Source organism: Salmo trutta, chromosome 1 (genome assembly GCF_901001165.1).
Source record: "Salmo trutta chromosome 1, fSalTru1.1, whole genome shotgun sequence".
In the NCBI taxonomy this organism is placed as follows: Eukaryota; Metazoa; Chordata; class Actinopteri; order Salmoniformes; family Salmonidae; genus Salmo; species Salmo trutta.
In genome coordinates this window covers 46,372,393-46,444,481 of record NC_042957.1, presented here as the reverse complement: position 1 = coordinate 46,444,481, position 72,089 = coordinate 46,372,393, and positions in this window count along the sequence as shown.

Here is a 72,089-nt window from a genome sequence, read left to right as displayed (position 1 = left end):
AAGAGAAGCAGTTATGAGCTATGGGTTCAAATAATGCTACTCTTTGAATTAGTATTTCTATTGGCAACAAGAGGATAATAGTGACAATCAGGTGATTTTATGTTGCACAAGTCACGTCAAACTACCTCAACAAGTAGCACTTACTGCATTATATAGACAAGTCAATGCTAGTGTTAGGGTACCAATTGTGACAGGTTTGGTAGGGAAAAGGCCAGAGTTGGAGATCTCTGGTAAAGACTACTTACTGGTTTGGTAGAGAAAAGGCCACAGTCGTAGAGCTCTGGTAAAGATGACTTGAACTTACTCCATGATGCCCATCTTTACTGTAGCCTATTCATATGGGTGGTAGTCCTCCAAGGAGTCTGACTAAAGTGATTTTCTAACCTGGGACGTGCTCATTTTAAATATTCAGGGACATCAACTGATAGCTGTGTCGGTTCACGGCCAAGCCCCTTCCACACCTATTGTGAAATTAGTATTGGTCTTCATGCTAATGTGAGTAGGCAGCTTACGACTGAGGTGCTTGAGTTTGATGAGGCGTCTTCCACATTGTCAGCTGATTGTTGATGTGAATAAGTAGTGTGTGATTACGTAGAAACAAAGAACATAACACATGAAAGCAGTTTATGTTGTCTTTCTTGATACTCAAGAGCAGAGTCTAGTGGCAAAACACAGTTATGTTTACCCCAAAGAGAAGCACATATTCTTCCAGCAAAAAATGTTTGCTTCAATTTAAGGTAACTTTAATGTGAAGCAAGGAGAAAAACTATGTTTAGAAAAGCGCCACAGAATGCTTGTTGTCGAATGGCCATTAACAGCTACCCTAAAAAAAGCACTTACTGCAGGCAAAACCAGTCAATGCTTTTGTTAGGGTTGCTGTTGTGACATGTAGAGACTCAATAGAAAGTAGTTGCTGTAATTCAATAGAGAATCTATTCATTCTGTATGAAAAAAGAGTGTGTGATTAGCAAGAAACAGCACAATACACAAAATAGCAGTTTATGTAGTCTTTTTTGGTACTCAAGAGCAGAGCCTAGTGGCAAAACAAAGTTATGACTACCCCATAGAGAAGCACTTATTCTTCCAGCAAAAAAATATATGCTTCCATTTAAGGTAACTTTAATGTTAAGCTGGGAGAAAACAATGTTCAGAAAAGCCCCACAGAATGCTTGTTGTCGAATGGCCATTAACAGATACCCCAATAAAAAGCACTTACTGCAGACAAAACCAGTCAATGCTTTTGTTAGGGTTGCTGTTGTGACGTGTAGGTAGATGTAGAGATTCATTAAAAAGTAGTTGCTGTAATTCAATGCAAAATCAGACCCCAACTTAATAGCACTTTCTGTGGTTTGATAAAAGAAAGGTGCTCAAGTTGAAGTAGAATTCAGCATGTTCTGGAAAGCAGAGAGCTATGGAAATGACCTATAAGTAACACAGTTAAGACCAACTCAAAGAGAAGCAGTTATGAGCTATGGGTTCAAATAATGCTACTCTTTGAATTAGTATTTCTATTGGCAACAAGAGGATAATAGTGACAATCAGGTGATTTTATGTTGCACAAGTCACGTCAAACTACCTCAACAAGTAGCACTTACTGCATTATATAGACAAGTCAATGCTAGTGTTAGGGTACCAATTGTGACAGGTTTGGTAGGGAAAAGGCCAGAGTTGGAGATCTCTGGTAAAGACTACTTACTGGTTTGGTAGAGAAAAGGCCACAGTCGTAGAGCTCTGGTAAAGATGACTTGAACTTACTCCATGATGCCCATCTTTACTGTAGCCTATTCATATGGGTGGTAGTCCTCCAAGGAGTCTGACTAAAGTGATTTTCTAACCTGGGACGTGCTCATTTTAAATATTCAGGGACATCAACTGATAGCTGTGTGGTTCACGGCCAAGCCCCTTCCACACCTATTGTGAAATTAGTATTGGTCTTCATGCTAATGTGAGTAGGCAGCTTACGACTGAGGTGCTTGAGTTTGATGAGGCGTCTTCCACATTGTCAGCTGATTGTTGATGTGAATAAGTAGTGTGTGATTACGTAGAAACAAAGAACATAACACATGAAAGCAGTTTATGTTGTCTTTCTTGATACTCAAGAGCAGAGTCTAGTGGCAAAACACAGTTATGTTTACCCCAAAGAGAAGCACATATTCTTCCAGCAAAAAATGTTTGCTTCAATTTAAGGTAACTTTAATGTGAAGCAAGGAGAAAAACTATGTTTAGAAAAGCGCCACAGAATGCTTGTTGTCGAATGGCCATTAACAGCTACCCTAAAAAAAGCACTTACTGCAGGCAAAACCAGTCAATGCTTTTGTTAGGGTTGCTGTTGTGACATGTAGAGACTCAATAGAAAGTAGTTGCTGTAATTCAATAGAGAATCTATTCATTCTGTATGAAAAAAGAGTGTGTGATTAGCAAGAAACAGCACAATACACAAAATAGCAGTTTATGTAGTCTTTTTTGGTACTCAAGAGCAGAGCCTAGTGGCAAAACAAAGTTATGACTACCCCATAGAGAAGCACTTATTCTTCCAGCAAAAAAATATATGCTTCCATTTAAGGTAACTTTAATGTTAAGCTGGGAGAAAACAATGTTCAGAAAAGCCCCACAGAATGCTTGTTGTCGAATGGCCATTAACAGATACCCCAATAAAAAGCACTTACTGCAGACAAAACCAGTCAATGCTTTTGTTAGGGTTGCTGTTGTGACGTGTAGGTAGATGTAGAGATTCATTAAAAAGTAGTTGCTGTAATTCAATGCAAAATCAGACCCCAACTTAATAGCACTTTCTGTGGTTTGATAAAAGAAAGGTGCTCAAGTTGAAGTAGAATTCAGCATGTTCTGGAAAGCAGAGAGCTATGGAAATGACCTATAAGTAACACAGTTAAGACCAACTCAAAGAGAAGCAGTTATGAGCTATGGGTTCAAATAATGCTACTCTTTGAATTAGTATTTCTATTGGCAACAAGAGGATAATAGTGACAATCAGGTGATTTTATGTTGCACAAGTCACGTCAAACTACCTCAACAAGTAGCACTTACTGCATTATATAGACAAGTCAATGCTAGTGTTAGGGTACCAATTGTGACAGGTTTGGTAGGGAAAAGGCCAGAGTTGGAGATCTCTGGTAAAGACTACTTACTGGTTTGGTAGAGAAAAGGCCACAGTCGTAGAGCTCTGGTAAAGATGACTTGAACTTACTCCATGATGCCCATCTTTACTGTAGCCTATTCATATGGGTGGTAGTCCTCCAAGGAGTCTGACTAAAGTGATTTTCTAACCTGGGACGTGCTCATTTTAAATATTCAGGGACATCAACTGATAGCTGTGTGGTTCACGGCCAAGCCCCTTCCACACCTATTGTGAAATTAGTATTGGTCTTCATGCTAATGTGAGTAGGCAGCTTACGACTGAGGTGCTTGAGTTTGATGAGGCGTCTTCCACATTGTCAGCTGATTGTTGATGTGAATAAGTAGTGTGTGATTACGTAGAAACAAAGAACATAACACATGAAAGCAGTTTATGTTGTCTTTCTTGATACTCAAGAGCAGAGTCTAGTGGCAAAACACTGTTATGTTTACCCCAAAGAGAAGCACATATTCTTCCAGCAAAAAATGTTTGCTTCAATTTAAGGTAACTTTAATGTGAAGCAAGGAGAAAAACTATGTTTAGAAAAGCGCCACAGAATGCTTGTTGTCGAATGGCCATTAACAGCTACCCTAAAAAAAGCACTTACTGCAGGCAAAACCAGTCAATGTTTTTGTTAGGGTTGCTGTTGTGACATGTAGAGACTCAATAGAAAGTAGTTGCTGTAATTCAATAGAGAATCTATTCATTCTGTATGAAAAAAAGAGTGTGTGATTAGCAAGAAACAGCACAATACACAAAATAGCAGTTTATGTAGTCTTTTTTGGTACTCAAGAGCAGAGCCTAGTGGCAAAACAAAGTTATGACTACCCCATAGAGAAGCACTTATTCTTCCAGCAAAAAAATATATGCTTCCATTTAAGGTAACTTTAATGTTAAGCTGGGAGAAAACAATGTTCAGAAAAGCCCCACAGAATGCTTGTTGTCGAATGGCCATTAACAGATACCCCAATAAAAAGCACTTACTGCAGACAAAACCAGTCAATGCTTTTGTTAGGGTTGCTGTTGTGACGTGTAGGTAGATGTAGAGATTCATTAAAAAGTAGTTGCTGTAATTCAATGCAAAATCAGACCCCAACTTAATAGCACTTTCTGTGGTTTGATAAAAGAAAGGTGCTCAAGTTGAAGTAGAATTCAGCATGTTCTGGAAAGCAGAGAGCTATGGAAATGACCTATAAGTAACACAGTTAAGACCAACCCAAAGAGAAGCAGTTATGAGCTATGGGTTCAAATAATGCTACTCTTTGAATTAGTATTTCTATTGGCAACAAGAGGATAATAGTGACAATCAGGTGATATTATGTTGCACAAGTCACGTCAAACTACCTCAACAAGTAGCACTTACTGCATTATATAGACAAGTCAATGCTAGTGTTAGGGTACCAATTGTGACAGGTTTGGTAGGGAAAAGGCCAGAGTTGGAGATCTCTGGTAAAGACTACTTACTGGTTTGGTAGAGAAAAGGCCACAGTCGTAGAGCTCTGGTAAAGATGACTTGAACTTACTCCATGATGCCCATCTTTACTGTAGCCTATTCATATGGGTGGTAGTCCTCCAAGGAGTCTGACTAAAGTGATTTTCTAACCTGGGACGTGCTCATTTTAAATATTCAGGGACATCAACTGATAGCTGTGTCGTTCACGGCCAAGCCCCTTCCACACCTATTGTGAAATTAGTATTGGTCTTCATGCTAATGTGAGTAGGCAGCTTACGACTGAGGTGCTTGAGTTTGATGAGGCGTCTTCCACATTGTCAGCTGATTGTTGATGTGAATAAGTAGTGTGTGATTACGTAGAAACAAAGAACATAACACATGAAAGCAGTTAATGTTGTCTTTCTTGATACTCAAGAGCAGAGTCTAGTGGCAAAACACAGTTATGTTTACCCCAAAGAGAAGCACATATTCTTCCAGCAAAAAATGTTTGCTTCAATTTAAGGTAACTTTAATGTGAAGCAAGGAGAAAAACTATGTTTAGAAAAGCGCCACAGAATGCTTGTTGTCGAATGGCCATTAACAGCTACCTTAAAAAAAGCACTTACTGCAGGCAAAACCAGTCAATGCTTTTGTTAGGGTTGCTGTTGTGACATGTAGAGACTCAATAAAAAGTAGTTGCTGTAATTCAATAGAGAATCTATTCATTCTGTATGAAAAAAAGAGTTTGTGATTAGCAAGAAACCGCACAATACACAAAATAGCAGTTTATGTAGTCTTTTTTGGTACTCAAGAGCAGAGCCTAGTGGCAAAACACAGTTATGACTACCCCATAGAGAAGCACTTATTCTTCCAGCAAAAAAAATATATGCTTCCATTTAAGGTAACTTTAATGTTAAGCTGGGAGAAAACAATGTTCAGAAAAGCCCCACAGAATGCTTGTTGTCGAATGGCCATTAACAGATACCCCAATAAAAAGCACTTACTGCAGACAAAACCAGTCAATGCTTTTGTTAGGGTTGCTGTTGTGACGTGTAGGTAGATGTAGAGATTCATTAAAAAGTAGTTGCTGTAATTCAATGCAAAATCAGACCCCAACTTAATAGCACTTTCTGTGGTTTGATAAAAGAAAGGTGCTCAAGTTGAAGTAGAATTCAGCATGTTCTGGAAAGCAGAGAGCTATGGAAATGACCTATAAGTAACACAGTTAAGACCAACTCAAAGAGAAGCAGTTATGAGCTATGGGTTCAAATAATGCTTACTCCTTGAATTAGTATTTCTATTGGCAACAAGAGGATAATAGTGACAATCAGGTGATTTTATGTTGCACAAGTCACGTCAAACTACCTCAACAAGTAGCACTTACTGCATTATATAGACAAGTCAATGCTAGTGTTAGGGTACCAATTGTGACAGGTTTGGTAGGGAAAAGGCCAGAGTTGGAGATCTCTGGTAAAGACTACTTACTGGTTTGATAGAGAAAAGGCCACAGTCATAGAGCTCTGGTAAAGATGACTTGAACTTACTCCGTGATGCCCATCTTTACTGTAGCCTATTCATATAGGTGGTAGTCCTCCAAGGAGTCTGACTAAAGTGATTTTCTAACCTGGGACGTGCACATTTTAAATATTCAGGGACATCAACTGATAACTATGTTTAGAAAAGCGCCACAGAATGCTTGTTGTCGAATGGCCATTAACAGCTACCTTAAAAAAAGCACTTACTGCAGGCAAAACCAGTCAATGCTTTTGTTAGGGTTGCTGTTGTGACATGTAGAGACTCAATAAAAAGTAGTTGCTGTAATTCAATAGAGAATCTATTCATTCTGTATGAAAAAAGAGTTTGTGATTAGCAAGAAACTGCACAATACACAAAATAGCAGTTTATGTAGTCTTTTTTGGTACTCAAGAGCAGAGCCTAGTGGCAAAACACAGTTATGACTACCCCATAGAGAAGCACTTATTCTTCCAGCAAAAAAATATATGCTTCCATTTAAGGTAACTTTAATGTTAAGCTGGGAGAAAACAATGTTCAGAAAAACCCCACAGAATGCTTGTTGTCGAATGGCCATTAACAGATACCCCAATAAAAAGCACTTACTGCAGACAAAACCAGTCAATGCTTTTGTTAGGGTTGCTGTTGTGACGTGTAGGTAGATGTAGAGATTCATTAAAAAGTAGTTGCTGTAATTCAATGCAAAATCAGACCCCAACTTAATAGCACTTTCTGTGGTTTGATAAAAGAAAGGTGCTCAAGTTGAAGTAGAATTCAGCATGTTCTGGAAAGCAGAGAGCTATGGAAATGACCTATAAGTAACACAGTTAAGACCAACCCAAAGAGAAGCAGTTATGAGCTATGGGTTCAAATAATGCTTCTCCTTGAATTAGTATTTCTATTGGCAACAAGAGGATAATAGTGACAATCGGGTGATTTTATGTTGCACAAGTCACGTCAAACTACCTCAACAAGTAGCACTTACTGCATTATAGAGACAAGTCAATGCTAGTGTTAGGGAACCAATTGTGACAGGTTTGGTAGGGAAAAGGCCAGAGTTGGAGATATCTGGTAAAGACTACTTACTGGTTTGGTAGAGAAAAGGCCACAGTCGTAGAGCTCTGGTAAAAATGACTTGAACTTACTCCATGATGCCCATCTTTACTGTAGCCTATTCATATAGGTGGTAGTCCTCCAAGGAGTCTGACTAAAGTGATTTTCTAACCTGGGACGTGCTCATTTTAAATATTCAGGGACATCAACTGATAGCTGTGTCGTTCACGGCCAAGCCACTTGGCTGTGAGTAGGCAGCTTACGACTGAGGTGCTTGAGTTTGATGAGGCATCTTCCACATTGTCAGCTGATTGTTGATGTGAAAAAGTAGTGTGTGATTACATAGAAACAAAGAACATAATACATGAAAGCAGTTTATGTTGTCTTCCTTGATACTCAAGAGCAAAGGCAAGTGGCAAAACACAGTTAAGTTTACCCCAAAGAGAAGCACTTATTCTTCCAGCAAAAAATGTATGCTTCCATTTAAGGTAACATTAATGTGACGCAAGGAGAAAACTATGTTCAGAAAAGCGCCACAGAATGCTTGTTGTCGAATGGCCATTAACAGCTACCTTAAAAAAAGCACTTACTGCAGGCAAAACCAGTCAATGCTTTTGTTAGGGTTGCTGTTGTGACATGTAGAGACTCAATAAAAAGTAGTTGCTGTAATTCAATAGAGAATCTATTCATTCTGTATGAAAAAAGAGTTTGTGATTAGCAAGAAACCGCACAATACACAAAATAGCAGTTTATGTAGTCTTTTTTGGTACTCAAGAGCAGAGCCTAGTGGCAAAACACAGTTATGACTACCCCATAGAGAAGCACTTATTCTTCCAGCAAAAAAAATATATGCTTCCATTTAAGGTAACTTTAATGTTAAGCTGGGAGAAAACAATGTTCAGAAAAGCCCCACAGAATGCTTGTTGTCGAATGGCCATTAACAGATACCCCAATAAAAAGCACTTACTGCAGACAAAACCAGTCAATGCTTTTGTTAGGGTTGCTGTTGTGACGTGTAGGTAGATGTAGAGTTTCATTAAAAAGTAGTTGCTGTAATTCAATGCAAAATCAGACCCCAACTTAATAGCACTTTCTGTGGTTTGATAAAAGAAAGGTGCTCAAGTTGAAGTAGAATTCAGCATGTTCTGGAAAGCAGAGAGCTATGGAAATGACCTATAAGTAACACAGTTAAGACCAACCCAAAGAGAAGCAGTTATGAGCTATGGGTTCAAATAATGCTTCTCCTTGAATTAGTATTTCTATTGGCAACAAGAGGATAATAGTGACAATCGGGTGATTTTATGTTGCACAAGTCACGTCAAACTACCTCAACAAGTAGCACTTACTGCATTATATAGACAAGTCAATGCTAGTGTTAGGGTACCAATTGTGACAGGTTTGGTAGGGAAAAGGCCAGAGTTGGAGATCTCTGGTAAAGACTACTTACTGGTTTGGTAGAGAAAAGGCCACAGTCATAGAGCTCTGGTAAAGATGACTTGAACTTACTCCGTGATGCCCATCTTTACTGTAGCCTATTCATATAGGTGGTAGTCCTCCAAGGAGTCTGACTAAAGTGATTTTCTAACCTGGGACGTGCTCATTTTAAATATTCAGGGACATCAACTGATAGCTGTGTCGTTCACGGCCAAGCCCCTTGGCTGTGAGTAGGCAGCTTACGACTGAGGTGCTTGAGTTTGATGAGGCGTCTTCCACATTGTCAGCTGATTGTTGATGTGAAAAAGTAGTGTGTGATTACATAGAAACAAAGAACATAATACATGAAAGCAGTTTATGTTGTCTTCCTTGATACTCAAGAGCAAAGGCTAGTGGCAAAACGCAGTTAAGTTTACCCCAAAGAGAAGCACTTATTCTTCCAGCAAAAAATGTATGCTTCCATTTAAGGTAACATTAATGTGACGCAAGGAGAAAACTATGTTCAGAAAAGCGCCACAGCATGCTTGTTGTCGAATGGCCATTAACAGCTACCTTAAAAAAAGCACTTACTGCAGGCAAAACCAGTCAATGCTTTTGTTAGGGTTGCTGTTGTGACATGTAGAGACTCAATAAAAAGTAGTTGCTGTAATTCAATAGAGAATCTATTCATTCTGTATGAAAAAAGAGTGTGTGATTAGCAAGAAACCGCACAATACACAAAATAGCAGTTTATGTAGTCTTTTTTGGTACTCAAGAGCAGAGCCTAGTGGCAAAACACAGTTATGACTACCCCATAGAGAAGCACTTATTCTTCCAGCAAAAAAAATATATGCTTCCATTTAAGGTAACTTTAATGTTAAGCTGGGAGAAAACAATGTTCAGAAAAACACCAAAGAATGCTTGTTGTCGAATGGCCATTAACAGACACCCAGTAAAAAGCACTTACTGCAGACAAAACCAGTCAATGCTTTTGTTAGGGTTGCTGTTGTGACGTGTAGGTAGATGTAGAGTTTCATTAAAAAGTAGTTGCTGTAATTCAATGCAAAATCAGACCCCAACTTAATAGCACTTTCTGTGGTTTGATAAAAGAAAGGTGCTCAAGTTGAAGTAGAATTCAGCATGTTCTGGAAAGCAGAGAGCTATGGACATGACCTATAAGTAACACAGTTAAGACCAACCCAAAGAGAAGCAGTTATGAGCTATGGGTTCAAATAATGCTTCTCCTTGAATTAGTATTTCTATTGGCAACAAGAGGATAATAGTGACAATCGGGTGATTTTATGTTGCACAAGTCACGTCAAACTACCTCAACAAGTAGCACTTACTGCATTATATAGACAAGTCAATGCTAGTGTTAGGGTACCAATTGTGACAGGTTTGGTAGGGAAAAGGCCAGAGTTGGAGATCTCTGGTAAAGACTACTTACTGGTTTGATAGAGAAAAGGCCACAGTCATAGAGCTCTGGTAAAGATGACTTGAACTTACTCCGTGATGCCCATCTTTACTGTAGCCTATTCATATAGGTGGTAGTCCTCCAAGGAGTCTGACTAAAGTGATTTTCTAACCTGGGACGTGCACATTTTAAATATTCAGGGACATCAACTGATAACTATGTTTAGAAAAGCGCCACAGAATGCTTGTTGTCGAATGGCCATTAACAGCTACCTTAAAAAAAGCACTTACTGCAGGCAAAACCAGTCAATGCTTTTGTTAGGGTTGCTGTTGTGACATGTAGAGACTCAATAAAAAGTAGTTGCTGTAATTCAATAGAGAATCTATTCATTCTGTATGAAAAAAAAGTGTGTGATTAGCAAGAAACCGCACAATACATAAAAAAGCAGTTTATGTAGTCTTTTTTGGTACTCAAGAGCAGAGCCTAGTGGCAAAACACAGTTATGACTACCCCATAGAGAAGCACTTATTCTTCCAGCAAAAACAATATATGCTTCCATTTAAGGTAACTTTAATGTTAAGCTGGGAGAAAACAATGTTCAGAAAAACACCAAAGAATGCTTGTTGTCGAATGGCCATTAACAGACACCCAGTAAAAAGCACTTACTGCAGACAAAACCAGTCAATGCTTTTGTTAGGGTTGCTGTTGTGACGTGTAGGTAGATGTAGAGATTCATTAAAAAGTAGTTGCTGTAATTCAATGCAAAATCAGACCCCAACTTAATAGCACTTTCTGTGGTTTGATAAAAGAAAGGTGCTCAAGTTGAAGTAGAATTCAGCATGTTCTGGAAAGCAGAGAGCTATGGAAATGACCTATAAGTAACACAGTTAAGACCAACCCAAAGAGAAGCAGTTATGAGCTATGGGTTCAAATAATGCTACTCTTTGAATTAGTATTTCTATTGGCAACAAGAGGATAATAGTGACAATCAGGTGATTTTATGTTGCACAAGTCACGTCAAACTACCTCAACAAGTAGCACTTACTGCATTATATAGACAAGTCAATGCTAGTGTTAGGGTACCAATTGTGACAGGTTTGGTAGGGAAAAGGCCAGAGTTGGAGATCTCTGGTAAAGACTACTTACTGGTTTGGTAGAGAAAAGGCCACAGTCATAGAGCTCTGGTAAAGATGACTTGAACTTACTCCGTGATGCCCATCTTTACTGTAGCCTATTCATATAGGTGGTAGTCCTCCAAGGAGTCTGACTAAAGTGATTTTCTAACCTGGGACGTGCTCATTTTAAATATTCAGGGACATCAACTGATAGCTGTGTCGTTCACGGCCAAGCCCCTTGGCTGTGAGTAGGCAGCTTACGACTGAGGTGCTTGAGTTTGATGAGGCGTCTTCCACATTGTCAGCTGATTGTTGATGTGAAAAGTAGTGTGTGATTACATAGAAACAAAGAACATAATACATGAAAGCAGTTTATGTTGTCTTCCTTGATACTCAAGAGCAAAGGCTAGTGGCAAAACGCAGTTAAGTTTACCCCAAAGAGAAGCACTTATTCTTCCAGCAAAAAATGTATGCTTCCATTTAAGGTAACATTAATGTGACGCAAGGAGAAAACTATGTTCAGAAAAGCGCCACAGAATGCTTGTTGTCGAATGGCCATTAACAGCTACCTTAAAAAAAGCACTTACTGCAGGCAAAACCAGTCAATGCTTTTGTTAGGGTTGCTGTTGTGACATGTAGAGACTCAATAAAAAGTAGTTGCTGTAATTCAATAGAGAATCTATTCATTCTGTATGAAAAAAGAGTGTGTGATTAGCAAGAAACCGCACAATACACAAAATAGCAGTTTATGTAGTCTTTTTTGGTACTCAAGAGCAGAGCCTAGTGGCAAAACACAGTTATGACTACCCCATAGAGAAGCACTTATTCTTCCAGCAAAAAAAATATATGCTTCCATTTAAGGTAACTTTAATGTTAAGCTGGGAGAAAACAATGTTCAGAAAAGCCCCACAGAATGCTTGTTGTCGAATGGCCATTAACAGATACCCCAATAAAAAGCACTTACTGCAGACAAAACCAGTCAATGCTTTTGTTAGGGTTGCTGTTGTGACGTGTAGGTAGATGTAGAGATTCATTAAAAAGTAGTTGCTGTAATTCAATGCAAAATCAGACCCCAACTTAATAGCACTTTCTGTGGTTTGATAAAAGAAAGGTGCTCAAGTTGAAGTAGAATTCAGCATGTTCTGGAAAGCAGAGAGCTATGGACATGACCTATAAGTAACACAGTTAAGACCAACCCAAAGAGAAGCAGTTATGAGCTATGGGTTCAAATAATGCTTCTCCTTGAATTAGTATTTCTATTGGCAACAAGAGGATAATAGTGACAATCGGGTGATTTTATGTTGCACAAGTCACGTCAAACTACCTCAACAAGTAGCACTTACTGCATTATATAGACAAGTCAATGCTAGTGTTAGGGTACCAATTGTGACAGGTTTGGTAGGGAAAAGGCCAGAGTTGGAGATCTCTGGTAAAGACTACTTACTGGTTTGATAGAGAAAAGGCCACAGTCATAGAGCTCTGGTAAAGATGACTTGAACTTACTCCGTGATGCCCATCTTTACTGTAGCCTATTCATATAGGTGGTAGTCCTCCAAGGAGTCTGACTAAAGTGATTTTCTAACCTGGGACGTGCACATTTTAAATATTCAGGGACATCAACTGATAACTATGTTTAGAAAAGCGCCACAGAATGCTTGTTGTCGAATGGCCATTAACAGCTACCTTAAAAAAAGCACTTACTGCAGGCAAAACCAGTCAATGCTTTTGTTAGGGTTGCTGTTGTGACATGTAGAGACTCAATAAAAAGTAGTTGCTGTAATTCAATAGAGAATCTATTCATTCTGTATGAAAAAAGAGTTTGTGATTAGCAAGAAACTGCACAATACACAAAATAGCAGTTTATGTAGTCTTTTTTGGTACTCAAGAGCAGAGCCTAGTGGCAAAACACAGTTATGACTACCCCATAGAGAAGCACTTATTCTTCCAGCAAAAAAATATATGCTTCCATTTAAGGTAACTTTAATGTTAAGCTGGGAGAAAACAATGTTCAGAAAAGCCCCACAGAATGCTTGTTGTCGAATGGCCATTAACAGATACCCCAATAAAAAGCACTTACTGCAGACAAAACCAGTCAATGCTTTTGTTAGGGTTGCTGTTGTGACGTGTAGGTAGATGTAGAGATTCATTAAAAAGTAGTTGCTGTAATTCAATGCAAAATCAGACCCCAACTTAATAGCACTTTCTGTGGTTTGATAAAAGAAAGGTGCTCAAGTTGAAGTAGAATTCAGCATGTTCTGGAAAGCAGAGAGCTATGGAAATGACCTATAAGTAACACAGTTAAGACCAACCCAAAGAGAAGCAGTTATGAGCTATGGGTTCAAATAATGCTTCTCCTTGAATTAGTATTTCTATTGGCAACAAGAGGATAATAGTGACAATCGGGTGATTTTATGTTGCACAAGTCACGTCAAACTACCTCAACAAGTAGCACTTACTGCATTATATAGACAAGTCAATGCTAGTGTTAGGGTACCAATTGTGACAGGTTTGGTAGGGAATAAGGCCAGAGTTGGAGATCTCTGGTAAAGACTACTTACTGGTTTGGTAGAGAAAAGGCCACAGTCATAGAGCTCTGGTAAAGATGACTTGAACTTACTCCGTGATGCCCATCTTTACTGTAGCCTATTCATATAGGTGGTAGTCCTCCAAGGAGTCTGACTAAAGTGATTTTCTAACCTGGGACGTGCTCATTTTAAATATTCAGGGACATCAACTGATAGCTGTGTCGTTCACGGCCAAGCCCCTTGGCTGTGAGTAGGCAGCTTACGACTGAGGTGCTTGAGTTTGATGAGGTGTCTTCCACATTGTCAGCTGATTGTTGATGTGAAAAAGTCGTGTGTGATTACATAGAAACAAAGAACATAATACATGAAAGCAGTTTATGTTGTCTTCCTTGATACTCAAGAGCAAAGGCTAGTGGCAAAACGCAGTTAAGTTTACCCCAAAGAGAAGCACTTATTCTTCCAGCAAAAAATGTATGCTTCCATTTAAGGTAACATTAATGTGACGCAAGGAGAAAACTATGTTCAGAAAAGCGCCACAGAATGCTTGTTGTCGATTGGCCATTAACAGCTACCTTAAAAAATGCACTTACTGCAGGCAAAACCAGTCAATGTTTTTGTTAGGGTTGCTGTTGTGACATGTAGAGACTCAATAAAAAGTAGTTGCTGTAATTCAATAGAGAATCTATTCATTCTGTATGAAAAAAGAGTGTGTGATTAGCAAGAAACCGCACAATACACAAAATAGCAGTTTATGTAGTCTTTTTTGGTACTCAAGAGCAGAGCCTAGTGGCAAAACACAGTTATGACTACCCCATAGAGAAGCACTTATTCTTCCAGCAAAAAAATATATGCTTCCATTTAAGGTAACTTTAATGTTAAGCTGGGAGAAAACAATGTTCAGAAAAGCCCCACAGAATGCTTGTTGTCGAATGGCCATTAACAGATACCCCAATAAAAAGCACTTACTGCAGACAAAACCAGTCAATGCTTTTGTTAGGGTTGCTGTTGTGACGTGTAGGTAGATGTAGAGATTCATTAAAAAGCAGTTGCTGTAATTCAATGCAAAATCAGACCCCAACTTAATAGCACTTTCTGTGGTTTGATAAAAGAAAGGTGCTCAAGTTGAAGTAGAATTCAGCATGTTCTGGAAAGCAGAGAGCTATGGACATGACCTATAAGTAACACAGTTAAGACCAACCCAAAGAGAAGCAGTTATGAGCTATGGGTTCAAATAATGCTTCTCCTTGAATTAGTATTTCTATTGGCAACAAGAGGATAATAGTGACAATCGGGTGATTTTATGTTGCACAAGTCACGTCAAACTACCTCAACAAGTAGCACTTACTGCATTATATAGACAAGTCAATGCTAGTGTTAGGGTACCAATTGTGACAGGTTTGGTAGGGAAAAGGCCAGAGTTGGAGATCTCTGGTAAAGACTACTTACTGGTTTGGTAGAGAAAAGGCCACAGTCATAGAGCTCTGGTAAAGATGACTTGAACTTACTCCGTGATGCCCATCTTTACTGTAGCCTATTCATATAGGTGGTAGTCCTCCAAGGAGTCTGACTAAAGTGATTTTCTAACCTGGGACGTGCTCATTTTAAATATTCAGGGACATCAACTGATAGCTGTGTCGTTCACGGCCAAGCCCCTTGGCTGTGAGTAGGCAGCTTACGACTGAGGTGCTTGAGTTTGATGAGGCGTCTTCCACATTGTCAGCTGATTGTTGATGTGAAAAAGTAGTGTGTGATTACATAGAAACAAAGAACATAATACATGAAAGCAGTTTATGTTGTCTTCCTTGATACTCAAGAGCAAAGGCTAGTGGCAAAACGCAGTTAAGTTTACCCCAAAGAGAAGCACTTATTCTTCCAGCAAAAAATGTATGCTTCCATTTAAGGTAACATTAATGTGACGCAAGGAGAAAACTATGTTCAGAAAAGCGCCACAGAATGCTTGTTGTCGAATGGCCATTAACAGCTACCTTAAAAAAAGCACTTACTGCAGGCAAAACCAGTCAATGCTTTTGTTAGGGTTGCTGTTGTGACATGTAGAGACTCAATAAAAAGTAGTTGCTGTAATTCAATAGAGAATCTATTCATTCTGTATGAAAAAAGAGTTTGTGATTAGCAAGAAACCGCACAATACACAAAATAGCAGTTTATGTAGTCTTTTTTGGTACTCAAGAGCAGAGCCTAGTGGCAAAACACAGTTATGACTACCCCATAGAGAAGCACTTATTCTTCCAGCAAAAAAATATATGCTTCCATTTAAGGTAACTTTAATGTTAAGCTGGGAGAAAACAATGTTCAGAAAAGCCCCACAGAATGCTTGTTGTCGAATGGCCATTAACAGATACCCCAATAAAAAGCACTTACTGCAGACAAAACCAGTCAATGCTTTTGTTAGGGTTGCTGTTGTGACGTGTAGGTAGATGTAGAGATTCATTAAAAAGTAGTTGCTGTAATTCAATGCAAAATCAGACCCCAACTTAATAGCACTTTCTGTGGTTTGATAAAAGAAAGGTGCTCAAGTTGAAGTAGAATTCAGCATGTTCTGGAAAGCAGAGAGCTATGGACATGACCTATAAGTAACACAGTTAAGACCAACCCAAAGAGAAGCAGTTATGAGCTATGGGTTCAAATAATGCTTCTCCTTGAATTAGTATTTCTATTGGCAACAAGAGGATAATAGTGACAATCGGGTGATTTTATGTTGCACAAGTCACGTCAAACTACCTCAACAAGTAGCACTTACTGCATTATATAGACAAGTCAATGCTAGTGTTAGGGTACCAATTGTGACAGGTTTGGTAGGGAAAAGGCCAGAGTTGGAGATCTCTGGTAAAGACTACTTACTGGTTTGGTAGAGAAAAGGCCACAGTCATAGAGCTCTGGTAAAGATGACTTGAACTTACTCCGTGATGCCCATCTTTACTGTAGCCTATTCATATAGGTGGTAGTCCTCCAAGGAGTCTGACTAAAGTGATTTTCTAACCTGGGACGTGCTCATTTTAAATATTCAGGGACATCAACTGATAGCTGTGTCGTTCACGGCCAAGCCCCTTGGCTGTGAGTAGGCAGCTTACGACTGAGGTGCTTGAGTTTGATGAGGCGTCTTCCACATTGTCAGCTGATTGTTGATGTGAAAAAGTAGTGTGTGATTACATAGAAACAAAGAACATAATACATGAAAGCAGTTTATGTTGTCTTCCTTGATACTCAAGAGCAAAGGCTAGTGGCAAAACGCAGTTAAGTTTACCCCAAAGAGAAGCACTTATTCTTCCAGCAAAAAATGTATGCTTCCATTTAAGGTAACATTAATGTGACGCAAGGAGAAAACTATGTTCAGAAAAGCGCCACAGAATGCTTGTTGTCGAATGGCCATTAACAGCTACCTTAAAAAAAGCACTTACTGCAGGCAAAACCAGTCAATGCTTTTGTTAGGGTTGCTGTTGTGACATGTAGAGACTCAATAAAAAGTAGTTGCTGTAATTCAATAGAGAATCTATTCATTCTGTATGAAAAAAGAGTGTGTGATTAGCAAGAAACCGCACAATACACAAAATAGCAGTTTATGTAGTCTTTTTTGGTACTCAAGAGCAGAGCCTAGTGGCAAAACACAGTTATGACTACCCCATAGAGAAGCACTTATTCTTCCAGCAAAAAAAATATATGCTTCCATTTAAGGTAACTTTAATGTTAAGCTGGGAGAAAACAATGTTCAGAAAAGCCCCACAGAATGCTTGTTGTCGAATGGCCATTAACAGATACCCCAATAAAAAGCACTTACTGCAGACAAAACCAGTCAATGCTTTTGTTAGGGTTGCTGTTGTGACGTGTAGGTAGATGTAGAGATTCATTAAAAAGTAGTTGCTGTAATTCAATGCAAAATCAGACCCCAACTTAATAGCACTTTCTGTGGTTTGATAAAAGAAAGGTGCTCAAGTTGAAGTAGAATTCAGCATGTTCTGGAAAGCAGAGAGCTATGGACATGACCTATAAGTAACACAGTTAAGACCAACCCAAAGAGAAGCAGTTATGAGCTATGGGTTCAAATAATGCTTCTCCTTGAATTAGTATTTCTATTGGCAACAAGAGGATAATAGTGACAATCGGGTGATTTTATGTTGCACAAGTCACGTCAAACTACCTCAACAAGTAGCACTTACTGCATTATATAGACAAGTCAATGCTAGTGTTAGGGTACCAATTGTGACAGGTTTGGTAGGGAAAAGGCCAGAGTTGGAGATCTCTGGTAAAGACTACTTACTGGTTTGGTAGAGAAAAGGCCACAGTCATAGAGCTCTGGTAAAGATGACTTGAACTTACTCCGTGATGCCCATCTTTACTGTAGCCTATTCATATAGGTGGTAGTCCTCCAAGGAGTCTGACTAAAGTGATTTTCTAACCTGGGACGTGCTCATTTTAAATATTCAGGGACATCAACTGATAGCTGTGTCGTTCACGGCCAAGCCCCTTGGCTGTGAGTAGGCAGCTTACGACTGAGGTGCTTGAGTTTGATGAGGCGTCTTCCACATTGTCAGCTGATTGTTGATGTGAAAAAGTAGTGTGTGATTACATAGAAACAAAGAACATAATACATGAAAGCAGTTTATGTTGTCTTCCTTGATACTCAAGAGCAAAGGCTAGTGGCAAAACGCAGTTAAGTTTACCCCAAAGAGAAGCACTTATTCTTCCAGCAAAAAATGTATGCTTCCATTTAAGGTAACATTAATGTGACGCAAGGAGAAAACTATGTTCAGAAAAGCGCCACAGAATGCTTGTTGTCGAATGGCCATTAACAGCTACCTTAAAAAAAGCACTTACTGCAGGCAAAACCAGTCAATGCTTTTGTTAGGGTTGCTGTTGTGACATGTAGAGACTCAATAAAAAGTAGTTGCTGTAATTCAATAGAGAATCTATTCATTCTGTATGAAAAAAGAGTTTGTGATTAGCAAGAAACCGCACAATACACAAAATAGCAGTTTATGTAGTCTTTTTTGGTACTCAAGAGCAGAGCCTAGTGGCAAAACACAGTTATGACTACCCCATAGAGAAGCACTTATTCTTCCAGCAAAAAAATATATGCTTCCATTTAAGGTAACTTTAATGTTAAGCTGGGAGAAAACAATGTTCAGAAAAGCCCCACAGAATGCTTGTTGTCGAATGGCCATTAACAGATACCCCAATAAAAAGCACTTACTGCAGACAAAACCAGTCAATGCTTTTGTTAGGGTTGCTGTTGTGACGTGTAGGTAGATGTAGAGTTTCATTAAAAAGTAGTTGCTGTAATTCAATGCAAAATCAGACCCCAACTTAATAGCACTTTCTGTGGTTTGATAAAAGAAAGGTGCTCAAGTTGAAGTAGAATTCAGCATGTTCTGGAAAGCAGAGAGCTATGGACATGACCTATAAGTAACACAGTTAAGACCAACCCAAAGAGAAGCAGTTATGAGCTATGGGTTCAAATAATGCTTCTCCTTGAATTAGTATTTCTATTGGCAACAAGAGGATAATAGTGAAAATCAGGGTGATTTTATGTTGCACAAGTCACGTCAAACTACCTCAACAAGTAGCACTTACTGCATTATATAGACAAGTCAATGCTAGTGTTAGGGTACCAATTGTGACAGGTTTGGTAGGGAAAAGGCCAGAGTTGGAGATCTCTGGTAAAGACTACTTACTGGTTTGGTAGAGAAAAGGCCACAGTCATAGAGCTCTGGTAAAGATGACTTGAACTTACTCCGTGATGCCCATCTTTACTGTAGCCTATTCATATAGGTGGTAGTCCTCCAATGAGTCTGACTAAAGTGATTTTCTAACCTGGGACGTGCACATTTTAAATATTCAGGGACATCAACTGATAACTATGTTTAGAAAAGCGCCACAGAATGCTTGTTGTCGAATGTCCATTAACAGCTACCTTAAAAAAAGCACTTACTGCAGGCAAAACCAGTCAATGCTTTTGTTAGGGTTGCTGTTGTGACATGTAGAGACTCAATAAAAAGTAGTTGCTGTAATTCAATAGAGAATCTATTCATTCTGTATGAAAAAAGAGTTTGTGATTAGCAAGAAACCGCACAATAAACAAAATAGCAGTTTATGTAGTCTTTTTTGGTACTCAAGAGCAGAGCCTAGTGGCAAAACACAGTTATGACTACCCCATAGAGAAGCACTTATTCTTCCAGCAAAAAAATATATGCTTCTATTTAAGGTAACTTTAATGTTAAGCTGGGAGAAAACAATGTTCAGAAAAGCCCCACAGAATGCTTGTTGTCGAATGGCCATTAACAGATACCCCAATAAAAAGCACTTACTGCAGACAAAACCAGTCAATGCTTTTGTTAGGGTTGCTGTTGTGACGTGTAGGTAGATGTAGAGATTCATTAAAAAGTAGTTGCTGTAATTCAATGCAAAATCAGACCCCAACTTAATAGCACTTTCTGTGGTTTGATAAAAGAAAGGTGCTCAAGTTGAAGTAGAATTCAGCATGTTCTGGAAAGCAGAGAGCTATGGAAATGACCTATAAGTAACACAGTTAAGACCAACCCAAAGAGAAGCAGTTATGAGCTATGGGTTCAAATAATGCTTCTCCTTGAATTAGTATTTCTATTGGCAACAAGAGGATAATAGTGACAATCGGGTGATTTTATGTTGCACAAGTCACGTCAAACTACCTCAACAAGTAGCACTTACTGCATTATATAGACAAGTCAATGCTAGTGTTAGGGTACCAATTGTGACAGGTTTGGTAGGGAATAAGGCCAGAGTTGGAGATCTCTGGTAAAGACTACTTACTGGTTTGGTAGAGAAAAGGCCACAGTCATAGAGCTCTGGTAAAGATGACTTGAACTTACTCCGTGATGCCCATCTTTACTGTAGCCTATTCATATAGGTGGTAGTCCTCCAAGGAGTCTGACTAAAGTGATTTTCTAACCTGGGACGTGCTCATTTTAAATATTCAGGGACATCAACTGATAGCTGTGTCGTTCACGGCCAAGCCCCTTGGCTGTGAGTAGGCAGCTTACGACTGAGGTGCTTGAGTTTGATGAGGCGTCTTCCACATTGTCAGCTGATTGTTGATGTGAAAAAGTAGTGTGTGATTACATAGAAACAAAGAACATAATACATGAAAGCAGTTTATGTTGTCTTCCTTGATACTCAAGAGCAAAGGCTAGTGGCAAAACGCAGTTAAGTTTACCCCAAAGAGAAGCACTTATTCTTCCAGCAAAAAATGTATGCTTCCATTTAAGGTAACATTAATGTGACGCAAGGAGAAAACTATGTTCAGAAAAGCGCCACAGAATGCTTGTTGTCGAATGGCCATTAACAGCTACCTTAAAAAAGCACTTACTGCAGGCAAAACCAGTCAATGCTTTTGTTAGGGTTGCTGTTGTGACATGTAGAGACTCAATAAAAAGTAGTTGCTGTAATTCAATAGAGAATCTATTCATTCTGTATGAAAAAAGAGTTTGTGATTAGCAAGAAACCGCACAATACACAAAATAGCAGTTTATGTAGTCTTTTTTGGTACTCAAGAGCAGAGCCTAGTGGCAAAACACAGTTATGACTACCCCATAGAGAAGCACTTATTCTTCCAGCAAAAAAATATATGCTTCCATTTAAGGTAACTTTAATGTTAAGCTGGGAGAAAACAATGTTCAGAAAAGCCCCACAGAATGCTTGTTGTCGAATGGCCATTAACAGATACCCCAATAAAAAGCACTTACTGCAGACAAAACCAGTCAATGCTTTTGTTAGGGTTGCTGTTGTGACGTGTAGGTAGATGTAGAGATTCATTAAAAAGTAGTTGCTGTAATTCAATGCAAAATCAGACCCCAACTTAATAGCACTTTCTGTGGTTTGATAAAAGAAAGGTGCTCAAGTTGAAGTAGAATTCAGCATGTTCTGGAAAGCAGAGAGCTATGGACATGACCTATAAGTAACACAGTTAAGACCAACTCAAAGAGAAGCAGTTATGAGCTATGGGTTCAAATAATGCTACTCTTTGAATTAGTATTTCTATTGGCAACAAGAGGATAATAGTGACAATCGGGTGATTTTATGTTGCACAAGTCACGTCAAACTACCTCAACAAGTAGCACTTACTGCATTATATAGACAAGTCAATGCTAGTGTTAGGGTACCAATTGTGACAGGTTTGGTAGGGAAAAGGCCAGAGTTGGAGATCTCTGGTAAAGACTACTTACTGGTTTGGTAGAGAAAAGGCCACAGTCATAGAGCTCTGGTAAAGATGACTTGAACTTACTCCGTGATGCCCATCTTTACTGTAGCCTATTCATATAGGTGGTAGTCCTCCAAGGAGTCTGACTAAAGTGATTTTCTAACCTGGGACGTGCACATTTTAAATATTCAGGGACATCAACTGATAACTATGTTTAGAAAAGCGCCACAGAATGCTTGTTGTCGAATGGCCATTAACAGCTACCTTAAAAAAAGCACTTACTGCAGGCAAAACCAGTCAATGCTTTTGTTAGGGTTGCTGTTGTGACATGTAGAGACTCAATAAAAAGTAGTTGCTGTAATTCAATAGAGAATCTATTCATTCTGTATGAAAAAAGAGTTTGTGATTAGCAAGAAACCGCACAATAAACAAAATAGCAGTTTATGTAGTCTTTTTTGGTACTCAAGAGCAGAGCCTAGTGGCAAAACACAGTTATGACTACCCCATAGAGAAGCACTTATTCTTCCAGCAAAAAAATATATGCTTCTATTTAAGGTAACTTTAATGTTAAGCAGGGAGAAAACAATGTTCAGAAAAGCCCCACAGAATGCTTGTTGTCGAATGGCCATTAACAGATACCCCAATAAAAAGCACTTACTGCAGACAAAACCAGTCAATGCTTTTGTTAGGGTTGCTGTTGTGACGTGTAGGTAGATGTAGAGATTCATTAAAAAGTAGTTGCTGTAATTCAATGCAAAATCAGACCCCAACTTAATAGCACTTTCTGTGGTTTGATAAAAGAAAGGTGCTCAAGTTGAAGTAGAATTCAGCATGTTCTGGAAAGCCGAGAGCTATGGAAATGACCTATAAGTAACACAGTTAAGACCAACCCAAAGAGAAGCAGTTATGAGCTATGGGTTCAAATAATGCTTCTCCTTGAATTAGTATTTCTATTGGCAACAAGAGGATAATAGTGACAATCGGGTGATTTTATGTTGCACAAGTCACGTCAAACTACCTCAACAAGTAGCACTTACTGCATTATATAGACAAGTCAGTGCTAGTGTTAGGGTAGCAATTGTGACAGGTTTGGTAGGGAAAAGGCCAGAGTTGGAGATCTCTGGTAAAGACTACTTACTGGTTTGGTAGAGAAAAGGCCACAGTCATAGAGCTCTGGTAAAGATGACTTGAACTTACTCCGTGATGCCCATCTTTACTGTAGCCTATTCATATAGGTGGTAGTCCTCCAAGGAGTCTGACTAAAGTGATTTTCTAACCTGGGACGTGCTCATTTTAAATATTCAGGGACATCAACTGATAGCTGTGTCGTTCACGGCCAAGCCCCTTGGCTGTGAGTAGGCAGCTTACGACTGAGGTGCTTGAGTTTGATGAGGCGTCTTCCACATTGTCAGCTGATTGTTGATGTGAAAAAGTAGTGTGTGATTACATAGAAACAAAGAACATAATACATGAAAGCAGTTTATGTTGTCTTCCTTGATACTCAAGAGCAAAGGCTAGTGGCAAAACGCAGTTAAGTTTACCCCAAAGAGAAGCACTTATTCTTCCAGCAAAAAATGTATGCTTCCATTTAAGGTAACATTAATGTGACGCAAGGAGAAAACTATGTTCAGAAAAGCGCCACAGAATGCTTGTTGTCGAATGGCCATTAACAGCTACCTTAAAAAAAGCACTTACTGCAGGCAAAACCAGTCAATGCTTTTGTTAGGGTTGCTGTTGTGACATGTAGAGACTCAATAAAAGTAGTTGCTGTAATTCAATAGAGAATCTATTCATTCTGTATGAAAAAAGAGTTTGTGATTAGCAAGAAACCGCACAATACACAAAATAGCAGTTTATGTAGTCTTTTTTGGTACTCAAGAGCAGAGCCTAGTGGCAAAACACAGTTATGACTACCCCATAGAGAAGCACTTATTCTTCCAGCAAAAAAATATATGCTTCCATTTAAGGTAACTTTAATGTTAAGCTGGGAGAAAACAATGTTCAGAAAAGCCCCACAGAATGCTTGTTGTCGAATGGCCATTAACAGATACCCCAATAAAAAGCACTTACTGCAGACAAAACCAGTCAATGCTTTTGTTAGGGTTGCTGTTGTGACGTGTAGGTAGATGTAGAGATTCATTAAAAAGTAGTTGCTGTAATTCAATGCAAAATCAGACCCCAACTTAATAGCACTTTCTGTGGTTTGATAAAAGAAAGGTGCTCAAGTTGAAGTAGAATTCAGCATGTTCTGGAAAGCAGAGAGCTATGGAAATGACCTATAAGTAACACAGTTAAGACCAACCCAAAGAGAAGCAGTTATGAGCTATGGGTTCAAATAATGCTTCTCCTTGAATTAGTATTTCTATTGGCAACAAGAGGATAATAGTGACAATCGGGTGATTTTATGTTGCACAAGTCACGTCAAACTACCTCAACAAGTAGCACTTACTGCATTATATAGACAAGTCAATGCTAGTGTTAGGGTACCAATTGTGACAGGTTTGGTAGGGAAAAGGCCAGAGTTGGAGATCTCTGGTAAAGACTACTTACTGGTTTGATAGAGAAAAGGCCACAGTCATAGAGCTCTGGTAAAGATGACTTGAACTTACTCCGTGATGCCCATCTTTACTGTAGCCTATTCATATAGGTGGTAGTCCTCCAAGGAGTCTGACTAAAGTGATTTTCTAACCTGGGACGTGCTCATTTTAAATATTCAGGGACATCAACTGATAGCTGTGTCGTTCACGGCCAAGCCCCTTGGCTGTGAGTAGGCAGCTTACGACTGAGGTGCTTGAGTTTGATGAGGCGTCTTCCACATTGTCAGCTGATTGTTGATGTGAAAAAGTAGTGTGTGATTACATAGAAACAAAGAACATAATACATGAAAGCAGTTTATGTTGTCTTCCTTGATACTCAAGAGCAAAGGCTAGTGGCAAAACGCAGTTAAGTTTACCCCAAAGAGAAGCACTTATTCTTCCAGCAAAAAATGTATGCTTCCATTTAAGGTAACATTAATGTGACGCAAGGAGAAAACTATGTTCAGAAAAGCGCCACAGAATGCTTGTTGTCGAATGGCCATTAACAGCTACCTTAAAAAAGCACTTACTGCAGGCAAAACCAGTCAATGCTTTTGTTAGGGTTGCTGTTGTGACATGTAGAGACTCAATAAAAAGTAGTTGCTGTAATTCAATAGAGAATCTATTCATTCTGTATGAAAAAAGAGTTTGTGATTAGCAAGAAACCGCACAATACACAAAATAGCAGTTTATGTAGTCTTTTTTGGTACTCAAGAGCAGAGCCTAGTGGCAAAACACAGTTATGACTACCCCATAGAGAAGCACTTATTCTTCCAGCTAAAAAAATATATGCTTCCATTTAAGGTAACTTTAATGTTAAGCTGGGAGAAAACAATGTTCAGAAAAGCCCCACAGAATGCTTGTTGTCGAATGGCTATTAACAGATACCCCAATAAAAAGCACTTACTGCAGACAAAACCAGTCAATGCTTTTGTTAGGGTTGCTGTTGTGACGTGTAGGTAGATGTAGAGATTCATTAAAAAGTAGTTGCTGTAATTCAATGCAAAATCAGACCCCAACTTAATAGCACTTTCTGTGGTTTGATAAAAGAAAGGTGCTCAAGTTGAAGTAGAATTCAGCATGTTCTGGAAAGCAGAGAGCTATGGAAATGACCTATAAGTAACACAGTTAAGACCAACCCAAAGAGAAGCAGTTATGAGCTATGGGTTCAAATAATGCTTCTCCTTGAATTAGTATTTCTATTGGCAACAAGAGGATAATAGTGACAATCGGGTGATTTTATGTTGCACAAGTCACGTCAAACTACCTCAACAAGTAGCACTTACTGCATTATATAGACAAGTCAATGCTAGTGTTAGGGTACCAATTGTGACAGGTTTGGTAGGGAAAAGGCCAGAGTTGGAGATCTCTGGTAAAGACTACTTACTGGTTTGGTAGAGAAAAGGCCACAGTCATAGAGCTCTGGTAAAGATGACTTGAACTTACTCCGTGATGCCCATCTTTACTGTAGCCTATTCATATAGGTGGTAGTCCTCCAAGGAGTCTGACTAAAGTGATTTTCTAACCTGGGACGTGCTCATTTTAAATATTCAGGGACATCAACTGATAGCTGTGTCGTTCACGGCCAAGCCCCTTGGCTGTGAGTAGGCAGCTTACGACTGAGGTGCTTGAGTTTGATGAGGCGTCTTCCACATTGTCAGCTGATTGTTGATGTGAAAAAGTAGTGTGTGATTACATAGAAACAAAGAACATAATACATGAAAGCAGTTTATGTTGTCTTCCTTGATACTCAAGAGCAAAGGCTAGTGGCAAAACGCAGTTAAGTTTACCCCAAAGAGAAGCACTTATTCTTCCAGCAAAAAATGTATGCTTCCATTTAAGGTAACATTAATGTGACGCAAGGAGAAAACTATGTTCAGAAAAGCGCCACAGAATGCTTGTTGTCGAATGGCCATTAACAGCTATCTTAAAAAAAAGCACTTACTGCAGGCAAAACCAGTCAATGCTTTTGTTAGGGTTGCTGTTGTGACATGTAGAGACTCAATAAAAAGTAGTTGCTGTAATTCAATAGAGAATCTATTCATTCTGTATGAAAAAAGAGTTTGTGATTAGCAAGAAACCGCACAATACACAAAATAGCAGTTTATGTAGTCTTTTTTGGTACTCAAGAGCAGAGCCTAGTGGCAAAACACAGTTATGACTACCCCATAGAGAAGCACTTATTCTTCCAGCTAAAAAAATATATGCTTCCATTTAAGGTAACTTTAATGTTAAGCTGGGAGAAAACAATGTTCAGAAAAGCCCCACAGAATGCTTGTTGTCGAATGGCCATTAACAGATACCCCAATAAAAAGCACTTACTGCAGACAAAACCAGTCTATGCTTTTGTTAGGGTTGCTGTTGTGACGTGTTGGTAGATGTAGAGTTTCATTAAAAAGTAGTTGCTGTAATTCAATGCAAAATCAGACCCCAACTTAATAGCACTTTCTGTGGTTTGATAAAAGAAAGGTGCTCAAGTTGAAGTAGAATTCAGCATGTTCTGGAAAGCAGAGAGCTATGGACATGACCTATAAGTAACACAGTTAAGACCAACCCAAAGAGAAGCAGTTATGAGCTATGGGTTCAAATAATGCTTCTCCTTGAATTAGTATTTCTATTGGCAACAAGAGGATAATAGTTGACAATCGGGTGATTTTATGTTGCACAAGTCACGTCAAACTACCTCAACAAGTAGCACTTACTGCATTATATAGACAAGTCAATGCTAGTGTTAGGGTACCAATTGTGACAGGTTTGGTAGGGAAAAGGCCAGAGTTGGAGATCTCTGGTAAAGACTACTTACTGGTTTGGTAGAGAAAAGGCCACAGTCATAGAGCTCTGGTAAAGATGACTTGAACTTACTCCGTGATGCCCATCTTTACTGTAGCCTATTCATATAGGTGGTAGTCCTCCAATGAGTCTGACTAAAGTAATTTTCTAACCTGGGACGTGCACATTTTAAATATTCAGGGACATCAACTGATAACTATGTTTAGAAAAGCGCCACAGAATGCTTGTTGTCTAATGGCCATTAACAGCTACCTTAAAAAAAGCACTTACTGCAGGCAAAACCAGTCAATGCTTTTGTTAGGGTTGCTGTTGTGACATGTAGAGACTCAATAAAAAGTAGTTGCTGTAATTCAATAGAGAATCTATTCATTCTGTATGAAAAAAGAGTTTGTGATTAGCAAGAAACCGCACAATACACAAAATAGCAGTTTATGTAGTCTTTTTTGGTACTCAAGAGCAGAGCCTAGTGGCAAAACACAGTTATGACTACCCCATAGAGAAGCACTTATTCTTCCAGCTAAAAAAATATATGCTTCCATTTAAGGTAACTTTAATGTTAAGCTGGGAGAAAACAATGTTCAGAAAAGCCCCACAGAATGCTTGTTGTCGAATGGCCATTAACAGATACCCCAATAAAAAGCACTTACTGCAGACAAAACCAGTCAATGCTTTTGTTAGGGTTGCTGTTGTGACGTGTAGGTAGATGTAGAGATTCATTAAAAAGTAGTTGCTGTAATTCAATGCAAAATCAGACCCCAACTTAATAGCACTTTCTGTGGTTTGATAAAAGAAAGGTGCTCAAGTTGAAGTAGAATTCAGCATGTTCTGGAAAGCAGAGAGCTATGGACATGACCTATAAGTAACACAGTTAAGACCAACCCAAAGAGAAGCAGTTATGAGCTATGGGTTCAAATAATGCTTCTCCTTGAATTAGTATTTCTATTGGCAACAAGAGGATAATAGTGATAATCGGGTGATTTTATGTTGCATCAGTCTCGTCAAACTACCCCAACAAGTAGCACTTACTGCATTATATAGACAAGTCAATGCCAGTGTTAGGGTACCAATTGTAACAGGTTTGGTAGGGAAAAGGCCAGAGTTGGAGATCTCTGTTTAAGAATACTTACTGGTTTGGTAGAGAAAAGGCCACAGTCGTAGAGCTCTGGTAAAGATGACATGAACTTACTCCGTGATGCCCATCTTTACTGTAGCCTATTCATATGGGTGGTAGTCCTCCAAGGAGTCTGACTAAAGGGATTTTCTAGCCTGGGACGTGCTCATTTTAAATATTCAGGGACACCAACTGATAGCTGTGTCGTTCACGGCCAAGCCCCTTCCACACCTATTGTGAAATTAGTATTGGTCTTCATGCTAATGTGATTAGACAGCTTACGACTGAGGTGCTTGAGTTTGATGAGGCGTCTTCCACATTGTCAGCTGATTGTTGATTTAATAAAGTAGTGTATGATTAGGTTAGAGTCAAAGAACATAACACATGAAAGCTGTTTATTTAGTCTTTCTTGGTACTCAAGAGCAGAGCCTTGTGGAAAAAACAGTTATGGCTACCCCAAAGAGAAGCACTTCTTCTTCCAGCAAAAAATATATATGCTTCCATTTAAGGTAACTTTAATGTTAAGCTGGGAGAAAAACAATGTTCAGAATAGCACCACAGAATGCTTGTTGTCGAATGGCCATTAACAGATACCCAAATGAAAAGCACTTACTGCAGACAAAACCAGTCAATGCTTTTGTTAGGGTTGCTGTTGTGACGTGTAGGTAGATGTAGAGATTCATTAAAAAGTAGTTGCTGTAATTCAATTCAAAATCAGACCCCAACTTAATAGCACTTTCTGTGGCTTGATAAAAGAAAGATGCTCAAGTTGAAGTAGAATTCAGCATGTTCTGGGAATCAGAGAACTATTTAAATGACCTATAAGTAACACAGTAAAGAAAGAAGCCTTCTCTATTGATGCAAATCAGCATTATATCATTCTGTCAGGTAGGACTACATTGCAGTCAACATTTAATTGGGAAGGTTTGTATGTGACTGAATTGCACGTTGCAAGTAGTCTACTAATAAAGACTAAGTATCAAACTTTTTCAATACCTGGTTTTCATACCCATTGATGCCTTAGTTAGATTTTACTGGTAGATATCAAATGTCAAAACGTCTTTTTTACCTACTAGCTACCGATGTCATTCTGCTGTGTGCTGCTCCATGGAACAACCAGTTGAGCGATGCACGCTCTTGCAGCCTGCAGATGATATTCCTATGAAACTAGGCTATGTGTAGGTTACTTTGTGCATGATTTCTCTATACATAATTAATAAGTCGTATACCTCCACTTTTGATACGCAGAAGGGATTAAGTGAGTATAGGCAATGCCCACTGAAAAACAAAGTGGGTATAGGGCCTATAGCTGCATGTACCCTCCACTGCACCACTGGTTGCTGTCCTTTCAGCATCACGAGCCTGTCACACACTGAAGACCTAGGTCCAATCGGTTCGCCACTGTGCAAACATGTCTATAACAGACGTAAATACTTAAATGTCCCCCTGTCTCTCCTTACTAATAGTGAGTGCAAACTTTCCAACAATTTCACCCGCTCTTCCCTACCAGCAAGTCAAGGAAATTCTGACAACGTTTGTGGATATTTTACAATGAAAGTAAAGGACAGTAATGTTACGAGTAAAGTGGGAATCCCAGGTTTCAATAGACAATAAGATATTCATGTTTTATGTGCTGACTGAATGGAAGCTGATAATTATGAGTTTTTTTACTCTGCTGGTCTCTGGAAGAAATTAGGAGTCCTCACTGTCCAAGACCTTATCAAGACCAAGTAAAAATGTATCTGACACCAAGACACTCAATATGTGGTCTCGAGACCAGACTCAAGACATTTTACATGTAGTACTCGAGAACTGTCTCGAGTACTACAACACTGCTATTGAAATCAACTGTGCGGTTGATTTTAGCGCATATTGACGGTTTAACTAGATATCAACTGGCAATCTGGTGGCCATCGACAGTTGCAATTGTCCCCATATGTGTAACCCTGTGATTTTCCTGTCTTTACTGCTGTCATATAACACTGCAGGGCCTGATAGGGCCTGATAGAACACTATATTATAAACACATCATTCATCCTTTGGAAATGATCTGCAGGCAATTGCTCTACCACTGAGCTATACCCCCTGTTAAACTCGTAGCAAACAGAGGTGTTATCATTGTGTTGTTGGTTTTAGGCCAAGCCTTTGAAATCACCACTATTAGGCCAGGGCACCGACCTCCTTCCTTTGGGTATTGCTTCCCTTCAGTGGGGGTCAGTGCACTGTTTGTTAAATGACGTCATCAGGTTGTCGTGGCTGAGTGGTTAAGGTGATTCATTAAACAGGACAATGGACTAGAAGACTTTTGTAGCTCAGTGGTTAGAGCATGGTGCTTGTAATGTCAGGGTATGATTCACGGAACCACCCATAAGTATGCCCACATGGTTGTAAGTTGCTCTGACTAAATGACATAGAAATCCATTGGTGTCTTCCCGCTCAAGTTTGAATCCCGCTGACAACAAAAGCATTGTGCCTGTGTTGAATTAACATACCAAGCATTTGGAAAGTATTCAGACCCCTTGATTTTTTCCACATTTTGTTACGTTACAGCCTTATTCTCAAATGTATAAAATTGTTTTTTCCCTCATCAATCTATACACAATACCCCATAATGACAAATCAAAAACTATTTTTTTAAATGTTTGCAAATGTTGTTTTTTTTAAACTATGGAAATATCACATTTACATAAGTATTCAGACCCTTTACTCAGTACCTTGTTGAAGCACCTTTGGCAGCGATTACAGCCTCAAGTCTTCTTGGGTATGACATTACAAGCTTGGCACACCTGTATTTGGGGAATTTCTCCAAATAACAATCCTGTCTTTGAGCTCTACAGACAGTTCCTTCAACCTCATGGCTTGGTTTTTGCTCTGACATGCACTATCAACTGTGGGACCTTATATAGACAGGTGTGTGCCTTTCCAAATCATGTCCAATCCATAGAATTTACCACAGGTGGACTCCAATCAAGTTGTAGAAACATCTCAAGGATAATACATGGAAACAGGATGCCCCTGAGCCTCAATTTCAAGCCTCATAGCCAAAGGTCTGAATAATTATGTAAATAAGGTATTTCCGTTTAAAAAATAAATAAAAAATAAACCTGTTTTCGCTTTTTCATTATTGGGTGTTGTGTGTAAATTGATGAGGAAAACGATTTATTTAATCCATTAGAGAATAAGGCTGTAACATAACAAAATGTGGAAAAATTCAAGGAATCTGAATACTTTCAGACTGCACTGTGCTGTATGTGTTATCGTTGTTTTGTAAGCTATAAAAAATAACTCCCAGCAATTTATTGGGTAAAACACCGTTTCGGCATCACTGTGCCTTCTTCAGTGTGTTTACTCGGTTAGGTGACACAACTTTGAGATCACAAAACTATATTATGATAGAGAGTGCTAGACTGGTTCTTACATCGCTCATTGTTAACCAAATCATCTAAAACAATAGCTCCAGTTTAGCCCTAAACCAAACCGGGAAAAGAGAAATAGACGATTGTGGCTACATCACAGACTCAGTTTGTAGTGAGCTTTCCGATCACCTTGCTCAATTGATCCACAGCACACATTTAATGATGCTAGCCTTCGGCTGTACAGAGCAGAGCTTTGATGTGTTCTCCACTGAGCAGTCCTGACCCTGGGCCTCTTGACCCTGGGCCTGCGGGGAGGGGGGCTGTCAAGTTGTTTCTGGAGGTGACTTTAGGTGGTGATGCCAGAGGCCATAGTTATGAAAAATACCAGCTTAATTACCACACTGAAGGACAGGGGTCCCTGGGCCAGAACAGCTAAATTAGCAAAATTACTCTCCTGCAGTGTCACACTAATTAATAAGCAAAGACTCCTCGCCAAAAAAGATCATTAACAAATTATATTTTAGAAAGATAGTGGAGTGAGGAAATGGAGTGACGGAGAAAGTGAGGGAGAGAACAAGTAAGGGAACATTTCAAAGTTAGCTTGAGTGAGATTTCTAATCAGTTTGCAACTGAGCATGCCAGGTTTGCATATGTTGGCATATATCTGTTTATGTTTATGTGTGTATCTGTGCACAAACAGGAGAGGCTAAGCTTGCGGTTTGAGGCACAATACAAAGGTATAAACATGGGAGGTGTGTGTGTGTAGTGCAGATCTGAGATGGAGTGTATTGTAGCCAGACATCCATCCGGCTGTTTGTTGTCTCTGCCGCCTACTGTGTGTGTGTGTGTGTGTGTGTGTGTGTGTGTGTGTGTGTGTGTGTGTGTGTGTGTGTGTGTGTGTGTGTGTGTGTGTGTGTGTGTGTGTGTGTGTGTGTGTGTGTGCGCTGCCTGCTCAACCATGCTAATTAAACGCCTCTCTCACTCATCACATCTCCTCTGCAGTGGCAGCACTACAGACAGACAGACACAGAGCAGATGGAGGGGAGCTATAGCACTCTGTGTTCTAGAACGTTTTGATGTATGGGTTGCACATGCATTGTTGTCACACATTATAGACTTACCGTTCTGTGTTGCGCAGCATTATTCATCCACAGACTGCACCCTGCACTTTTATCCTAGAACCGCACACTGCTATTTGCACTACTTTATGTGCTCTGCCACAAACTGACATATATATTTCCCCCATTGAACATCACTCTGTAAAACAGTTTTATATTCATATATCTTTACATGCATACGTTATAATGTATCGTAGAGTGTTTATAGTGTAGTCTTGTTGTTTTTAGCCTCAGTGTTCATAGTGTACACCGTATGTCGATTGTGTAAATTCGGTCCAGGTTCCCTGTTATTGTCTCTCTGTAGATTCTGTTTATTGTCGCAGAACCATTTCACAGAGGCAAATTCCTGTACATGCAAATGTATTTTGTGAATAAAGGTGATTCGGATTCTAACAAATGCCAGTGTTTCTGTTTGGATATACAGTGAAGTTACAATTTATGTAAGATTCATGACAATTTATTTGAAAAACATTAGACATTGGATGTATTTTCCTCCTGTATCCCGCCTCTATCTGGATGGCCTGTTGTTCACAGGCTTTCTCTGAGTGCTCTGACTCATGTCTTGGTCTGTTTTCTTGCCCCTGGTCTTATTGGTTGCAGAACTCTGCGTGCCGGCGTTGGGCTTTTTGCTTATTGTGAGTAAGATCGACGTTAGTTCAATGTCTAAAGCAAAATAAACTGTTCATACTCCGCTTGTTTGTCAGTTGTGTTTTTTATTCAGAGAATTTGTTTTCGAAAGAGCGAGAGAGTGAGGGTAACTGCTAGTGACAGACGGGTCTGGCTACATGGCGTGGTACAATCACGGGGTACTATCCTGAGAGCGGAGCATAGCAGAGCGTTAATCCAGACATTTACCTCCACTCCGTTTCAACCCTTCTGATGTGATCTGCATGTGCATGCTCTTCCATGTCAATTATACAACACAAACGCAGGCCGTGTCCCTCGGCCCTGCGCACATGTCGACTTACAACACCGCACAGTAGGAACTGGAGTCATGCCAAGACAAAGATCCTACTGGGTAAAATTTGTTTGAATCAATGTTGTTTTAATTTAATTTCAACTAAAACATTAAATGTGATGTCCTTGAATCAACGTGAAAAACTGATTTGATTTGAAAAGTCAGCAACATAAGGGAATTTAGCATTTTTTTAAATCTATCTTTTAACCTTTTTTTTCTTTTTTCTTTAAATTCACGTTAGTTGACAACACAATCAAATGTAAATCAAAACTAGACGTTGAACTGACATCTGTGCCCAGTGGGACCTCTCTTCTTACTCACTTCCCCCTAAACAAAGATAAAATTAACTCAACATAACATACGAGATGTGCTGTTTCCTGCAGTGTGGGTTTCTAGGGGGTTTAAATAGGTGTAAATGGGGATTCAGTGTTCAAACAATACACTCCCAATACACACTCACTCAGTCTAGGGGCTCTGGGCGGAGAGCTTTCAGAGACGGTATGGTTATTTCATTATGATGATCCATTTCATAGCTCCACAATGATTTTTTTTTTAATCGATACAGACTGAAACCATGTTCTTGCCATAAAATAGCCCTCCATACACTAATGCATCAAGTAACACTTAAAGTAATTCAAGATGACTCATGTTCTCCATAGTAATGACCGAGACAGTAAACTAATAGGATATAAAAGCCTGTACTGTATACCTCCCAGGCTTCCTCTTGCATATTACATATTACATCAAATAACATTTTATTTGTCACATGCGCCGAATGCAACAGGTTCTGAATTTACCGTGAAATGCTTGCGAGCCCTTTCCCCAAAAGGTTATACTTTTTTTTTTTAGGAAATAGTAACACAATAGAATAACAATAACGAGTCGAAACAATAGCGATAACATACTCTACATGACCAAAGGTATGTGGACACCTGCTCGTCAAACATCTCATTCCAAAATCATGTGCATTAATATCGAGGTGCTCCCCCCTTTGCTGCTATCCACGCTTCTGGGAAGGCTTTCTACTAGATGTTGGAACATTGCTGCAAGGACTTGCTTCCATTCAGCCACAAGAGCATTAGTGAGGTCGGGCACGGATGTTGGGTGATTAGGCCTGGTTCGGAGTCGGTGTTCCAATTCATCCCAAAGGTGTTCGATGGGGTTGAGGTCAGGGCTCTGTGGAGGCCAGTCAAGTTCTTCTACACCGATCTCGACAAGCCATTTCTGTATGGACCTCGCTTTGTGAACGGGGGCATTGTCATGCTGAAACAGGAAAGGGCCTTCCCCAAACTGTTGCCACAAAGTTGAAGGCACAGAATCGTCTAGAATGTTATTGTATGCTGTAGCGTTAAGATTTCCCTTCAATGGAACTAAGGGGCCTATCCCAAACCATGAAAAATAGCCCCAGACCATTATTCCTCCTCCACCAAACTTACAGTTGGCACTATTCATTCGGGCAGGTAGCGTTCTCCTGGCACCCGCCAAACTCAGATTCGTCTGTCGGACTGCCAGATGGTGAAGCGTGATTCATTACTCCAGAGAACACATTTCCACTGCTACAGAGTCCAATGGAGGCAAGCTTAATACCACTCCAGCCGTGTGCGGCTGCTCGGCCATGGAAACCCATTTCATGAAGCTCCCGACGAACAGTTCTTGTGCTGACGTTGCTTCCAGAGGCAGTTTGGAACTCGGTAGTGGGTGTTGCAACCGAGGACAGGCTATTCAGTACTCGAAGGTCCCGTTCTGTGAGTTTGTGTGGCCTACCACTTCGCTGTTGAGCCGTTGTTGCTCCTAGACGTTTCCACTTCACAATAACAGCACTTACAGTTGACCGGGGCAGCTCTAGCAGGGGAGAAATTTGACGAACTGACTTGTTAGAAAGGTGGCATCCTATGACGGTGCCACGTTGAAAGTCACTGAGCTAATCAGTAGGGCCATTCTACTGCCAATGTTGGTCTATGGAGATTACATGGCTGTGTGCTCGATTTTATATACCTTTCAACAACGGTATGACTGAAATAGCCGAATTCACTAATTTGAAGGGTGACTACATACTTTGGTATATATAGTGTATTACAGGCTTTACATTTTAATGCCATTCTGTGAGGATTTTGTCAGGAAATGTTTTCTTCAAAGGAAGGAAGTTGACATGAAAGGTTTATAGAACAGCTCTTGGTGTGTGATGATCGTATCGGGGGAAGTCATACTGTCACAGTCTGAGGTCTCATACTTGGAGAGACTTGTTCTGTTGTAGGTTTGCTCTGGATACAGATACTTAGCAGTTGTACCAACACAACAGGTTATCAGTCATCCTCCCAAAACAGCCAGTCTTCCATGTCAGTATCTCTGTATTCCCATCCGGAGTGCCATACGAGTGACAGATTGTGCCCACTCTGTTACCCCTGACCTTCCATGCTCCTGGAGGGGCCTGGGTTCTGGCTGTAGCACCGTTTTCCTGGAAGACACAGCACAGCTCTGTTCTTCACTGGTGCATTCTAACAAGTGCCAGCGTTTTGTTTGGATACACAGTGTAATGACAATTTATATAAAGTTTATGAAATTTTATTAGAAAAATGTTTGACATTTGATGTATTTTCCTCCTGTATCCCAGCTCTGTCTGGATGGCTAGTTGTACACAGGCTTTCTCTGAGTGCTCTGACTTATGATTTGGTTTGTTTTCTTGCCCCTGGTCTTATTGGTTGCAGAACTCTGAGTGCAAAGAGTTGCAGAACTCTTTTTTGCTTATTTGCTTATTGTGAGTAAGAATTCACTCGAAGGACAGTCTGTAAGGTCGACGTTAGTTCAACATCAAAAGCAAAATAAATTGTTCATATTGCGCTTATTGTTTGTCAGTTCTTGTGTTCTTCAGAGGAGAGCAAGAAAAGTAAGTTAGAGAGTTAGGCATGGATTCAACGTTTGAGCGTTTAACCAGCGTTAACCAGCCTTGGCCGAAATCCGCATAGCAGACGTTTGAGGTGTAACTGTGGTATGTGCTGAAATATCAGTGAGCGGTTACTCTTGTGTGTCACTAACCACTCCCTTCGTTATTATTGTTGTTGATGTTGGGTTAATGCATGTTTTCATTTGGATGGGGGGGATTTATGTCTATCAGTCTAATTTGAGTGTTTGAATTTCTAATTTGAGTGTTTGTACTTCTAACGCGGCTGCATGGGATTTGTCGGATTATAGTTTGGTGTAGTTTCATTGCATCCAATGGCAGTGTCCGCGATAAGCTAACGCTGCTTGTGGACTTGACAGCTCAAACGCAGCTCCACCTCCGACGCCACCAAAACAACGCTATGTCGATGTCAGTGTGTTTGAATCTAGCCCTTAGTTTTCAAAGGAGAGAGTGAAGGAGAAAGAGAGAGAGACAGCTAGAGAGAGAGAGAGAGAGAGAGAGAGAGAGAGAGAGAGAGAGTGAATGAGGGTTACCGCTAGTGACATTCTGGGCAGGCTACGCTGCGGGGTATGGCCTTAGTGCTGTGGTTCCTGAGAGCGGAGAGGAGTGTTAATTCCGACGTTTACCTCCACGCCGTTTCAACCCTTCTGATGTGATCTGCATGTACACCCTCTCCCATGTCAATTATACAACACACACGCAGGCCGCGCTGCCTTCCTTGGCCCTGCGCACATGTCGACTGTGATTTACATCTAGATCTGCATGCGCAGAGTGAGAGGGAAACAGACACACACACATACACTCACACATACACACACATACACATTCACATACGTCCTGCTCTGACGTACAACACCGCACCGTAGGAACTGGTATCAGGACAAAAAAAACCTCTTAATACTCACTTTCCCCTAAACAAACAAACAAACAAACAAACACATACGAGATGTGCTGTTGCCTGGAGCGTGGAGGTTTAAAATGGGGTTTCAGTGCTCAAACAATCCCCCATACACTCCCACTACACTCTCACTCTGTGCAGTCTATCAAGGGGCCCCAGGCAGAGAGCGTTCAGAGACAGTATGGTTATTTAATTACCATGGCATTTCCATTTCATAGTTCCACAATGATTAAAGTGAAAAATCGATACAGACAGAAACCATGCTTTTGCCATAAAATGGCCCTCCATACACTACTGTATCAAGTAACACGTAAAGTAATTGTTCTCCATAGTAATGACTGAGACAGTAAACTAATAGGATATAGAAGACCCTGTACTGTATACCTCCCAGGCTTCCTCTGGCATATTACATATTACAGGCCTACTGTTTATTTCGGTTTTATACCATTCTGTGAGGATTGTTTTGTCTGGAATCCTTTTCTTTAAAGGAAGGAAGTTGACATGAAAGGTTTATAGAACAGCTCTTGGTGTGTGATGATCGTATCGGGGGAAGTCATACTGTCACAGTCTGAGGTCTCATACTTGGAGAGACTTGTTCTGTTGTAGGTTTGCTCTGAATACAGATACTTAGTAGTAGGTACCAACACCGCAGGTTATCAGTCATCCCCTCAAAACAGACAGTCTTCCGTGTCAGTATCTCTGTATCCCTGTCCAGAGTGCCAGACCATCTATCCCCTCCATGGCTCCTGTCCTCCAATGTCAATGGTCTGGGCTGGGCGAGAGCCTCCGTGAGTGGAGCAGTGTTAGTGAGTGACAGATTGTGCCCACACTGTTCCCCCTTGACCTGCTATTCTCCTGGAGGGCCTTAGGTTCTGGCTGTAGCACAGTGTTCCTGGAAGGGACAGTACAGCTCTGTTCTTCACTGGTGCAGCCAGGGAGCCAGTAAGGCGAGAAAGAGGCCACAGACACAGGTGCACTACATGGCCCAGAGGGACACAGAGGGGGGCTGTGTGTGTCTCTTTGGCAGGGATTTTGTGTGTGTGTGTGTGTGTGTGTGTGTGTGTGTGTGTGTGTGTGTGTGTGTGTGTGTGTGTGTGTGTGTGTGTGTGTGTGTGTGTGTGTGTGTAGCAGATGGGGATGTGTGAAACTCACTCCTCAGCCTGAATTGTCCCCACTTGCGCCACTGAATAGCTAGGTTTTTTCGCGTGGCGAGACTGGTAAGACGCTATGAGAGGGTGGTCACGTGCTAGCAAGGCAGAAGTCCTAAATTCGAGCCTCAGTGTGAGCCAAATCGGAAGGAAGTGGTACTCGCTAAGCAAGCAGCGTGACGTCCGTTACACTTGCGTGTGAAAATGTTCAGCTGCCGTGGTCATGTTGTGAGCAGCCAAGATGCAGTGTCCCAAATAATGTGTAAAATATACCTGTCTTTTAAAACAGGCTTAGTCTGTGTCATGCATGCTCACACAGGCAAACAGTCCTCATAGCAGAGGTGAATTGTTCCATAGAAGATTGGTCTCTCCTGGGGCCTTCCCCGGTGACGTGTGCAGCTCCGTCAAGCTGAGACCCATGGCAGCCCCAGACGCTCATGGGAAATGTCAAGGCCTGTTACCCTCCAGAGAGGTACTGATGAGGACACGTCTCAGAGAGAGGGAGGTAGGGATGGGTGGATGTAGGGATGGAGAGATATATGGTAGGATAGATGGATGAAGGGATGGGGGAATGCTGGTGGAGAGCTGTTGAGTAAATCAGAGCATGCTGCATCCTGAGAGAGAGAGAGAGAGAGAGAGAGAGAGAGAGAGAGAGAGAGAGAGAGAGAGAGAGAGAGAGAGAGAGAGAGAGAGAGAGAGAGAGAGAGAGAGAGAGAGAGAGAGAGAGAGAGAGAGAGAGAGAGAGAGAGAGAGAGAGAGAGAGAGAGAGAGAGAGAGAGAGAGAGAGAGAGAGAGAACACTAGGGAGTTGGGCAATAAGGGTGAAATTAGATAGGATCAGAGATCTATGTCTGGGGAATTGCAACTAATAACTTGCATCTTTACACCTGACTAAACAGCATGTTGTGTAGAAAAGGGAGAAGAGGAGAGCGACAAGGAGACATGGTGAAGATGAGGACAGTTGTTGAGGGAATTGGAGCGTCTTGTACCTTTACACCGGGAAAACAGGTAGCTACACAGACAGCGGGAGAGAGAAACTATCTTTGAAACTTTTGTGAGTGTAATGTTAACTGTTAATTTTTTATTGTTTATTTCACTTTTGTTTATCATCTATTTCACTGCTTTGGGCAATGTAAACATATGTTTCCCATGCCAATAAAGTCCTTTGAATTGAATTGAAAGAGAGAGAGACAGGGAGTGTTCATGCTTGTTTGAAGTATGAGAGACGGAGTCCGAGCTTTCCTGTGATATGACCCTCTGGATGTTTGTGATCAAATCAAATCAAATCAAACTTTATTTGCCACGTGCGCCGAATACAACAAGTGTAGACTTTACCGTGAAATGCTTACTTACAAGCCTTGACCAACAGTGCAGTTCAAGAAGTAGAAAATATTTACCAAGTAGGCTAAAATAAAAAGTAGTAATAAAAAGTAACACAATAAGAATAACAATAATGAGGCTATATACAGGGGGCACCGGTACCAAGTCAGTGTGCGGGGTTACAGGCTAGTTGAGGTAATCTGTACATGTAGGTGGGAGTGAAGTGACTACGCATAGGTAACAAACAAACAGCGACTAGCAGCAGTGTACAAGAGAGGGGGGGGGGGGGGTTGTCAATGTAAATTGTACGGTGGTGGTTTTTATGAATTGTTCAGCAGTCTAATGACTTGGGGGTAGAAGCTGTTGAGGAGCCTTTTGGTCCTAGACTTGGCGCTCCGGTACCGCTTGCCGTGTGGTAGCAGAGAAAACAGTCTAGAACTTGGGTGACTGGAGCCCCTGACAATTTTATGGGCTTTCCTCTGACACCACCTATTATATAGGTCATGGATGGCAGGAAGCTTGGCCCCAGTGATGTACTGGCCGTTCGCACTACCCTCTATAGCGCCTTACGGTCAGATGCCGAGCAGTTGCCATACCAGGCGGTGATGCAACTGGTCAGGATGCTCTCGATGGTGCAGCTGTAAAACCTTTTGAGGATCTGGGGGCCCATTCCAAATCTTTTCAGTTTCCTGAGGGAAAAAAGGATCTTGGTATGTTAGGACCATGATAGTTCGTTGGCCAAAAGTAAAGCAATATAAAAGGAATAGGGTGCCATTTGGGACGCACCCTCTGTCACGTTGTGGTTTGTCAGGCGAAGAGCGCTTATCCATCACAGGAAACACTGCTCCTGCAGACAGGAGAGCTGTAGAGTTGACAGCACAAACTAGTGTCAGCTTGCTGCCTCTCTTTCCACTAAAGTTATCTGATTTCATCCAATGACTGAGAGAAAGATTTAGCTAGCTATCGCCTCCCATTTACTCATAAATAGGCACACACAAGTAAAGTGACACAGGATGGTCATAATTCTTCATGACAGTGTCCTAAAGTGTATTTCATGCAAGTTATTTAAAATATGAAGACAAAATTACTGTAACAAACTCATTACAACAACAACAAAGGACTTAAGAAACAAACGTTCAAATGAAAGGAAACATCTTGGCAGGGAAAATAAATGTGGGTTTTGACACTGTTAAAACACAAATACCTTATTTACATAGGTATTCAGACCCTTTGCTATGAGACTCGAAATTGAGGCTCAGGTGCATCCTGTTTCCATTGATCATCCTTGAGATGTTTCTACAACTTGATTGGAATCCACCTATGGTAATTTCAACTGATTGGACATGATTTGGAAAGACACACACCTGTCTATATAAGGTCCCACAGTTGACAGTGCATTTCAGACCAAAAATCAAGCCATGAGGTCGAAGGAATTGTCCGTAGAGCTCCGAGACAGGATTGTGTCAAGGCACAGATCTGGGAAAGGGTACCAAAAAATGTCTGCAGCATTGAAGGTCCCCAAGAACACAGTAGCCTCCATCATTCTTAAATGGAAAAAGTTTGGAATCACCAAGACTCTTCCTAGAGTTGGCTGCCCGGCCAAACTGAGCAATCGGGGGAGAAGGGCCTTGGTCAGGGAGGTGGGGCTGGGGCCAAGGTTCACCTTCCAAAAATACAGCGACCCTAAGCACACAACCAAGACAGTGCAGGAGTTGCTTCAGGACAAATCTCTGAATGTTCTTGAGTGGCCCAGCCAGAGCACGGACGAACCTGATCTAACATCTCTGGAGTGACAGGGCTTAGCAGCAGAAGGCAGGGAGGAAGAGGAGTTAGAGATGATTGGAGGGATAGATATGTGGAGCGAGAAGGAAGAGGAGGGAGGAGTGGAGAGTGGAGAGAGAGGAAGAAGAGAGTGAAGAGGAGAGAGTGGAGTGTGGCGGGAGAGGAATATGGAGAGGAAGAGGACCATGCTGAGGGAGTGGAGGAGGACGAGGAAGGGGAATAGCGCACCAGTGAGGGGAACCTATGTTTCCATGGAGTGCATCTGCTCCAAGTCTCACCATTCACCCTTGTACAACACAGCTTATTTTGTGCAATTTGTTTGTCCCATTTGTAGAATTTGGTGAAAGTGCATGTAACTACATGATGTAGCTGCTCAAAGCAGTTGCGTGGCACATTGCTACTTATGTATGGTACCCTGAGCTCTGCGTCAGTAGACCAGTTTGGGGGACCATGCAAAGGCCCCTTCCCAGAAACGCAGACACTGTTCCCTGAAAGCATTCAAAATGCAGCTTGTGCATTCACTTTGTGATATGGCTACAGTCGCAGAAAGAGAGGAGTCAAGAGTGTGGAACCAGGGGGTGTGGACCGAGCTGTTACTCATAATGTTCAAGCAGGCCACTCCCTGGTGAAGTTTGAAGGGCACAGGTGAGGGTGTGTGGTGTGCACGGCAAAGAGTGGACGCACGGCAAAGAGTGGGATTGTAGAAACCACCTTTGGGTGCTCTAAGTTTTCTGTGCCTCTTTGCAGGGGGCCGCACTTCCAGGCTAAATGCAAACACTAAAGTGATAGTGTGAAATAAGAATTTGTCCTACAAATCTTGGTGTACTTTTTAAAATGGTGTTTTGTATCTTCTCTCTGTATCTGTCTGCATTCACTGAAGTGGGCTACAATTTCTAAATTTTGTGTCAGGCCTAGTCTTTACTAAATCTTATTGAGAGAGGTTATCTACATTTTTAAATAGTCTCTGAATAGTGGTTTGCATTTTTATATTGTTACAGAGGTAAGAATCTTTGTCAATCCAATAATTGCCTATTTTGTGTGGGTGCGTTTGGATTTTTTATCTGAATCTTTCTCAATCAAATAATACTTGTTGGTCAAAGTACTATTTTAAATTGTGTGCCATTTTGTAGGATAGAGCCGTGCTTCAAAAAGTTTCATGGCATACTGTAGGCTAAATGCAAACACCCAAGTGACAGTGTCATACAAATCTTATAGGGAAATTGTGTAATTTTTTTAATTGTCTCTGAACAGTAGTTGTGTTTTGTATCTTCTCTCTTTGTCTATCTAATACTTGTTTCATTTACTGAATTGTTGTCAAAGTAGGCTATTATTTCTATATTTTGGTTGAGTACTAAATCTTATTGAGAGAGTCTCTGAATATTTGTTTGAATTTCTACATTGTTACAGAAGTAAGAATCGTTGTCAATCAAATAGCCTACTGTGTTTGGGTTTTGAAATACTTTCTTAATATTGTATTCTGGTCACATTTGTATTATTATATTGCAATTGGTACATTTTGAGTGAGTAATTTAGTCAGTTTTGATAGTGAGTGTCTTTACACAATGGAAGACTAAATGAGTGATATTCCTATTGACATGAATGTGGTGTCATATTAAAGAAGAGGTTGTGCTCTTTAAAACTAAGTTAACTTGTAATTGTCATTGTTTCTTTGTTTTTGAGCTATGTCTGTTTGTTTGAAATGTGTGAGAAAATGTATCTTGAAAATTCTCAGTAATCTACAGCAGTAATCTACAATTCTATTGAGGTCTAAAGTGTTAATTGTCACGTGTGCTCCCTCTCCAGGCTTCTAGGTCACCAGGCTGCTCATTATGGCGCACACCTGTCACCATCGTTACGTGCACCTGCGTGTCATCAGACTCACCTGGACTCCATCACTTCCCTGATTACCTTCCCTACATGTCACTCCCTTTGGTTCCTTCCCCAGGCGTCATTGTTTCTGTTTCAGTTTCATGTCTGAGCGCTGTTCGTGTTTCTTCTTTTGTATTATGTTGCGTTTATTTATTAAAACACTCCCTCCCTGAACTTGCTTCCCGACTCTCAGTGCACATCGTTATATTAATGCTATACTACCCTCTGATACAGTAGATTGCCCTCCTCCTCTTTTCTCCCCTTCCTCAATTATCCCTCCTCTATCCTTCCAATCATCCTCCCTTCCACCTTCTCCCTTCCCTCCTCCATTCATCCATCTCTTGTATAATCAGTGGATGGCTCTGATGTTTGTTGTGGTCCATCACTCTCTAACAGGAGGCTTTATAGATGACTGTCCAAATTCAATACAATGTACCAGCTCTAAGCCATTACCAAATGAGCTGCTTATAATAAATTCCTGAATTAATAAAACAATTGCCTGGATGTGGGTTGAGTTTGTGTGGATGATACAAGGATCTTATTGGTGACTTTTACTGCATGCTCTGATCAGCACTAGCTACATCACCGACACCTGCACTACAGCTGCTGCTACAGATGTAGGATCTTAATTTGATTTGAGTTTTAAAAAAGGCTTCTAACGTTTGTTATTTCCACTGAAATGTCAAACTTGATACGCCCTAACACATATTCATCAACCCCTACAAAAATGTTCATTAACTATAATAATTATTCACATTTCCTGTTGCTGCAGGATTATTTTCATGCTGTAGCAAACTGGCTCAAATCAAGATCCTACATCTGTATCAGTGGAGGCTCCTCAGAGGAGGAAGGGGAGGACCATCCTCCTCAGTGAATTTCATACATTTTTTAATTGTAAAACATTTATAAATGTATCATTTTTAAATAAAACTATACTGAATATAATCACGTCACCAAATGATTGACTAAAACACATTATTTTGCAAAGAAGGTCTACAGTAGCCTCAACCGCACTCTGTGGGGTAGCACCATGGTGTAACCGGAGGACCGTTATCTTCTGTCCTCTTCTGGGTACATTGACTTCAACACAAAACCTAGGAGGCTCATGGTTCTCACACCCTTTCATAGACTTACACAATAATTATGACAACTTCCAGAGGACATCCTCCAGCCTGTCAGAGCTCTTGCAGTATGAACTGGCATGTTGTCCACCCTATCAAAGGATCAGAGAATGAATCTAGTACTGAAAGCTGCAGCTAGCTAGCACGGCAGTGTATACAATGTGGTGAGTAGTTGACTCAAATAGAGAGAAAAACAATAGTTGAACAGTTTTGAACAAATTAATTTCTTCCAAAATGAAGGAGAAGCAAGAGAGAGAGAGAGAGAGTGTGTCATTTTTTCCACTTTCAGTTTCACTTACTTAGCTAGCGAATGCAGCTAGCTAGTTTAGCCTACTGAAACACCCTGCTCAAACAGAGGGATGCTATGTTAGCTAGCTGGCTACGACTTTCCAACACAACACTGGAACTCTACCAAGTCAAGGTAAGCTTTTTGTATTACTCATTTATTGCCACCGGGACCCACCGGTGTAACTGCTAACTGACTGTACACTGTAACATTGCTGCATGATTGTAGCGGGTTTACTAATGCGTTAGTTCTATTAGCTATGCTGACTATGACATTACTTTAGCTGATATGGTGAAAACGATGTAGGCTGTGTGTAGCGGTTATGATATGGTTTGGCTTGGAAAGGTTTTTTCGCCTGGTCACATACAGCTGATATGCATTGAAGTCCACAAGCGAAGGGAAGAGGTGAGAGGAGGAGAGATGCGAGAAGGAATACAACGTGGTTGCTATGAAATTGAACTGTGTTTACGCGTGATCAGGGGTGTATTCATTCAGCCGATTCTGTTGAAAAACTTTTCTTAAACGGAAGTAAATGGAACAAAACAGGGATAAACATACCTGAATTTGTCCAATAGAAACTCTTGTTTGCAACTGTTGGACTAATGATTACACCCTATGTCAGCTAGATGCCAGCAAGAGGGTGCAAGGCGGTATTGAATGTGTCACTGTCTGTCTATGTGTCACTGACTGTCACCTCATTTTTGTCTCTCGACCTGTGTGCACCTACGTTGTAAACTTTCATTCATAGGCAAGGTTGTAGCAACCTCATGATGGGTATTGGGAACATTTTAGTGTCATGTAGTAGCCTAAACCAGTCGCTGTTACATTGAACTGGGTGAACGGAATATGAATGAGAGTCATCAAATATGCTGTAATAGAAATAAGGCCAAGCTCATGAAAAAAATCATCCTCCCTCATCTTAAACGGCACTGAGCGCCACTGATCTGTATATGTTTTTTTTTCTAGCTGTGTTCTATTCATGTGTCATGTGTGATGTGTAGAGACTGTAACGTGAGATGGGGGACTGGCTGTGATGCAAATGTAATTTCCCACCTGCTGTCATGTATGAATAGAGATGGGAGATGGGGTAAAGGGATGGGGCGTAGGCGTGGGTGTGTGTGTGTGTGTGTGTGTGTGTGTGTGTGTGTGTGTGTGTGTGTGTGTGTGTGTGTGTGTGTGTGTGTGTGTGTGTGTGTGTGTGTGTGTGTGTGTGTGTGTGCGTGCGTCAGTGTATGGATGGAGCAGCTGGGCCTGCTTGTAACTCATTCTTATTCAGATGGCGAAATTGAGGATCTTGGGACGATCTGCACCTGCAATCACACAGCCGTCATCATACGTTGTGAGTCCTGATACGTTTTCTAACGTGGAACTACCAAACAGCCCCTGGCTTATGTAGTCGTGTCTCTCCTGTTGTAAACTCAACTTTTGATTGGAATACAGAGAGCACTGCAGTACCCCTAATAACGCATGTAATAAATGTAAGCCTCAAGGTGCTTATTAAAAACATAGACTAGAACTAACAAAAGTTCCCAAAACGTGCAAAGCTCCACAACACAGAGAGAAAAAAGAGCAATAGAGAGAAAGAGAGAGAGAGGAAGGTAGAGAGAGGAAGAAAGATGAGGGGAACAGCTCAGTGTATGCTTCGTAGAATGAATCATGTTATTTAATTATATTGTGGTTCGTGACCTGCAGGCAAGGACAGTGTTGATAAATGATTGTAATGCATTATGCCTCAAACTACTGCTTCATTTTTCCACCTGTCTGACACATTGTTGCATAATTTATGTTCTGTTGTTGCCGTGGGTCCCAGGGTAAGTAGATGGGAGGCAGAGGAGGAGGGGAGGGAGGGAGGAAGGAGGAAGAGGGTAGGGAGGAGGATGGAGAAGGGAGGAGAAGGGAGAAGAGGAGGTTGTGAGGAGGGAAAAGGGGTGTGAGGCTCTTGTAAGTAAGTATCACCGGGATGATGTGCACATGGGGTAAACTGTACTTGTGCATACATTAGTTCTATGTAATCATGACTGTTAGTGTTTGTCTCACTGAGATAGAGGATTCTAGATGGATATAACACATTTTAGCATGGACATTGCCATTGAAGGCTTCCACCATTTTAAACTGGTCAATGGGGTGGGGATTCCTATGGGTTGGGAGCGAACAGCCAATGATCAGAGCATTGTTCTTTCAAATTGGGTTGCCTAAGCTTATGCCAGACATACACTACACGATTTTTGCCATCCCAGATAAATTTTTGATGATTGGGGTGAAATCCTATGAACTTAGGTTAGGATCAGTATGTCGGGACTCGCGTAGTTTAAGTAGGTCAAGGATGCACTGATGATGGCTGTTCCGTTCTCCAGACCCCTGTCGGATGTCCCTATAATTTTCGGACATGTCAGAAATTCTGATTGTGCATCCTTGTAGTATGAGCAGTGCTACAATGCGATTGGACAAGGACTACTGCCAATAGCCAATGAGCACTCAGCATGTGAGACCAAAACAATGATGTCGAAGAGAAAAGCAACAACACCACGCAGGTTGTCACTAGTTACCATAGCCACAAACTCAAAATTGGCTATATTGTAAAAAATCATTAAAACCTTAATTTAAGGTTAGGGTTAGGCATATTGTTAGCAGTGTGGTTAAGGTTAGGGTTAGGTTTAAAATCAGATCTTAAGAAGATACATTTTAGAAATGGGAATGGTTTAGTCATGATTATGACAGATTGGTGGAGCTGTGGAGAGAATGCAGCTGCCTTTTGAATATTAAAAGTTTTCACTTCCAATTCCCTCTGTAGAGTATAAGTCCATATTGTCCGTGTCTGGCCAACCATTTGCAGGTCCATAGTCTGCGCCTCCATCTCTTTCTTGATGTTTGGGCACATAATAATGTGCACACTTATAAAGCAGCTTGCTGTTTGCATATTGGCAGTTTTTTCCTAAATCAACCGAGAAACGCAGTGAACGATCAACTAAGGGAATCATGGTGTAATGTGAACTTCCATATCCTGGGGTTGGGGATGGATGGAATGAAATATTTGGGACAAGGAAATCAGGAAATGTGAGCATCCAAGTTGTTAAGATTTTTGAAGTTGTGTAGTGTACTGTATGCCCAGTTACCCAGATAATACAAGCTACAGGTGACAAGGGAAATTGCCATCAGGAATGATAGACATGAAATGCAATGTTTTTTTCTTAGGCAAATCTGACCTTAGTAGACAGTCCCGTAAACTTGAGGGTCTCTAATCACAAAATCTTGGCTCGGATCAGTACGTCGGGACTCGTGTAGTTTGAGCAGGTCAGGGACGCACCGATGATGGCTGTTCAGTTCTCCAGACCCCTGTCGGATGTCCCAATAATTTTCGGACATGTCAGAAATGTTGCTCATGACTACAGCCACCTTAGTCATAGACTGTTCTCTCTGCTACCGCATGGCAAGCGGTACCGGAGTGCCAAATCTAGCTCCAAGAGGGTTCGAAACAGCTTCTACCCCCAAGCCATAAGACTCCTGAACATCTAATCAAATAGTTACCCAGACTATTTGAATTGTCCCCCCCCCCACCACCTCTTTTACTCTGCTGCTACTCTCTGTTATTATATATGCATAGCCACTTTAATAACTCTACCTACATGTACATATTACCTCAATTACCTCGACTAACCGGTGCCCCCGCACATTGACTCTGTACCGGTACCCCCTGGATATAACCTCGCTATTGTATTTCACTGCTGCTCTTGAATTATTTGTTATTTTTATTTCAGATTTTTTTGTTGTTGGTATTTCTCTGAAAACTGCATTGCTGGGTAAGGGCTTGTAAGTAAGTATTTCACTGTAAGGTCTACACCTGTTGTATTTGGCACATGAGACAAATACAATTTGATTGGGTAAGGACTGCTGCCAATAGACAATGAACATTCAGCATGTGAGTCCAAAACAATGATGGCGAAGAGGAAAGCAACAATAACACTCACCAAGTGGATCGATGTGATGGAAGATAGATTGGTGGAGCTGTGGAGAGTACGTAGCTGCCTTTTCAATGGGTGAGTTCTTAATTGTTTATGTTAAATGGCATGTTCTAGAAGGGTCCAGACACTTTTTTGTGATTTGGCTTATTTTTGAGAAACTTACCCCAGCTGCGGTTCAAAATACATGAACAAAAGCACTAAAAATAATCAAATAGATCATTTTAGTAACGGACAAGCTTTCAGTGTAGTGATGTAGGCCTTTGGACATTGTACACATGAAATTGTGTCATTCTGAACTTCCACAACGTTATAATCCAGGGCAGAACACTGGGGCAGGACAGCCCTCACTCCAACATCCGAAGCATCGGCCTCCACCACAAACTGACGGGACAGGTCAGGTTGAACCAATATGGGAGCAGTGGTGAAGCGGTGCTTGAGGTCCCGGAATGCCCAGTCAGCAGGTGGGGACCATGTGAACGGAACCTTGGGAGAGGTGAGTGCAGACAGGGGGGAAGCCATTGTTCTGTAACCCCGGATAAAGCGGCGATAGAAGTTGGTAAATCCCAGGAAACGTTGCAGCTGCACTCTGGACATAGGGCCAATCCACCACCACTCTCACCTTCCCGGAATCCATCTGTACATTCCCTGCAGCGATGATGTAACCAAGGAAGGGGATGGTGGAGCAATGGAATTCACATTTCTCCTCTTTCACAAAAAGCTGGTTCTCCAGGAGGCGCTGGAGGACCTGTCGGACATGGAACACGTGTTCTTGGGCTGAGTGGGAGAAAACGAAGATGTCATTGAGGTAGACGAAAACAAACACAGCAGGGGCGTTGGTAAGTCGAAATGGCATGACCAGGTATTCGTAGTGGCCGCTGCCCGTGTTGAAGGCAGTATTCCACTTGTCCTCTTCCCGTATCCACACCAGATGGTAGGCGTTCCACAGGTCCAACTTGGAGAAAACAGTGGCCCCCTGGAGCAGCTCAAAGGCCGAGGCGATGAGTGGTAGCGGGTAGCGGTTCTTCACCGTGATGTCATTGAGGCCCCGGTAGTCAATGCACGGGTGCAGGGTTTTGTTCTTCTTCTCCACAAAGAAGAACCCTGCACGGGTGGGGGAGGCAGAAGGACAGATACACCCTGCAGCTAGGGAGTCCATGATGTAGGTCTCCATACCCTTGGTCTCCAGACCCCAGGGTGGTGTGGTGCCTGGGAGAAGGTCGATCCCACGGGAATGGCGGAGAGGTCCGGGGCAACTTCCGAGCCCACAGGAAGACATCCCGGGGCAGGCTGCTCTGACTTTAGACAACGAGCGTGGCAGAATGGGCTCCAGCCCATAATGGCACCAACAGTCTAGTCTATGATGGGATTGTGTTGCTGGAGCCAAGAGAATCCCAATACCGTGGGAACCTGAGGTGACTTAATCAGCATAGATTGGATTGTCTCGCTGTGGTTCCCTGATGGGACTGGTATTGTGAGTGACCCGGCCTGTAGAGCGCCTGTCCAGCGCTCTAACGTCCATTGGAATGGAGAGGGGCTGAGTGGGGATGCCCAGCTCAGACACCAAGGCAGGGTCCAAAAAACTCTCATCGGTCCCAGAGTCGATGAGTACCTGGAGAGATTTCGGCTGGTTCCCCCACAGCAGGATGGCATGGAAAGGGGTGTGAGTAAAAGGAGATGAAAAGTTATCTGTGTGGCCCACCACAGTACTCACCCCTTCTTGATGAGCCTGGGTTGATAATGGGCAGGTAGCTACGAAATGTCCCGTAGCTCCACTGTATAGACAGCTCTGGATGTGGAGTCAGCGTAAGCACTCAGCCGGAGTCAATCTAGCCCTGCCCAGGTGCATGGACTACAAAGGAGGTGAGTTGGCAGCCCTCTGTGATTTCAGAGAGAACTCGGGTGACATCGGGTTCACTCGGACATGTAGACTTCGGGGGTCTCCGGGATTCTTCGTAGGCGAGGTGGGAATCGAGGGCGAATGAGGGCGACAGGGCACAGATTCCCTCTCCCTCCTAAGTTCTCGAAACCGCCCATCAATCCAGATGGTCAAGGCAATGAGGGAGTTAAGGTCTATGGGCAGCTCCCGAGGCAGCGAGCTCATCTTTGATTACCTCCGATAATCCGTGAAGGAACATGTCGAACAATGCTTCCGGGTTCCAGGCACTCTCAGCCTGCCAACGTACGAAAATCCACTGCCTGGTCTGCCACACTAGTCTGCCACACTAGGGGAGTCTTGACGTAGCTGGAGCAGCTTACATGCAGCCTCGCTCCCGGACAACGGAGAATCAAACACCTTCCGACCTTCCGCCACAAACTCCTCCAGACTGAGGCAGACAGCAGACTGTTGCTCCCACACCGCCGTGGCCCAGGCACGTGCCCTTCCGGACATCAGCGTTATGATGTATGCTATCCTCGAGCGGTTCGAGGGGAACGAAGAAGGCTGCAGCTCGAAAATGAGGGAGCACCGGGAGAGAAAAGCCCGGCAGGTTCCAGAATCTCCAACGTAGTGCTCCAGAGGAGGTAAGTGGGGTTCTTGGGACAATGGGGTAGGCTGGGAGATTACGGGTGTGACCCGCTGCCCAGTGGGGAATCCGTGGAATTGCTCCAGCAATGTATTGAATGCCTGGTCATGGCGTTCTGCCAGGGTATGGAGTCCCTCCATAAGACATTGCAGTAACTCCTTGTGTCTTCCAATGGTGGCTTCTTGCAGGGAGACAGCATTGTGGAGCTGGTCTGAGTCTGCTGGGTCAGTCAGGGCCAGTTTGTACTATCAGAACTCAGGATAAGACCCAGATGCAGACAGCTAGAGTCACAGATGTTTATTGACCCAAACAGGGGGCAGGCAAAAGAAAGGTCAAAGGCAGGCAGAGGTCCGTAATCCAGGGCAGAGTCAAGAAGGTTCAGAACAGCAGACAGGCTCGGGGTCAGGACAGGCAGAAGTTTGTAAACGGGTCAGAGTCAGGCAAGTACAGAACGGCAGGCAGGCTCCGGGTCAGGGCAGACAGAATGGTCAGAACCGGGGAAGCTAGGAAACAGAACTAACCGGGGAAGTTAGCAACTCAATAAATGTTTGGTATACTCAGTGTATGTAGCCTAATGGGGGATTGATAGACATTAACAATCAATGGGCAAACCATTCACACAATGAAGTTATGAAACAATAAATGTGCACAAATTGGTGGAGAGATTGCATTCTGGAGGGAGACGTGCCTTGTGCATCTTAGTCACACTCCCCTTCTTTTTGGACTGTGCCATCCCCGTGGCCTCTGTAATGGATTAGTCCACTGAGACAGGCGTGAGTTAGACAGGTGTCTCGTGTGCTAAAAAAAATATAGATATATTTGTGACCCATCAACTAAAACAATCAACAGCCTACCGACCAAACAGTCGACTAGCACGCACACACGCGCACACACGCGCGCGCACACACACACACACACACACACACACACACCTGGATGTGTACAGAAGCACCATAGTATTTGTGTAATCCTTGGTTCTGTGTTTGATGTAGTGTGTGTGTATTATTGATTTATTTGTTTTGCTGGAGATAAGCCGGGCAACTCTGTCTGATGGCATAATACGGTGGAATGGCTTTTATCTGCAGATCTGCTATAGCTTTCTCATCAGGTGATGAACATTTTAGTAACCATTGTTTATCAAATAGCCTGCAGACATTCTTTATTCACATTACAAATTATCACACCTTATAAAACTATAGTACTGACTGTACGATCTCACAAAATATTGAATATATCCTGAAGGATGTCTGGGTTTTTTTCCACAGCTCCAACATTATGTTATGAAAATTCACAAATCAGAAATATCCGCCATTGCTGGTGTTTATACTAATGAGTTAGCAGTAATCAGAGCAGAACTGTAGTGATTGTGTGAAGACTTGAGTGTCTGAAAATCCCAGTAAATTATGTGAATCTGTTTCATGTTGCCAAGTAACATGAGATGAATGTGTTTTAATATGGTTTGTTTTCTACAAATGGCATTTTTTACCCTGAGCTGCAAAAGCCTCTTCCAGCAAGGCAAGGCTCCTCCTGTCAAGAGCTGCTCCATAAGTCTAGGAGCTGTTTAGCCTCTGCCGAGTCCCCATCAACCGGATGTTCCGGTTTACAGGGGAAATGGAAAAAGCCTGTGATGCAACTTCCGCTTTTGGACGTTAACAATGCGACACACCATCTTAACTCCTCCTCCGCATGATTGGTTGAACAATGCAGAAGAGAACCTACCCCGACAGTTTTTTCTTCTTCTCGTCAAGACCAGTATGTAGGGGATCTAGTTTCAGGTGTTTCTTTTACGCCTGCTACGCTAGGTTAGGAGCTGTGGAACAGTAGTTGAACAGCTTGGCTAATTACCTCTTCAGATGAAGTGAGGTTTGTGGGGGATGTTACCTGGCTGTCATGACGTCTACTGAGTAAGCTCACAGAGCTCTGTTTTCTAACTACAAGGCTTTGGGATGACAAGGTCTATTCCCAATTAGTGTGGGATAACTTGGCTTGTATTATTGGACAAGGGCAGCCTAAATGGTAGATGATGAAAATTGTGACCGTCAAAGATGCCTTGATTCAGATGAGGGAATGAGTATCTACTCTTCCCTTTCAACTCTCTTCCATTTGTGTGTGTGCGTTCGTTCGTGCTTGCGTGTGAGGTGTGTCTGTGTTTTATTTCATTTTTGGATTGTGTAAGTGAATGTTTTATGTTTTGGTAATTTAACACTCCGACCCCTTTTTATGCATTCCAGCTTTATTGTACAATCCTATTTTGTGCCTGTTTAAATAAAGGGAGCGTAATTCTATGTTCAAAGCTATTTAAATCTGGTTCGAGAGGTGATCTGTGAGGGTGTTGCCATTCTCTCTCTTTCTACTGTGTCCCTCATACATTTGAAATTCAAATAGGCTTCATTTCCATTTCATGGTTGATCTAATGTTGCTAAAGCATTGTGTAAAAGGATGGTAATTTTTAAAAGACATTACTTGATGTCTCTCTCTCTAAGTCTCGATTTATCTCCAAGTGGTCTATTCCTACATGAAAATGTAGTGTTAATGCATTTTGAGACCCTTCACAAAAGTTGCATTTGACGCTGTGTAAAAGCCGGGATGAAAGACTCTTTTTAAAAGGAATGAAGACCAGGAGATTCTCAATTGGGATAAAGTCTGTCCTCTCCATCCTCCGTGACCCGGAAACTGATAAGTGGTCGAACAGAGGAGTGTGCTCACCTCCTCGATTACCTACTTCAGGTAGTTTTAAACAACTAGTTACATTTGTTTTTATATCATTACACATTTATTTGGGGATTCCACCACTCTAAATGTAATTTGCCTGATGATGCGCGAGTGGAGAAGCAGGGTCTCATTTCATACAAGCGCATTTGTTTCCACGTTTCCTCTCCTCTGCTCCTCGACCTTTGACCTTTTTCAAAAGCAGGCAAGGAGAGCATTGCCATGTAATGCGTACAGGACAAAGAACAGTTTCTAAAACTGCATATCTAAGGCTCTGGTCTGTCCAAGAAGTACATTTACATTTTAGTCATTTAGCAGACACGCTTATCCAGAGCAACTTACAGTAGTGAATGCATACATTTCATTTCATGTATTTTTTTATTTTTTGTACTGGCCCCCCATGGGAATCAAACCCACAACCCTGGCGTTGCACACACCATGCTGGCGTTGCAAACACCATGCTCTACCAACTGAGCCACAGGGAAGAAGTGAAGGTAGGCAAGTTTTCTACTACCAACCTTATGTTTTAATTATTATTTTGGGTATGAGGGAGGATCACTTGTTTTTTTCCCTCCAAGCGTTCAGGGAGGGTTTGGGTCAAATATATTTTTGCTGAAGGGAGGGCCATCCATTTTCATTTCAAAGAGGTCAAATTTTCTCCATGTAACCCTTATTACAAATAACGTTCCCTTCCTAAATGATAGATGAGGAGAGTTGTGAATAAATGGATTTTGCAGGGCATGAGCATGAGGCTGATGTTTGCTGATGTTTTGAAAACAGAGGCAAAGAGGAGAATCACCCCAGAAAAAAGAGAGAGATGGTGAGAATAGACGAAGAGTTATATTGTAGCTATTGCTTTAGTGTGCATGGAGCCTGGAGATAATGATTAGAGTGACAGGAGAGTAGAGGTAGACTTTTGTTGTAGACAGAAAGACAGACAGGCGGACTAGCTGTTGGGGTATTCCGCTGATTTCAATAATTGCAGTGAGGATTCTGTGCTGGATGACAGATGGCATGCATTAAATATTTATAACAGAACAAAGGAAAAATATCACTAGCTAATATCACTCTGGCTGTCAGAGTTCAGGCTGAAGTGTCATATTGGATCAAACAGGGAGTTGTTATGTGTTGATGCTGAAACCCCTGAAATAAGGGCAGAGGGGAAAGAGTATTGTCAGATGGTTGATGATGCTGAGGGAGCTGATATTCTAGGCCACTGTCATTTTCCAGGATGGAATAGGTGTCTTGGTATTCAACCTGCTCTGCTGGCTCTTCAGCATCTGAGTCTCAGTCTGCTGACTCTACTGCCTGGCCCTCTCACCAAATATACTGCTCAAAAAAATAAAGGGAACACTTAAACAACACAATGTAACTCCAAGTCAATCACAATTCTGTGAAATCAAACTGTCCACTTAGGAAGCAACACTGATTGACAATAAATTTCACATGTTGTTGTGCAAATGGAATAGACAACAGGTGGAAAGTATAGGCAATTAGCAAGACACCCGCAATAAAGGAGGGGTTCTGCAGGTGGGGACCACAGACCACTTCTCAGTTCCTATGCTTCCTGGCTGATGTTTTGGTCACTTTTGAATGCTGGCGGTGCTTTCACTCTAGTGGTAGCATGAGACGGAGTCTACAACCCACACAAGTGGCTCAGGTAGTGCAGCTCACCCAGGATGGCACATCAATGCGAGCTGTGACAAGAAGGTTTGCTGTGTCTGTCAGCGTAGTGTCCAGAGCATGGAGGCGCTACCAGGAGACAGGCCAGTACATCAGGAGACGTGGAGGAGACTGTAGGAGGGCAACAACCCAGCAGCAGGACCGCTACCTCCGCCTTTGTGCAAGGAGGAGCAGGAGGAGCACTGCCAGAGCCCTGCAAAATGACCTCCAGCAGGCCACAAATGTGCATGTGTCTGCTCAAACGGTCAGAAACAGACTCCGTGAGGGTGGTATGAGGGCCCGACGTCCACAGGTGGGGGTTCTGCTTACAGCCCAACACCGTACAGAACGTTTGGCATTTGCCAGAGAACAGCAAGATTGGCAAATTCACCACTGGCGCCCTGTGCTCTTCACAGATGAAAGCAGGTTCACACTGAGCACATGTGACAGACGTGACAGTCTGGAGACGCCGTGGAGAACGTTCTGCTGCCTGCAACATCCTCCAGCATGACCGGTTTGGCGGTGGGTCAGTCATGGTGTGGGGTGGCATTTCTTTTGGGGGGCCGCACAGCCCTCCATGTGCTCGCCAGAGGTAGCCTGACTGCCATTAGGTACCGAGATGAGATCCTTAGAACCCTTGTGAGACCATATGCTGGTGCAGTTGGCCCTGGGTTCCTCCTAATACAAGACAATGCTAGACCTCATGTGGCTGGAGTGTGTCAGCAGTTCCTGCAAGAGGAAGGCATTGATGCTATGGACTGGCCCGCCTGTTCCCCAGACCTGAATCCAATTGAGCACATCTGGGACATCATGTCTCGCTCCATCCACCAACGCCACGTTGCACCACACTGTCCAGGAGTTGGCGGATGCTTTAGTCCAGGTCTGGGAGGAGATCTCTCAGGAGACCATCCGCCACCTCATCAGGAGCATGCCCAGGCGTTGTAGGGAGGTCATACAGGCATGTGGAGGCCACACACACTACTGAGCCTCATTTTGACTTGTTTTAAGGACATTACATCAAAGTTGGATCAGCCTGTAGTGTGGTTTTCCACTTTAATTTTGAGTGTGACTCCAAATCCAGACCTCCATGGGTTGATAAATTGGATTTCCATTGATTATTTTGTGTGATTTTGTTGTCAGCACATTCAACTATGTAAAGAAAAAAGTATTTAATAAGATTATTTCATTCATTCAGAACTAGGATGTGTTATTTTAGTGTTCCCTTTATTTTTTTGAGCAGTGTACATTGAATGCTTTGATGAAGTTTGATCCACTGTCTGTTGTGGTTCTTACCACTTTCCCCTTGATCCTGTATGCACAATGGATGTCATCGAGGGCACCTGCAAGCACATCATATGTGTGGGAACCTCTCAATCTCTTGCAAGCAAGTGCAGCAGAACATCTCACCAGAGTTTCTTCATCTATCCAGTGACATGTGACCCCGATGTAACTCCTTTTAATGAGCTTTCCAACAATCAGTGGTGGTGGCAACATCATTTACCCTGCCAAGGTGTGCCATAACTGTCTTCTTCATGTGACTGGCAGCTTCATGTATTATTGAACGAACACTAGGTCTGGAGATGACTTTGCAGGGTGGTTACCAACTCTTTAAAAGCTGGTTGTTGGACCACAGAGAATGGCTGTTGGCCCTCACAGATCAAATTAGTGACAAGCTTGTCAACGGTTGCCTGCCTGTGAGACACACATGGCTCCTCCCACTGCCATCATTTCAGACATCTTACATTTTAGTCATTTAGCAGATGCTCTTATCCAGAGTGACTTACAGTAGTGAATGCATACATTTCATTTCATGCATTTTTTTTTGTACTGGCCCCCCGTGGGAATCAAACCCACAACCCTGGCATTGCACACACCATGCTCTACCAACTGATCCACAGGGAGCAGGGATCTTTGCTTGCTTGCAAGTTGAAGTGGTGTTTGATAGTTCCTTGGTTCATTTGTTTGCGGTTGCAGAGGTGAACATATTGTAGTTTGTTATCTTTAATGGATGTTTCGTCTGTGGACAAAATGATGGCATCAGTCTGGGCAAAATGTTTATAGCCTGACCAGTTTGGTTTTATACAAATTAACTTAAACCAGCACATAACGTGCAATCTGTAAGTATTTGGGCAATGACAACATTTTGTTTTGGCTCTGTAGTCCAGCACATTGGATTTTAAAAGATACAATAACAATGGGGTTAAAGTGCAGACTGTCAGCTCTAAGGTGATTTATTCATGTCAAATGAACCATTTAGAAATTACAGCATGTTTTGAATAATGTCACTGTCCAAATACATATGGATGTTGGGGAATATTGTTCTTTTTTTCCCCAACTATAGTTTTCCCAAACATGATTTTTGGCTATAATTGGAAACTCAGTGATCCAAACAGATATAGCTAAGTAATACGCAAGCAAAAAAAAGATAATGCACATACCTAAAAATCCCAGGTCTCAAAATTATTATTATTATTTTTTTTATCTTCACAAGTTCATTTATTTCACTTTTAGCTATCCCCAACAACTTAGATTATGGGGATGGCTAGCTACTAGCCACCATAATGTCAATGCGGTAGTAGCTTACACTACAGTTTATAGTTCCTTCAGCTGTGTAAAGACATTGGTTAGGGTTAGCTTCTAACTGGCTAGCAATAGGATGAGCTAGCTAACGTTAGCATTATGCTACAGATTGAATGCAACTGGCTAGTAGCAACACTTTGTTAGCTACATTACATAGCCTACACAACAAACACCATTCATGTCGATAAAATATATTTATAACTTTTCGTACCATTTCCTCAAATTTGACGCAGAGTGTTTGTAGGCAGCCACCTCCAACATCTTTGGTAAGCTTACATTCCATAGTTACACTGTCTCCTCTTCTCTGCTTGAAGCTGAAGTGTTCTTTGAGATGCGGCCAGGGATTTCCTTCCTCATGGTCTCAGAAGACCCGGCCATTTTCTCTGTGTGTGTCTGTATGGCTCCTGAACCTGCTCAATCTCCTTAGGCTCCATTTATTTAAAAAATGTATTAAGAAACCTTTTTTTTACTGTTAGAAAATCCTGCTACCGATCATCATTTGGTTTGCATACACAGCTGTGATTGGGCCGTTTTTGCATGATGCGGTCCTAGCTGTATAAAGCTAACCGCGCCGAGGAATCCATGCAAAAACAAGTTCAGTATTTATATTTAACATATATTGGTTATGATTTAGTCAAAAGTAACAAACCGAGTGTGTCCAGCATACAGTGTTCAGGTGCGCACTCTTAACTAAGTTACACAGGAAATCACGTTTTTGATATCACAGCTGAATCACGCTGTAGCAAGTGACAGAGACACAGCAAGGTCTGTTGAAACATAAGCCTTAAGAGCCAACACACACAGGCAGGCGCACACACACACACGCACACACGAGCACACACGCACACACGAGCACACACACACACGCACGAGCACACACACACAGGCACGAGCACACACTTGAACACATAAACACACACGTTCTGTCTGGAAGCTGAGAGGCCAGTGATGATGATGCAAAACAGAATGGCTGTAATGTGAATGAATGGCCTCTTCTGTGAAATGTGTTAAAGTCAGTATGGTCCCGGGGGGAGGTGAATGACTGAGTGTGTATCTTTCCCCCTGTCTCTCTGGTCCTCTATTACCCCATTAACCTGTCCCCCATCATGTCCTGCCACCCTGTCCATGTTTTTCCCTACTTTGTGGGGGAGTCCCCCAGTCCATAGCAGCCCCAGGCAGGGGCCTGGATGATGTATTGTCAGAGCAGCTGACAGGGGCCAACCCTGCCTTCATCCCCTCCCCTCCTCTTTCTCCTCAGGTCCCCTGGCTCCAACCCTGGCCCCCACCCTGCATCCCTTTCTCCTCACCCCTCCTCTCCCCAGCCCAGACTTCTGAATCACAGAGGAGCAGGGGCTGATGGGGGCTGACAGGCTGCCTCTGGACATACTCATGTCACGACGCTCAGACTAGAGAGACCTCATTCCACCAATCAAGAGATTGGTGCATGCACGCTCACTCACACACACACAGACACGCAAAACCCACACAAGTTTTGTTCTTCTGCCCTCGTGGGGACTTTATGGATTTATTTCCATTCAAAGTTATATTTTCCCTAACCCTAAACCTAACCCTTACCCTAACCTTAACCCTAAACTTAACCCATAACCCAAAGCCAAAAATAACTCTTAAACCTAACCACTAACTCCTTTCCCTTACCCTAATTGTAACTTAACCCTAATTGTAACCCTAAACCTAACCCCTAAGCTTAAAATAGCCTTTGACCTCGTGCAAAAACAACAAGTCATTATAATCTCCAGTGGTTAGTGTGGGAGGGGGATGTTGTGTGTTGAATAACAGGACGGTGGGCTGGGTAACTGCAGTGGTGCTCAGACAGGTCACATGACCCGGCTGCTCTTTCATCCCCACCAGGCGTGTCAATTCCGCTCTCTCATCAGCCACGGTAAGAAGATGGAGGGAACTGCATCGTACTGATTGCTTCTGTATGACCCACTCTGAAAAGGCTCTGGTCCAAAGTGGTGCACTATAGGGAATAGGGTGCCATTTGGGACGCAGGCAGAGACTACTTTTGTATGACAGACTTTTAAACAGGCACAGGGAAAGAGGATAGAGGAAAGGAAAAGGATGGAGGAAAGCAAGCAAGGGAGGTGTGGAGCAGAGTGGAATATGTGTGTTAGACCATAACAGTAAGCAAGTGCACTGTATTATTCGGTGTGACATGTTGATTCTCTGTGCTTCCTCTGTAGTGGCGGGGCCCAGCGGTGAGCCTGATGCCCCACTGAGAGAGAGAGACAGACTCGCTCTGAGACAGACAACAGGGCTGGACAGGTACACACGGAAGAGGAAGTTAGTCTCACACCATGCCCTTTACATCCACACACACTCCTTGGGGGGGAGGGGGGGGGGGGGGGTGATCCAAAATGGGCCGCTGAAGAAAGGGTTTTGAGGCGTAAGGATTGCCAGGCGTAGAGGTGTTGTTATGAAGTGATAAAGAGCTACTCTCCTTCAAATCACCTCCTTCTCTTACTGGAAGATAAAAACATTTCTGGTGGCATGGATTCAGATCAACACACTCGCTCTCTTTTTCTTGATTATCTGAAAGCTTAAGTGGCCAGTCATTGACATTACATTTGGCATCATTTGAATGTATTTTAATGGTGCAATAAATGTCACCACATTTTTCTAATAACTTAAGTCCTTATTCACCACTAATGTCCTGCTTCATTATATGTCATTTAAATCATTGTAAAGTTGTCAAAGTGACTGTATTGACCTCGGACACGCCAAACTGTTTCTGCTGCTGTCATAATGATGAGAGGGGATCTAATGAAATCTGTCTGACCCCTGAGCTGGAGAGAAACTCCAGAACATTTTTATTTTATTTTTTACTTCTGACTGTGAATCACACACGGTCGCCTGAGAGGATCGACTATGCTGAAGTTCTTCCATGACGGTAGTTTGTGTGTGTGTGTATGATCAAAGTCCTATGTCAACATTTAGAAAGCGATGTATTTTTGAACATGAAACATCTTAAGGGAATCTACCCAAGTAGACAAACACATAGGGCTCACTGACACCCCATTAACATGACAGACTGACTGGACCACTGTAAACTCACATGAGATTCATACTCCATAAAACTATAGAGGTGAAGTATGTGTGTTTCTCTGTGTGTGTGTGTGTGTGTGTGTGTGTGTGTTCTGTAAGCACACCTCCCACATCTCCTAGCCGAGTGCTCTCCAGCTGAGCCTTCAGCACTAATTTATATAATTGTCAAAACCACTTGTGAGAAGGTCAGAGATGGAAGAAAAAGAGACAAAGAGAAAATGGAACTCCGTCTGACGTCTTTATAGGAGTATTGATCAGAGCCTGTGAATGGTTTAGAGCTACTGAAGGAGAGGTTCCAGTGCTTTTCTCCATTATCTGAAGTGCTTACTGATGAGAGGATTCGTACTAATAAGACAAAGCTTTTAGCCACACACACACATATAATCATTTAGCAGATGCTCTTATCCAATTCCAGGTGGGAAAACCACATATCTCAGTCATGCTAAGTACATTTTTCCTCAATAAAGTAGCTGTCAGCAAAGTCAGAGCTAGTATTAGTGGTGTGCCAGTAACCGAAAGGTTGCTGGATCAAATCCCTGAGCTGACAAGGTAAGAATCTGTCATTCTTACCCTGAGCAAGGCAGTTAACTCACTGTTCCCCGGGTGCTGAAAATGTCGATGTTGATTATGGCAGCCCCCCGCACCTCTTTGATTCAGAGGGGTTGGGTTAAATGCGGAAGACACATTTCAGTTGAATGCATTCAGTTGTACAACTGACTCAGTATACCCCCTTACCTTTCCCTAGTAAGGGGGGTGAAAAAGTAAAGTGCGAGTGTTAGTTCACAAAAGGGGTGAGGAGTGGGTGCGAGAGGGTTAGGTGGTGTGGAATTATTTAAGACACTTTTTGAAGAGGTAGGGTTTCAGATGTTTTTGGAAGATGGGTAGGTACTCTGCTTTCCCAGTTTCCTGGGGAAGCTGGTTCCACCATCGGGGTGCCAGGACAGAGAAGAGCTTTGACTGGCCTGAGCGGCAGCTGCCCTCCTGAAGGGGGGGAGAGCCAAGAGACCAGAGGTGGCAGAACAGAGTACTCGGGTTGTAGGTTTTGAGGATAGCCTGAAGGTAGGGAGGGGCAGTTCCTCTTGCTGCTCTGTAGGTAAGCACCATGGTCTTGTAGTGGATGCAAGCTTCTACTGGAAGCCAGTGGAGTGTGTGGAGGAGTAGAGTGACATGGGAGAACTTGTGTTGGTTGAACACCAGGTGGGCTGCAGCGTTTTGGATAAGTTTCAGGAGTTTGATGGCACAAGCGGGGAGCCCAGCCAACAGCGAGTTGCAGCAGTCCAGACAGGAGATGAAAGTTCCCTGATTAGGACCTGCGCAGCTTCCTGTGTGAAGAAGGGTTGTGCTCTACAGATGTTGTAGAGCATGAACCTGTAGGAGCGTGTCACTTCTTTGATGTTTGCAGAAAATGTCAGGGAGGAGGACACCGTGGAATTGTCAGATGTGATGGAGAGGTCTTGGAGCGGCAAGATGGAGCTTGAGGTGGTGAGCTGACATCCAAGTCGAGAGATCTGCCAGGCACGAGATGCATGTCGCCATTGGGGTTTCAGTAAGGGGAGGAAGGAGAAAAGTAGTTGTGTGTCATCTGCATAGCAATGATAGGAGAGACCATATGAGGATAGGACAGGGCCGAGTCACTTGGTGTATGGAGCATAGAGGAGAGGGCCTAGAACTGAGCCCTGGTGGATACCAGTGGTTGGAGTACATGATGCAGACACAGATCCTCTCCACGTCACCTGGTATGAGCGGCCTGCCAGGTAGGATGCAATCCAAGAGTGTACAGAGCCTGACACGCACAGACCTGAGAGGGTGGAGAGGAGGATCTGATGGTTTACGAAGGCAGCGGATGGATCTAGGAAGATAAGGACAGAGGAGAGAGAGTCAGCTTTGTCAGTGTGGAGAACCTCCGTGACAAAGAGGAGAGCAGTCTCAGTTGAGTGACCCGTTTTGAAACCTGACTGGGTCAAGAAGATCGTTCTGAGAGTGATAGCGAGAGAGTTGGTCAGAGACAGCACGCCAAGTGTTTTGGAAAAGACAGAAAGAAGGGATACCTGTCTGAGGTTTTGGCGTCATGTCCACTGAGTCGAAGAATCACCTGTCACTACCAATTCTCTCCCCTCCCTTCAAACCAGGCTGGCATTTGTAATCAGAAATGACAACTGATACATTTTAATCTGGAGGCGAAAGAAAGGCACAACTGTTTAGGCGAGGTGCTGGTTAGCGGAGTAGAACACTTGAAAAATAAATGGAGCGCCTCACTCTCTAGGAGCTCAGATGCAATAATTGAATAACCTAAAATCCAACATTTCGACAGATACCCTGATGAAGACAGCTTGTCTGTCGAAACATAGAATTTGAGCTCCTGGAGTGAGCGGCTCTCCTTTTCTTTTTCAACTGACACATTTTAAACTTCGAGCGTAGCGTTGCTGTGTGGGCTTTTTTTTTTACCGTAACTTGTCATTCTACAAATCCTGCTGGGTAACATGTGGTGGACGGGAAAATTCTGCCTCATCAACTCCCCTTTGGGAGCTGCTCTCCACTGTGACAACACAATTAGAAAATCAACAACTGCAACAGCTGCATGTAAAGCCATAGTGGTCCTTTCTATGTCACTACCTCACTATAGGCCCCGAATAGCCTTCAGTATTGGGCCAAGATTTCACTATGAAATAGCCAACGGTTTTTCTTTGTATTAATTTAAGCCTACACTCCATTATTCAGTTAAAAGGGAAACATTAATCACATGAAGATGTGAGTGAGGATATAGCAGTAGTGATGGGTGGGTAAAATCATAAAAAGCCATATTACAACCCACAGTACCTTCAGAGAGTATTCACACCAATATACTTTTTCCACACTTTGTTGTTTTACAAAGTGTGATTCAAATAGATTTCATTGTCATTTTTTATAAGTTATCTACACAAAATACTCTGTAATGTCAAAGTGGGACTTAAAAAAAAAAACATTTGTAAAATAAAGCAAAAAAACAAAACAAGCAAATATATCTTGATTAGATTAGTATTCAACCCCCTGAGTCATTGCATGTCAGAATCAACGTTTACAGCGATTACAGCTGTGAGTCTTTCTGAGTAAGTCTCTTAGAGTTATCAGAAAAAATGAAAGTCGAGGTTTTTCCACTTGGAACTGACAGGTTGCTCGAACTTATAAAGGTAGTGGAATTATTAGGTAATCAAGTCAAGGTCAGAATACGCATCGCTGTAGACACACCTCTGCCACACCTCCATTTAATATATCAACACCCAAAACGAATAGCTGGCTGGCACATGTGTTTCCCCATGCTTAAGTCCAAGGTCATAATACGCATAGAGAGAAAATCGCATAAAAAGGGAATACAGTTCCATTTAAGAGCGCTAAACTCAGATCTGAATTAACCTCCTATAGCCTATATAGGTTGAGTACATGCTTAGTCTAATACAGTGCCAACTTAAAGAGAGCAAAAGCGATTTAGTCCACTTAATGTAAGCTAAATATCATGTGTCTTTCCATTGTACTGATGTGTGTGTGCGTGTGTGGAAAAAAACATGGTGACTCTACTTGTAGGAATGCCCAATGCAATCCTCCTCTCTTTCATGTTGCCAAAACAGTCTGACTGTAATACAGTACACACTTTTAGTTCTTGTTGTCCTAGACTAGGGTACCTGGCTCAAATGCTTGCTAGCCTAACTTCCTCGCACTGGCAATGATGAGCCAGCTTGTTAACGTTAACCTATTACATCTACATATTGAACTTCCATTCTCTCAGGCCAAGAGCACAATGTATGAGTTCATGGTTGGCTCAGAGTTGGCCAAATCCAAATCCAAACTGGATGGAAAGGAAAATTAGGAAACACATAGAGACAAAATATACACTGAGTGTACAAAACATTAGGAACACCTTAATATTGAGTTGCAGAATAGTGTTAATTCGTCAGGACATGGACTCTACAAGGTGTCGAAAGCTTTCCACAGAGATTCTGGCCCATGTTGACTCCAATGATTCCTACACTTGTGTCAAGTTGGCTGGATGTCCTTTGGGTGGTGGACCATTCTTGATACACACAAAAAAAAACTGTTGAGCGTGAAAAACTCAGCAGTGTTACAGTTCTTGAGACACTCAAACCGGTGCGTCTGGCACTTACTACCATACCCCGTTCAAAGACACTTACATTTTTTGTCTTGCTCATTCACCCTCTGAATTGCACACATACACAATCCACATTGCAATTGTCTCAAGACTTAAAAAACCTTCTTTAACCTGTCTCCTCCCCTTCATCTACATTGATTGAAGTGGATTTAACAGGTGGCATCAATAAAGGATCATAGCTTTCACCTGGATTCACTTGGTCAGTCTATGTCATGGAAAGAGCAGGTGTTCTTAAGGTTTTGTATGCTCAGTGTATACTGTACCAGTTAGTTTAGCATGATTGGTTGCATGGAGTCAGGGCTGGCATCATGATCCCTTCGATGAAGTCATGCATGGATGGTGTGACTGAAAAAAATTGAAGAATGAAGGAAAAATGGGGGAGAAAGAGTGAGGAAATATGGGGGAAAAATGATAGAATCTAATAATAATATATGCCATTAAGCAGATGCTTTTATCGAAAGAAACTTACAGTCATACGTGGATCAATTTCACGAATGGGTGGTCCCAGGAATCAAACCCATTATGTCTCAAATCAAATTTTATTGGTCACATACACGTGATTAGCAGATGTTATTGCAGGTGTAGTGAAATGCTTGTGCTTCTAGCTCCGACAGTGCAGTAATATCTAACAAGTAATATCTAACAAATTATATTATGCTGGCATTACAAGCGTCTTGCTCTACCAACTGAGCTACTGTTTGCATCAACAGCTAAATTACAACAAGAATGAAAACATTTCCCTGAAAATGACTAATTGAGGCTTCCCCCATCTCGGGCGGTTGATCATCATGAGCCCAGTTGGACTGAGACTGAGATTGAAATCAGGGAAATCGCTGACAGATTTTCATTTCACTACGCTCAGATGGCTGCTTTTAATAACGTTTTATCAGCGCGTGCTGATACACGAATATCCATAAAGCACAGTAAAAGACAGGCCCCCTGCCGCATACTGTATCTCCCTGCCTCTTTTTTGAGGAACGACCGACTCGTGAAATATCTGTGACCAACCAGGCATGGAAGGAAACAACCAGGGAATATGGCCTTAAAAGGAATGTGTCTTCAAAATCGTTATGGAAGTTCAGGAGAAAATGAGGATCAATTCTGTTGAATAAGATAAAAATACTGCAAACACTTTCCCTGTAATCATGGGTCATTTGAGTTATTGGCTACAATGACTATAATGATCAGGATTGTTTTATGTGAAGTGCACCAAAATACTGTCTATTGTAGCTGTGTTTTAAATACATGTGAGAGGAGGACAGTTTATGTGATTCTTGGATATATCCCTGAGTGTTATGTAAATGTGTCTGTGCCAGTATTGAGGGGCTGTATTTGAGCTCAGTACTGGTGTCTAGTCAGTGTATTGCTGATGTGGTCCCAGTGTACTCTGTACTCCTTTATCAGGGCCTGTTCCCACTCACTGTTTTTGTGTCCCTCTCCTCTCGTCTACTGGTTACCAGGGAACAGTATCAGATGAACGTCAGGTCTTATCTTGTCACACTCCTAATTTCCTGTTGCCCCGCTCTCCCCTGTGGCAGCTGTTCCCGTGGCGATGGAGACGGAGATGGGGGTGTGACAGCGCCTGCTAAGGCATCACTGTACTCACACAGAGTGGAGAGGGCTGTAATGACTGGGTAAACAAATACTGAACATATGGAAGCCTCTATCGCCATCGAGTCAACTCTCAACAAATACACCTCACTGTTAAAACAGGATTGGTTAGGGTTAAAGAAGTTTTTGAAGTAAAAAAGCAAAGATGATAGGCCTTGGCATGTAAACAAATGCTTACGTTTCTGATGGATTCAAGCATTCACACGGCTGCACACTGTTTTGACATTTCTTATTTTTCTGACGAATCCAGAAAAAAACAAAGGGCGTTTTGGCAGAAAGGGCAAATGAAGGCCATTATACTCTGTCTGGAACTGGTTAGCCAAGGCTGTTTACAAACCAGTCAAAGATAGATAGCCCAGGCCATTTTTTTCTCCAGCTAGAGGTAGATATCAAATAATGTTTCCACCCCAGTCAGAGTCAGAGACTGGAGTCATTTCACAGCGTTTCTCCTCAGTGTGTGAGGTTCTCGGTGATAACAGCAGAAAAATGGTGTTTTTTCTATGGACCTGCTGCCACTTTTATAATGAAACCCATCTACCTCATGTCTCCACACGCTCACTTCCAGTATGAGACGATGGGGAAATGCTGAAATTCTTTACTCCTATGTAGACTGTCTGCACTCACGCACCTACCATTATGCTGCGTGTGGTGAATGCAAAATGCCCCTAGTAAGGTTATATTGTGGACCTGAGATCATAGCCGTGTGTGTTAACACTCTAACCCTGTCCTCCTGACATCTCTGCCTGATTACTGATGAGTCTGGTGCTATCTGACTGGCCACTCCACACACAGCCTGATTGGTCCCATAGTTCACAGTCATTCTGGGGGCTGCCTTAATCAACATCCATAGTGCCCGGGGAACAGTTGTTGTTGGGGGTTAACTGCCTTTCTCAAAGGCAGAACGCCAGATTTGACCACCTCAGGGATTTGAACCAGCAACCTTGCAGTTACTGGCCCAACGCTCTTAACCGCCAGGCGACCTGCCACCCCTCTAGGTAGGCTTGTTTGTGTATCTGTGGGTTAAATGTATGCTTTTGGTTACTGCTCGTTGAGGACTATTGTCTCCATGGCAGTCGCTATCTGGCTAGTTCTGTATGTGTGTTTGGACTTGGTTGTTCCCACCCCCTCTGTGTGATGTCATGCCAGGGAAGATAGGATAGGATAGACTTGCTGCTGTCTGTGTAGTGTTTGTGTGTGTCTGTGTATATGCCTTCCGTCCTGATTAAGATATATTATGTAACACAGAACAGACATTCAATTAGTCAGGCCCTATCCCCCTGCTATTCCCATGCCTCCCCTCCTCAACATGCTGCTCAACTGTGGCTCAGTTAGTAGAGCATGGTGTTTGCAACGCTAGGGTTGTGGGTTTGATTCCCACGGGGGAGCAGTACAGAGAAAAAATTTGTGAAATGTATGCATTCACTACTGTAAGTTGCTCTGGATAAGAGTGTCTGCTAAATGACTAAAATGTACATGAAAGTAGTTCCCCTGCCTGCCCCTCCATGCTAACACCCTCTGTAACCATCAGCAGCAGGAATCTATCTGGGAACAAATATTTTGTATTAATCCCCCTTTCAGTTTGATGCATGTGTGTTAAATGTGTACTCACTCACTTGAGTATCTTACCTAGTTATTTTCAGATGATCTCGTTTAGCTATTTTGTGTGTTTTCTATACCTGTTCGATCCTCTCCCTGTAGGCTTTACAGACGCTCCCCACCCCTTGGCTCCAACCCTTCTAATTTAGTGTACCCTGCGTGCACAGCCCATGTGGAATTCCTGGTCTCCGGCCGATCTGCAGTCAAGAACCCTGAGTTCATCTCAGCTTATGCTACCCTTCAGTCCCTAGACTTTTTGGCCCTGAAGGAGACATGGATCACCCCAGAGAACACTGCTACTCCAGCTGCTCTCTCTTCAACTGACTACTTGTTATCTCATAGTCCGAGAGCATCTGGTCATCGCGGTGGTGTCACACAAGTAGAGATTTTCTCCTTTCTCCCTCACTCATCTGTCCATCTCCTCATTTGAATTCCATACTGTCACTGCCAGTTGTCCGCTCAAGCTTAACATTGTTGTTGTCTATCGCCTACCAGGTGCCCTTAGAGAGTTCTTCAATGAGCTTGACACCTTGATAAGCTAATTTCCTGACGATGGCTCACCTCTCATTGTACTGGGTAACATCAACTTCCCAACGTCTGCCTTCAATTCATTTCTTTCCACCTCTTTCTTTCCCCTCCTGGCCTCTTTTGACTTCACACTTTCCCAGTTCCCTCCCACTCATAAGGCAGGCAATACGCTTGACGTCCTCGTTACTAGAGGCTGTTTGCCTACTAATCTCACTGCAAACCCCCTCCAGGTATTTGATCACTACTTTGTTTCCTTTTCTCTCCCTCTCATCCAACCCTACCCCCTCAGCCCTTACCCAGATGGTCATGTGCTGTCGCAATCTTTGCTCTCTCTCTCTCCCACTACTCTCTCCTCTTCCATCCTATCATCTCTCCCTTCTGCTAAATCATTCTCCCTCCTGTCTCCTGAGTCTGCCTCTTCGACCCCACTCTCATCCCTTTCCACATCCTATGCTCACTCTGTCCCCTTTGCCCCCGGCCGGCTTGGTCTTCCCCTCTGGTATCCCTTCTTTCTTTTCTTTCCAAAACACTTGAGTGTGATGTCTCTGACCAACTCTCTCACTATCTCTCTCAAAACAATCTTCTTGACCTTAACCAGTCAGGCTTCAAAACGGGTCACTCAACCGAGACTGCTCTCCTCTTTGTCACGGAGGCTCTCCGCACTGCCAAAGCTGACTCTCTCTCCTCTGTTCTCATCCACCTAGATCTATCCACTGCCTTCAACACTGTGAACCATCAGATCCTCCTCTCCTCTCTCTCAGAGCTGGGCGTCTCAGGCTCTGCACACTGTTGTATTGCATTCTACCTAGCAGGCTGCTCCTACCATGTGATGTCGAGAAGATCTGTCTGCACTACATACTCTCACTAATGTTGTCCCCCAAAGCTCGGTTGTAGGCCCTCTCCTCTACTCTCTATACACCAAAGTCCCTCAGCCCCATCGTATCCTCACATGGTCTACTATCATTGCTATGCAAATGATACTCAACTACTTTTCTCCTTCCCTCTTGTGACACACCGGTGGTGACCCGCATCTCTGCATGCCTGGTAGATATCTCAGCTTGGATGTCAGCCTACCTCAAGCTCAACATCGACAAAACGGAGCTGCTCTTCCTCCCGGGGAAGGCCTGCCTGCTCCAAGACCTCTCCATCACGGTTGACAACACCATCCTGTCCCCCTCCCAGAGTGCAAAGAACCTTGGAGTGACCCTGGACAACCTCACACAGGAAGCGGTGCAGGTCCTAATCCAGGCATTTGTCATCTCCCGTCTGGACTACTCCAACTCACTGTTGGCTGGGCTCCCTGCTTGTGCCATCAAACCCCTGAAACTTTTCCAGAACGCTACAGCTCACCTGGTGTTCAACCTTCTGAAGATCTCCCATGTCACCCCGCTCCTCCACACATTCCACTGGCTTCCAGTTCAAGCACACATCCACTACAAAACTATGGTACTTGCCTACGGAGCAGCGAGAACTCAGCCCAGTCCAAGCGCTTCTCTTGTCCTGCCACCCCAATGGTGGAAGCTAGGACAGCAGAGTCCATGCCCATCTTCCGAAACCATCTGAAACACTACATCTTCAAAGAGTATGTTAAATAATCCCCCCCCCCCCCCCCGTTATACAGCTCCTATCTAATGAGTGTGTCGGGAGAGTGGGCGTGTGAGGAAGTGCCTCACATCAATAAACAGCTTGATTAAATCACAGCAGCACTTGCTTGGAATTATCAAAAAGCTGCGCTGAGTTAACACTGCCATTAGGCATTTTCTGTGTGTGTGTGTGTGTGTGTGTGTGTGTGTGTGTGTGTGTGTGTGTGTGTGTGTGTGTGTGTGTGTGTGTGTGTGTGTGTGTGTGTGTGTGTGTGCATGACTTCCACACAACCCCACTCTGCATTCCTCTGATAACGACCATAAGACCCCATCCCCCACGCCACTCGTTCTCTGAATCAGAGGAGAAACAACGATTTGAAATCCCAAAATGCACACTTAGGTCATTATCAGTGTGTTCCAGACAATAACAGAAACATTGACCTTGTATGCTTTCTGAACCTCATATGCAGTGGGCAGGCACCCAGTTCAGTGTGAATATTACACGACTCATATCGTATTAGTTATACAGACACACTCTCCTATTGACTGTGGCCTGAGCTCTTTCCCATCACACTCTTTCTGGTCAGTGAGGGGGGCAGGGAGTTCATCCCAAATGGCACCATATTCCCTATATAGTGCACTGCTTTTGACCAAAAAGTCAAAAGTAGTGCACTATATAGGGAATAGGGTGCCATTTGGGACTCACCCTCTGGCTAGTCAGGGTGACAGATGTTTTAATTGTCCTGTACTGATGGTGGTGGTGTGACAGAACAGGGGAATCAGTTAATCCTTTCCCCAGCAGTGTCCCAGCCTGTTTTTCGCACCTTCAGACAAGGGATCTGATTGTCTCCTCTGGCGCCCTCTGTCTCGCCGTCTTTCATTCTCGCTTACTATCTGTCCCTCTGTCTTTCATTCTCACTCACTTAAACACTGTCACACTCCCCTTTTCATTTTCTCTATCCACCCTCCCTCCCTCTCTCCGCTGCTCCCTCTGTCACATCCTCACCGTATCACCCCATTTCTCCTTTCCTCCCTCTCTGTTTTAGAGGTGACTCATCAGTGTGTCACAGTGGGCGGAGGGACACAGTCTAATCAGACTGTGTGTGTGTGTGCGTA